This window comes from Carassius auratus, chromosome 36 (genome assembly GCF_003368295.1).
Source record: "Carassius auratus strain Wakin chromosome 36, ASM336829v1, whole genome shotgun sequence".
NCBI lineage: Eukaryota > Metazoa > Chordata > Actinopteri > Cypriniformes > Cyprinidae > Carassius > Carassius auratus.
The window spans coordinates 5,790,837-5,862,925 of record NC_039278.1 but is presented as its reverse complement, the minus strand read 5'-3'; the positions used below and the strand labels follow the sequence as shown (position 1 = coordinate 5,862,925).

At 38.2% G+C, this 72,089-nt stretch overlaps 3 protein-coding genes and 1 long non-coding RNA gene across 6 annotated transcripts; 3 read left to right on the top strand and 1 right to left on the bottom strand.

Annotated features, from left to right (window-relative positions):
* The first annotated feature begins 21,481 nt into the window (after positions 1 to 21,481).
* Positions 21,482 to 37,709, top strand: LOC113055053 (puromycin-sensitive aminopeptidase-like). Its single transcript, XM_026220999.1, has 23 exons — positions 21,482 to 21,797; positions 24,326 to 24,410; positions 24,558 to 24,635; positions 24,844 to 24,965; positions 26,488 to 26,595; positions 27,003 to 27,203; positions 27,938 to 28,034; positions 28,120 to 28,153; positions 28,394 to 28,508; positions 28,617 to 28,781; positions 28,969 to 29,073; positions 29,271 to 29,331; positions 30,201 to 30,310; positions 30,604 to 30,667; positions 30,778 to 30,917; positions 31,058 to 31,192; positions 31,432 to 31,651; positions 32,497 to 32,639; positions 33,235 to 33,291; positions 33,380 to 33,487; positions 33,750 to 33,905; positions 34,028 to 34,075; positions 36,471 to 37,709. Exons 1-23 carry the CDS (start codon positions 21,522 to 21,524, stop codon positions 36,615 to 36,617), a joined length of 2,775 nt encoding a protein of 924 aa, XP_026076784.1. The 5' UTR covers positions 21,482 to 21,521; the 3' UTR covers positions 36,618 to 37,709.
* A 1,792-nt stretch (positions 37,710 to 39,501) lies between these two features.
* LOC113055052 (uncharacterized) lies at positions 39,502 to 53,632 on the top strand. Of its 2 annotated transcripts, none has more exons than XR_003277489.1 (6): positions 39,502 to 39,664; positions 39,926 to 39,998; positions 49,999 to 50,198; positions 51,379 to 51,545; positions 51,732 to 51,878; positions 52,920 to 53,632. It is a non-coding gene; the product is annotated as an uncharacterized LOC113055052 (long non-coding RNA). The 2 variants fall into 2 exon arrangements; XR_003277488.1 differs by having other exon boundaries at positions 51,732 to 51,891; positions 52,920 to 53,631.
* On the bottom strand, positions 43,089 to 57,207 carry LOC113055051 (probable G-protein coupled receptor 179). The gene is made up of 11 exons (XM_026220998.1): positions 56,086 to 57,207; positions 55,597 to 55,705; positions 52,860 to 52,984; positions 51,702 to 51,894; positions 51,443 to 51,511; positions 50,451 to 50,560; positions 50,053 to 50,291; positions 48,836 to 48,974; positions 48,653 to 48,755; positions 48,131 to 48,280; positions 43,089 to 47,146 (listed from the first exon to the last, which is right to left on the bottom strand). Exons 1-11 carry the CDS (start codon positions 56,979 to 56,981, stop codon positions 43,622 to 43,624), a joined length of 5,658 nt encoding a protein of 1,885 aa, XP_026076783.1. The 5' UTR covers positions 56,982 to 57,207; the 3' UTR covers positions 43,089 to 43,621.
* A 1,857-nt stretch (positions 57,208 to 59,064) lies between these two features.
* socs7 (suppressor of cytokine signaling 7) lies at positions 59,065 to 71,669 on the top strand. 2 transcript variants are annotated; one of them, XM_026220995.1, is made up of 10 exons: positions 59,065 to 60,859; positions 61,512 to 61,576; positions 61,825 to 61,929; positions 65,436 to 65,567; positions 66,966 to 67,111; positions 67,291 to 67,459; positions 68,644 to 68,772; positions 69,443 to 69,578; positions 70,905 to 71,046; positions 71,141 to 71,669. In XM_026220995.1, exons 1-9 carry the CDS (start codon positions 59,511 to 59,513, stop codon positions 71,023 to 71,025), a joined length of 2,352 nt encoding a protein of 783 aa, XP_026076780.1. In that variant the 5' UTR covers positions 59,065 to 59,510; the 3' UTR covers positions 71,026 to 71,046; positions 71,141 to 71,669. The 2 variants fall into 2 exon arrangements, with proteins under 2 accessions (XP_026076780.1, XP_026076781.1); XM_026220996.1 differs by lacking the exon at positions 65,436 to 65,567 and having other exon boundaries at positions 59,067 to 60,859.
* The last annotated feature ends 420 nt before the right edge of the window (positions 71,670 to 72,089 follow it).

Here is a 72,089-nt window from a genome sequence, read left to right as displayed (position 1 = left end):
CTTTTAGCTTTTAGTCTCTAGCTATGCTTCTGCTATTAGTCATGTCTGCTTTTAGTTTTAGCTTTTAGCTTTGCTTATTAGCTTTAGCTTATAGCCATGCTGTTAGTCATCACTGTTCTTTGAGCGCGGTTGCAGCGTGCTTCAGCCTGCACGCCTGCTGCTACTTAGCCACGATGAGAAGGAACACAACATAGTCTCGACAAACTTCACTTCTTTTCTTTTCCGTTTGAGAGTTTCGTGTTCTGAGTTAAGTTTGTAACGTCGAGTTCAACTTCAACCAGCCACACACAACTCTGCATTTTCATCCAACGCCCAACCAGGGCTACCCAAGACGTCACTTCACGACTACTGAACTTCCAGCCAATCAGCCACATCGGGAAAATCCCCTTTCAACGACAACAAAGGGGACTGTCTTTACACAGGAGATACAAGTACTTACCTCCAGACTCTGATTTGTACTGGTGTATCTAATATAATTTTAACCTCATTGAGGAACTCAATGCGAGGGCTAATTACGTTATTGATGGTTGTTCATGTCTATGCAATTTAACGTATTGCTGTAAACTTGGAACTCTTAAATTCATCTTTCCCTAACTTTCGATCTTCTTGCAATTTGTGTGAATGTGTGAGTGCGTGCGTTTATGTGTTAGATTAGTTTATATGTCTTAGATTTATCTAATAAAGCCTTATTCATATTGAAAAGAGAAGTATGTTGTGTTTTGTGCTTACAAGTTAATGTCTTAAACTGCCGATCTTGTTACTGTGCTAATTGATTGTGTTTTCACTATACTTTGGATATTAATAATATCCCCGTTCAGTGAATCGCTGGGCGTCTCAGTGATCGGCCGTGAAACAGTGATTCTGTTCAAATTCTTAAATGATTCCCTTCGAGCTAAATTGACCTGTTTCGCTTACAAGGGGTCCAGTATGGGTGGGACAGTGGCATTGACGCTGGTCATGACAAGTTCTCAAATCACTTCATGATGATAGACGAGAGTGCTACAGGCAGATAATCATTGAGATAGGATATTGTTGACTTCTTGTGTGCAGGGGTTATTTATTTTTTAATCTGGATGATAAACAGTCAAACTTCCATAAGAAAACCCACAAACAATCATAGGTGTAAAAAAACTGGACATTATTAGGTGTTTAAGAGTTATTTCCATGTTTTTGTTCTTATGTCTAATGGCTTGTCAATATAATTGCCTTTTAAAGAAATAATCAAAATTTGTCAGTAAAACCATTTTTTTAAGAGCTTAATAAGGAGTTCTTGTAGTTCAAACATTTCTTGGAATCTTTTTTATTTTTTTTTATTTTTTGTCCCAGTCCAGGACTGGTTATTTGAGAGCAAACCCAAAAGTCTGGGTCTCTCTGTATCGCTCAGGCTGCGCTGCAGTGTCTATTCACAGGAGCGATCCCACTACTGATCGACACGGGGGCTTTGACCTGCTCCGTCTCCGACCTGGGCCGGTTCACCCCTCGTTAGACGACCTGGTGGTCCCGAGCTCCCCCAGGAGCACCATATCGATACCGAACTTAGTGTGGACACCTGATCAACATAGTCCACTGCAGCCCAGAACCCCTGAACTCAAGCGATCCGCCAGCCTCAGTCTCCCAGCAGCTTGGATTACAGGCGCGCGCCACTGCACCCGACGAGAGCTGCAGCATCAGCGCTGATACTCAATCTAGAGATCACTGACTAGGACTACGCTATGCTGCAAATCAACACTGAGGTTTAGACAAATCGTATAAAATCGTACGAGTGAGGTCGTACAAATTGGTACTAATTAGCCACCTCGTAAAAAACGTACGAATTGTTTGTGAGATAGCGTTACATTCTTGCTTGCAGCTCTCGTCGGGTGCAGTGGCGCGTGCCTGTAATCCAAGCTGCTGGGAGACTGAGGCTGGCGGATCGCTTGAGTTCAGGGGTTCTGGGCTGCAGTGGACTATGTTGATCAGGTGTCCACACTAAGTTCGGTATCGATATGGTGCTCCTGGGGGAGCTTGGGACCACCAGGTCGTCTAAGGAGGGGTGAACCGGCCCAGGTCAGAGATGGAGCAGGTCAAAGCCCCCGTGTCGATCAGTAGTGGGATCGCGCCTGTGAATAGACACTTCAGTGCAGCCTGAGCGATACAGAGAGACCCAGACTTTTGGGCTTGTTCCTGCAGATGGACAGTTCAATGATAATCAAATAGTTTTGCTCTTACTTGTCAACTTAAGATTTTGTAGCATTTTACAAATTTGTAAACTGTTTTAAACTTTTTATCTTTTCAGCAATGATATTTGCGGCGTTGCACTTGTTTTTAATTGAAGAGGCGCTCCGTATTTCATGACAAATGACTGGTACTATATCTTAAATGACTGGTAGCCTACTATATCGTCTCTCTGTGGAAGTGATATTTCTCTTCATATTCAGCGTCTTTATTTCATGACCAGCTGGAGGTGGACAAAGATCAAACTATTCAACCTCAATGTCATAGCATCGTTCAGGACTGACAAGCGTTAGTCCCAAAATTGCCCTGTCTCAGTCGACTTTGTGGAAAAGCTCCAACTGATGGTTGTCGTGATCCCAGAAGTTCCTCTCCTGGTTCAGAGGTTCCTGTCACTGCCTCTCCATCTCTCAGCAAAGCATCCGGAGAGAGATAGATTGATATATTAACAAAGAGGCCTACATTAAAGGAGCCGTATGCAGGATTGTGGCCTAAACTGGTACTGCACTCACTATAAAAATACTGTAGAGTGGTGTATCCCCTCCCCCCTGACTCGAGGTTGCCAGATAGATTCAGCAGAAACGTAGGCTGCTTCAATGTGCTTCCAATGCAAGTGACGAACAGACGCACACAGTAAGTTTTTTTCTGTTAATTATGTTAATGCTTCATAAGAGATATTTTGATAAGTAATTATGTATTTAAAAAATTTACTAATTGTCATTAGTTAAATATGATCGTAAAGATTTATGCTCGTATGCGATACTATAATCGTAAAGATTTATGCTCGTATGTGACAGACAGAACGGTAACTGTTAGTCTAACTTGTGACGTTATTTATCTTTCATTAATGTAAGTACAAGCACAAGCCTATGTCATGTTGTTTTCCTCAGCGTCTCAGCATAATGACAGAGAAATGGGCTCCTGTAATGCATTGCTAATGTTAGCATACGTCCATGTGAGCTAATGTTATGTTACTTTGCACAAACATGCATAACTTTGTTCGACTGTCATGAATATATGAAGTGTCCATTGACATCAAGTATAAGTTAGCCAAGCATAGATGAATCTTACCTGTCCAGGAGAAAAGCAACAACGTTGGCGTCTGTGTTCAAATTCTTCTCCGTTTTCAGCCGTCTCCATCTTTCAAAAGCATCTCCAATACAAATTCTGGTTTTATTTCGGACTTTGTCACAACGAATTTCTGAATTATAACGAGGTCTTTTTGATTTAATAACATTAGACATTTTTATCCGGCTGGAGTTAGGGTAGGTTACAGCAAAGCTGGCGACACGGATCCCGAAACATTACTGGCTTCGTGATTGGTAGATAGGTGGAGGGAGGTGCGTCAGCGGAAACATAAAATGACAACATCAACATCAGTTGAGGGCTGCAAGTCCACTTTTTAAATGACATTATCCTGGCCGGACTACTGTTGTCAGTGATATAAGTATTTGAAATGAACATGATTTCTTAATGTCTAGTGACACATCAGGGCCATTTTGTGATTAACTGAAATAGATTTCTTACATTCAGCTTCTTTAACTAAACTAAACTAGTCTGACAGAGGGAGGAACAGCGGGATACTGAAGATTAAAAGATGCATAATTGATAAGGTTTTTCTTTGATTTTTTCATTAAAACAACATTTATTACATTTTGTCATAATTTTTGTTATAAAAGATTAAAACGTTGTTTGTTATGGAAGTTATTTGAGAGCAAAAACAAAAGTCTGGGTCTCGCTGTATCGCTCAGGCTGCACTGCAGTGTCTATTCACAGGAGCGATCCCACTACTGATCGACACGGGGGCTTTGACCTGCTCCGTCTCCGATCTGGGCCGGTTCACCCCTCCTTAGACGACCTGGTGGTCCCAAGCTCCCCCAGGATCACCATATCGATACCGAACTTAGTGTGGACACCTGATCAACATAGTCCACTGCAGCCCAGAACCCCTGAACTCAAGCGATCCGCCAGCCTCAGTCTCCCAGCAGCTTGGATTACAGGCGCGCGCCACTGCACCCGACGAGAGCTGCAGCATCAGCGCTGATACTCAATCTAGCTATATATATATATTATTGTATTTTGTTCACTGTAAGGTAAAGAGCAAAAATCTGAATGTCACATTTATTAGAATCTCACATCATTTTTGCTATGCATTTTAAAATTGTCTTAATTGCCTTGATTGTCTCTAATCTTCTGTTTTGTACCTTATCCTGAAGGCAGTCAATGATTTTCAGGTATAACAGTCCCTCCAGAGTAGCATCAGCATCCTCCAGAAACTTCACCTTATCTAAGTAGGATATCAGCCGGTCATTCAGGTCTTGCACGGTGGCCTTCTCGCTCCTCTGGAAGTGATCATAATCCCTTCCATAACACGCTCCAGTCATGATTCTTGTGCCCAATCTTCCACTGTGTCCACCATGACATCCGCATCCTCCGTCAATTCTGTATGGTCGACATGAAAACCAATTATGGACTTTTTTTTAATCAACTGATGAATTATTATTATTGTTATTATCATTTTCTAGAGAAATTCTCAATAGCCACTGTTCTTTAGCTTAGAGGTCTGAATATTCTGTTTCTTTTCTTTTCTTTTCTTTTCCAAAGTATTATTGGTGCCCAGATAGAAATGTATAATATAGGCCTATATTGTCTGGACTTCCACTGGAAAAGAAATGTAAAAAACTTCAGTTCAACCAAAAATGTACTTTCCCTCATGTCAGTTCAATCCTGCATGATTTACTTTCTAAAATACTCCTAAATCCTGCCCTAGGTTTTCATGAAACTCCTCCACTTGTGTACTATACAGGAATACTACGTTATGCTGCTAATCAATTTAGTCAGATTGAGTATCAGCGCTGATGCTGCAGCTCTCGTCGGGTGCAGTGGCGCGCGCCTGTAATCCAAGCTGCTGGGAGACTGAGGCTGGTGGATCGCTTGAGTTCCGGGGTTCTGGGCTGCAGTGGACTATGTTGATCAGGTGTCCACACTAAGTTCGATATCGATATGGTGCTCCTGGGGGAGCTCGGGACCACCAGGTCGTCTAAGGAGGGGTGAACCGGCCCAGGTCGGAGACGGAGCAGGTCAAAGCCCCCGTGTCGATCAGTAGTGGGATCACACCTGTGAATAGACACTGCAGTGCAGCCTGAGCGATACAGAGAGACCCAGACTTTTGCGTGTGGACTAACAGCAAAAGAAAGATTTTCAGATTAATTATATGATTAAGAATTCAGTAATAACCAAATAATTTCACTCTTACTTTGTCAACTCCAGATACGACCTTCTCACATTCAAATGTGTAATCTTTTTTTAAACTTGATATCTTTTCAGCAGTTTCTGTATGTCATGTCAAATGACTGGTATATCTCCTCTCTCTGACAGATATGTGAAATGTACCACCACAGTTAAGACTTCCCTCAATCACCTGCATCTGACTCTTTGGCTCAAGACAGTAATACTCGTATATGTTGCATATGGTGATATTATTTGATAATTTCATGGAGAAAACGGGATAATTTACACATTTTGCGACTTATAGGATATATATCTATATATATATATATATATATATATATATATATAGATATATATATATAGATATATATATCTATATATATATATCTATATATATATAGATATATATATATATATATATATATAGATATATATATAGATATATATATACAATATAGACCAAAAGTTTGGACACACCTTCTCATTCAAAGAGTTTTCTTTATTTTCATGACTACGAAAATTGTAGATTCACACTGAAGACATCAAAACTATGAATTAACACATGTGGAATTATAAATGGAATTATATACATAACACAAAAGTGTGAAACAACTGAAAATATGTCATATTGTAGGTTTTTCTTTTGCTTTTATTACTGCTTTGCACACTCTTGGCTTTCTCTTGATGAGCTTCAAGAGGTATTCACCTGAAATGGTCTTCCAACAGTCTTGAAGGAGTTCCCCGAGAGATGCTTAGCACTTCTTGCCCCTTTTGCCTTCTGTCTGCGGTCCAGCTCACCCCTAAACCATCTGGATTGGGTTCAGGTCCGGTGACTGTGGAGGCCAGGTCATCTGGCGCAGCACCCCATCACTCTCCTTCTTGCTCAAATAGCCCTTGATGGTCATGAAAATAAAGAAAACTATTTGAATCAGAAGGTGTGTCCAAACTTTTGGTCTGTACTGTATATATATATATATATATATATATATATATATATATATATATATATATATATATATATATATATATATATATATATACAGTAGTAATTTGTACATTATCCCATTATATATAATGTTATATTTTTTAATTCTTTCCAGCTAATTAAACAGGTAAAAACAAAATACAATAAAAAATAGAAATATTTGTAGGCAGGGCTTAATTTAATCCATTGATTATTGTGGTTTTTCTATGAAAAGTGAGCATGAAGGGAAGCAGATCTGAATGTCGGGCAAACATTACAGCTGAGATAAATGATCATATCTTATATTACAGGAAGAACAAGTTATGATGGAAAGTGTCAAAAACTAAACTAAACATTTATTAAAAATATATTCACAATAAAATCAGCAACATTCATTAAGAAAATAAATAGGGTCAGTTTTTATTTCATGCTGACTAACTTATTTCTACAAAGTTCCCATTTAAGGCTGCCTCAGAGGTTCTTATCATGGCCATCCTGGTTCCTATCTTCAGTTGTTCTGAATCGGTTTGACTTGATTGTCCACAGCAATTTTCAAGGGTTTCCATATATAAGGTACAATATTTCCTCCTGTATTTCTGCTGTAATTAGGAGAAAACTGCTTGTTTTATTCTTTATATTTATGTACATAAACTGTTAAACAAAAATAAACAATATTTCCTGTGGGGAAATAAACAACAACAACAACAAATGCATTTAAGAATTGTAATTAAGTAATTCTAATTTATTAATGTCTGTGTTCATTGTTAATAATAGTATATTCAATTGAATAATCATCCTGCAGTCCTCTTGGATGTATGTTGGGCCCCCGGTGGGTTTCACAGCCCAGTCCTGGAGCTTCCAGTTGAAAGAGAGTTTTCTGTCAGAGCTGCTTCATAATTTCCTGATGTTGTATCACCAGAACATACATTAGTTTCAGTCACAGGTGCTCCAGATGTTCCTGTCAGGACTGCAGCCAGTGCCACACCTGACACCTCAGTCCCTTAATTATTTTATTTCTTCTAGGAATATAAACAGCAAAGTTTTCCACAATAACATTAACAAGCTGTTTGTACATGTGATAAATACACATGCATATGATAAATAAAACAGGTAATAAACCCCTAAAAATCCAAAATTACCACAGATTAATCATGATTTAACAACTGAGATGAATTAAATGATAGTCAGATGTGTTGAAATAAAGGAAAATAGCAACTGAATTGTATACATTAAAAGTGAAAAACTAAATTTTTGCTGAATTTTTTGAAGATGTTAAAACTCTAAGAAGTTCTCTGCTCCACAGCTAATGTCAGTCTAGTGTTCTGCTGTGCTGTACTCGAGGTGTCAGTGATCTCTAGATTGAGTATCAGCGCTGATGCTGCAGCTCTCGTCGGGTGCAGTGGCGCGCGCCTGTAATCCAAGCTGCTGGGAGGCTGAGGCTGGCGGATCGCTTGAGTTCAGGGGTTCTGGGCTGCAGTGGACTATGTTGATCAGGTGTCCACACTAAGTTCGGTATCGATATGGTGCTCCTGGGGGAGCTCGGGACCACCAGGTTGTCTAAGGAGGGGTGAACCGGCCCAGGTCGGAGACGGAGCAGGTCAAAGCCCCCGTGTCGATCAGTAGTGGGATCTTAGACACTGCAGTGCAGCCTGAGCGATACAGCGAGACTCAGACTTTTGGGTTTGCTCTCAAATAACTTCGATGACAAACAACATTTTAATCTTTTATATCAAAAATTGTTATGACAAAAAATTAATAAATGTTGTTTTAATGAAAAAATAAAAGAAAAACCTTTTCAATTATTCGTCTTTTAATCTCCAGTATCCCCCGCTGTCCCTCCCTCTGTCAGACTAGTTTAGTTTAGTTAATGTAGGCCTCTTTGTTAATATATCAATCTATCTCTCTCCGGATGCTTTGCTGAGAGATGGAGAGGCAGTGACAGGAACCTCTGAACCAGGAGAGGAACTTCTGGGATCACGACAACCATCAGATGGAGCTTTTCCACAAAGTCGACTGAGACAGGGCAATTTTGGGACTAACGGTTGTCAGTCCTGAACGATGCTATGACATTGAGGGAAGTCTTGAAATGAGTCTATGGTGATAAGTAGTGCAAATAAAATTTCCATTTCTACTAAATATTGTAGAAACATAATTTTCTGTAAAGTTGCTTTGCAATGATTTGTATCGTAAAAAGCACTATTCAAATGAATTTGAATTGAGTTGAATTTACATTTGGCTTTAGTAAATGTGAAGATGCTTCTTTATGCTATATATACATTATTTTTAGGTTATATTTAGGATGATATAACTGAGTCAGATCATTTTTTATGAGAGTAGTAGGCATTATTTTATGAATCTCTGTTTTACGCTGATACAAATATTTGTAGTAGGCTAATATGTGGCCAAGATACAGAATGGCAAGTCTTTTGAAGGATCGTTTTACACTAACTTTAATCTAATTGTAATAGTTTGATCTTTGTCCACCTCCAGCTGGTCATGAAATATAGAGGCTGAATATGAAGAGAAATATCACTTCCAGAGAGACGATATAGTACCGGTCATTTGTCATGAAATACGGAGCGCCTCTTCAATTAAAAACAAGTGCAACGCCGCAAATATCATTGCTGAAAAGATAAAAATTTTAAAAAAAGTTTACAAATTTGTAAAATGCTACAAAATCTATTGACAAGTAAGAGCGAAACTATTTGATTATCATTGAAATCTTAATCATATAATTAATCTGCAATTCTTTCTTTCGCTTTTAGTTCATCTGCAGGAACAAACCCAAAAGTCTGGGTCTCTCTGTATCGCTCAGGCTGCACTGCAGTGTCTATTCACAGGTGCGATCCCACTACTGATCGACACGGGGGCTTTGACCTGCTCCGTCTCCGACCTGGGCCGGTTCACCCCTCCTTAGACGACCTGGTGGTCCCGAGCTCCCCCAGGAGCACCATATCAATACCAAACTTAGTGTGGACACCTGATCAACATAGTCCACTGCAGCCCAGAACCCCTGAACTCAAGCGATCCGCCAGCCTCAGTCTCCCAGCAGCTTGGATTACAGGCGCGCGCCACTGCACCCGACGAGAGCTGCAGCATCAGCGCTGATACTCAATCTCACTAAATTGATTAGCAGCATAATGTAGTAGCCCTGTATAGTGCGTCATTTGGGAAACAAGTGGAGGTGTTTCATGAAAACCTAGGGCAAGACTCAGGAGTATTTTAGAAAGTCAGTCATGCAGGATTGATCTGACATGAGGGGAAGTGAAATTTTTGGTTGAACTGAAGTTCCATAGTTCTTTATATTTCAGTGGAAATCCAGACAATATAAGCCTATGTTGCACATTTCTGTCTGGGCACCAGTAATTATTTTGTACAAGAAAAGAAAAGAAAAGAAAGTTGTTGTACAGTTGCAGTGTCAACGGCAGTTGTTTTTGGGGAAAAGACCCGCATCTCGACCTGCTCTTTTCATGTCGGCCATAAAGAATTGACGGAGGATGCGGATGTCATGGTGGACACAATGGAAGATATATATATATATATATATATATATATATATATATATATATATATATATATATATATATATATATATATATATATATATATATATATATATATATATATATATATATATATATATATATATAGTAGTGTTTTAAATTTAACAGTAGTTTACAGATACAGTGCAATAGATCTTAGTCAGAGTAGTCATATTTTTGACAGTAATGAAAACAAGATGGATAGAAGTACAGTGCATTCTACTGTTGTTTAACACACAGATTATTTATCTAATGAGATGTCTTTCCATTTTGAAGGTTGTGAGAGCTGAAATATTTGATCTAGGTCTATCTCTTGCAGCTTTATTATTATATGATTATGGCTTCTAACATGATTAAGGTCTGGCTATTTGATTGTACATCATAATTATGTTTATATATAATGATTTTGTTTCCCACTTAATTTTCCATAAATCAGCTATGAGAATGAGGCGGTGACACAGCAGTGTGTTAAAGCTGACGTCGATAACCTGCATTGCCTACTTGATAAGACATGCCTTGCAAAAGGCAACTTGTAGATGCTGACCTGTGCTGCAGGAGGAGCTGGTATGATTGAAGAAAACTCACCAGGATGTGTGCAGCAGAATATATATTTTTTTATTGTGTATGTTTTGAATGAAGATAGCAATGATTTCCTAAGCCATTATGGTTGTGTGTTCATGTGTGTTTATAGGAGGCAGCACTACTCAGTCAGTTGACAGACACAGAAGTGTGTGTGGAAGTGGATGCTGCTCCTCAGCAAGACCTGAACAAGGTTTTAGATGACATCCGTTGGCATTATGAGACCATCATAGACAAACATCGCAGAGAACAGGAGTGCTGGTTCAAAGAGAAGGTGAGACTTTTGTCTTTTTAATTGACTTTACAGTTTGGAATGGTATTAATGCAGAAAAATAACATACCGTAGCTCAGTGACTCATGATTTAAATGGCTCACTTATTGTGTTTGTGGCTCTTTTTAAGATTGCAGACGTGTGTAAAGTTGCTGCCCACCATCACAGAATGTGTACAAACCTCTAGTTCATGAATCTCAGATTTGCGGCGTATGCAGTGTCTGAGATCGAGCTGCAGTCTCAAATCAGCATGGTGAGACACAGGATGTGACAAACAGAAAAAAGGAAATAGAAAGGGATTGTGAGTGGCAGTGGAAAGAGAGTTTTGGTAATAAATTGTCTGAAAGTTAACAAAGGGTTAACTAATGCCAACTGTTACATAATAGCTAGATGTATTTGTGTGTGTGTGTTTGTGTGTCTGTGTGTGTGTGTGTGTGTGTGTTAATCCAATCCAGTTGAAAGAGAGATTTCTGTCACAGCTGCTTCATAATTTCCTGATGTTGTATCACCAGAACATCTTCCAGTCACAGCTTTTATTTCTTCTAGGAATAATAACAGCAAAGTTTGCCACAATAAAATTAATGAGCTTAACGTGTGTACATGTGATAAATATACATGCATATGATAAATAAAACAGATAATAAACTGGCTAAAAATCCCAAAAGATTCATGTATTAACAATTGAGATGGATTAAATGATATTCAGATGTGTTGAAGTAAAGGAAAATTGCAACTGAATGTTTTAAAAAGTGGAAAACTAGATTTTTGCTGATTTGTTTTGAAGATGTATAAACTCTAAGAAGTTCTCTGCTCCACAGCTAATGTCAGTGTAGTGTTCTGCTGTGCTGTACTCGAGGTGTCAGTGATCTCTAGATTGAGTATCAGCGCTGATGCTGCAGCTCTCGTCGGGTGCAGTGGCGCGCGCCTGTAATCCAAGCTGCTGGGAGACTGAGGCTGGTGGATCGCTTGAGTTCAGGGGTTCTGGGCTGTAGTGGACTATGTTGATCAGGTGTCCACACTAAGTTCAGTATCGATGTGGTGCTCCTGGGGGAGCTCGGGACCACCAGGTCGTCTAAGGAGGGGTGAACCGGCCCAGGTCGGAGACGGAGCAGGTCAAATCCCCCGTGTCGATCAGTAGTGGGATCGCACCTGTGAATAGACACTGCAGTGCAGCCTGAGCAATACAGCGAGACCCAGACTTTTGTTTTTGCTCTCAAATAACTTCGATGACAAACAACATTTTAATCTTTTATAACAAAAAATGTTATGACAAAATGTAATAAATGTTGTTTTAATGAAAAAATCTAAGAAAAACCTTTTCAATTATGCATCTTTTAATCTCCAGTATCCCCGCTGTCCCTCCCTCTGTCAGACTAGTTTAGTTTAGTTAAAGAAGCTGAATGTAAGAAATCTATTTCAGTTAATCATAAAATGGCCCTGATGTGTCACTAGACATTAAGAAATCATGTTCATTTCAAATACTTATATCACTGACAACAGTAGTCCGGCCAGGATAATGTAATTTAAAAAGTGGACTTGCAGCCCTCAACTGATGTTGATGTTGTCATTTTGTGTTTTGGCCTGACGCGCCTCCCTCCACCTATCTACCAATCACAAAGTCAGTAGTGTTTCGGGATCCGTGTTGCCAGCTTTGCTGTAACCTACCCTAACTCCAGTCGGATAAAAATGTCTAATGTTACTAAATCAAAAAGACCTCGTTATAATTCAGATTTTCGTTGTGACAAAGTCAGAAATAAAACCAGAATTTGAATTGGAGATGTAGTATTGTATTGTATTGTAGTTACATTAATGACAGATAAATAACGTTACAAGTTAGACTAACAGTTACCGTTCTGTCTGTCAGATACGAACATACATCTTTACGATTATACTGTCACATACGACCATAAATCTTTACGATTATATTTAACTAATGACAATTAGTAATTTTTTTAAATACATACCTACTTATCAAAATATCTCTCATGAAGCATAAACAATTAACAGAAAAAAAAACTTACTGTGTACATCTGTTCGTCACTTGCATTGGAAGCTCATTGAAGCAGCCTACGTTTCTGCTGAATCCATCTGGCAACCTCGAGTCAGGGGGTAGGGGATACACCACTCTACAGTATTTTTATAGTGAGTGCAGTACCAGTTTAGGCCACAATCCTACATATGGCTCCTTTAATGTAGGCCTCTTTGTTAATATATCAATCTATCTCTCTCCAGATGCTTTGCTGAGAGATGGAGAGGCAGTGACAGGAACCTCTGAACCATGAGAGGATCTTCTGGGATCACGACAACCATCAGATGGAGCTTTTGCACAAAGTCGGCTGAGACAGGGCAATTTTGGGACTAACGCTTGTCAGTCCTGAACGATGCTATGACATTGAGGTTGAATAGTTTGATCTTTGTCCACCTCCAGCTGGTCATGAAATAAAGACGCTGAATATGAACAGAAATATCACTTCCACAGAGAGACGATATAGTAGGCTACCAGTCATTTAAGATATAGTACCAGTCATTTGTCATGAAATACAGTAGCGCCTCTTCAATTAAAAACGAGTTCAAATATCGGCAAATATCATTGCTAAAAAGATAAAAAGTTTAAAACAGTTTACAAATTTGTAAAATGCTACAAAATCTGGAGTTTACAAGTAAGAGTAAAACGATTTGATTATCATTGAATTCTTAATAATATAATTAATATATATTTTTTCTGTTAGTCCACACGCAAAAGTCTGGGTCTCGCTGTATCGCTCAGGCTGCACTGCAGTGTCTATTCACAGGTGCGATCCCACTACTGATCGACACGGGGGCTTTGACCTGCTCCGTCTCCGACCTGGGCCGGTTCACCCCTCCTTAGAAGACCTGGTGGTCCCAAGCTCCCCCAGGAGCACCATATCGATACCGAACTTAGTGTGGACACCTGATCAACATAGTCCACTGCAGCCCAGAACCCCTGAACTCAAGCGATCCACCAGCCTCAGTCTCCCAGCAGCTTGGATTACAGGCGCGCGCCACTGCACCCGACGAGAGCTGCAGCATCAGCGCTGATACTCAATCTAGAGATCACTGACACCTCGAGTACAGCACAGCAGAACAATAGACTGACATTAGCCGTGGAGCAGAGAACTAATTACAGTTTAAACATCTCCAAACAAATTAGCAGAAATCGAGTTTTTCACTTTTTAATTTAAAACATTCAATCCTTTACTTCATCACATCTGAATTTCATTTAGTCCATCTCACATTAATCATTTGTGATAACTTTGGATTTTTAGCCGGTTTATTACCTGTTTTATTTATCATATGCATGCATATTTATCAAATGTACACACATTAAGCTCATTCATTTTATTTTGGCAAACTTTGCTGTTTTTATTCCTAGAAGAAATAAAAGCTGTGACTGGAGCATGCTCTGGTGATACAACATCAGGAAATTAAGAAGCAGCTCTGACAGAAAACTCTCTTTCAACTGGAAGCTCCAGGACTGGGCTGTGAAACCCACCGTGGGCCGCAACATACATCCAAGAGGACTGCAGGATGATTTAAAATTATTCAAATGAATATACTATTGTTAACAATGAGCACAATTAGAATAACTTAATTAAAATGCTTAAATATTTTTTGTCTTTATTTACCCACAACAATTATTGTTTCTTTTTGTTTAACAGTTACTTTTTATTTATATAAAAAATGTCCTTATTATAGCAGAAATACTGAAGGAAATATATGGGGAAAGCTTTGAAAATTGATCAATCAAGTCAAACCGATTCAGAACAACTGAAGATAGGAAACAGGATGGCCATGATAAGAACCTCTGAGGCAGCCTTAAATGGGAACTTGGAAGAAATATGTTTAGTCAGCATGAAATCAAAACCTATTTATTTTCTTAATGAATGTCGCTGATTTTTATTGGGAATATATATATATATATATATATATATATATATATATATATATATATATATATATATATATATATATATATATATATATTTTTTTTTTTTTTTTTTTTTTTTTTTTTTTTTTTTTTTCTGTTACATGCTCAATTTTCTCTGCTGTGTGCGGCAGCGCTGCAGTCAAGACCATCACATTCAGATCTGCTTCCATTCACTTTTCACAAGAAAACAACAATTGAATAGAATTAAGCCCTGCCTAGATTTATTCATTTATTTATTTATTTATTTTTTATTTATTTTTTCTTGTTTGATTAGCTGGAAAGCACTCAGAATTTAATATTTACTAAAATGTAATTTATTCCCGTGATGGCAACTCTGAATTTTCATAGATACTCTAGTCTTCAGTGTCACATCGTCCTTCAGAGATCGTTCTAATATGCTGATCTGTTGCTCAAGAAACATTTCTTCTTATTAAACCAAAGTCACTGCACCTGTTTGCTAAGAATTTTTGGAGCACTTCATGCTTCCTTCTGCTGACCAGCTTTTTGAAGATGCTGATTTCATTTTGCAGCAGGATTTGGCACCTGCCCACACTGCCAAAAGCACCAAAAGTTGGTTAAATGACCATGCTGTTGGTGTGCTTGACTGGCCAGCAAACTCACCACACCTGAACCCCAAAGATAATCTATTTGGTATTGTCAAGAGGAAAATGAGAAACAAGAGACCAAAAAAAAAAAAAAAAAAATGCAGATGAGCTGAAGGCCACTCTCAAAGAAACCTGGGCTTCCATTCCACCCCAGCAGTGCCACAAACTGATCACCTCCATGCCATGCCGAACTGAGGCAACAATTAAAGCAAAAGGAGCCTCTACCAAGTATTGAGTACATGAACAAAAAATTTACATACTTTCCAGAAAGCCAGCAGTTTAATAAAAATATTTTTTTTTAAATTGGTTTTATGAAGTATTATACTCAGTTGAGATTGTGATTTGGTGGGATTTTGTCAAATGTGAGCCAAAATCATCACAATTAAAAAGAACCAAAGACTTAAACTACTTCAGTCTGTGTGCATCTAATTTACTTAAACCAAGTTTCACAGTTTGAGTTGAATTACTGAAATAAAAGGAAACTTTCCCACAACATTCTTATTTATTGAGATGCACCTGTATGTGGACCCTTTTTGGAATATTTTTGTTAGACCAAGTATTCCATTCTCGCTGCTTTTTCGCACATTATACACTCGAGGTGTCAGTGAGCACTAGATTGAGTATCAGCGCTGATGCTGCAGCTCTCGTCGGGTGCAGTGGCGCGTGCCTGTAATCCAAGCTGCTGGGAGACTGAGGCTGGCGGATCGCTTGAGTTCAGGGGTTCTGGGCTGCAGTGGACTATGTTGATCAGGTGTCCACACTAAGTTCGGTATCGATATGGTGCTCCTGGGGGAGCTCGGGACCACCAGGTCGTCTAAGGAGGGGTGAACCGGCCCAGGTCGGAGACGGAGCAGGTCAAAGCCCCCGTGTCGATCAGTAGTGGGATCGCGCCTGTGAATAGACACTGCAGTGCAGCCTGAGCGATACAGAGAGACCCAGACTTTTGCGTGTGGACTAACAGAAAAAAAATATATTAATTATTTTATTAAGAATTCAGTGATAATCAAATCGTTTTACTCTTACTTGTAAACTCCAGATTTTGTAGCATTTTACAAATTTGTAAACTGTTTTAAACTTTTTATCTTTTCAGCAATGATATTTGCCGATATTTGAACTTGTTTTTAATTGAAGAGGCGCTATTTCATGACAAATGACTGGTACTATATCTTCTCTCTGTGGAAGTGATATTTCTGTTCATATTCAGCCTCTATATTTCATGACCTGCTGGATGTGGACAAAGATCAAACTATTACAATTAGATTTAAAGTTAGTATAAAACTATCCTTCAAAATTACCTGATCTAGATTCTGTATCTTAGCCACATATTAAAAAAAAAGATTTATAACAGCATAAAACAGAGGCTCATAAAATAATTCCTACACCTCTCAGTAATAGTTCTCTGATTTACTTCAGTTATATCATCCTAAGGAAAACCTAAAAATAATGTATATATAGCATAAAGAAGCACATTTTCTAAAGCCAAATGTAAATTCATTTCAAGATTATTTGTTTAGCGCTTTTTTACGATACAAATCATTGCAAAGCAACTTTACAGAAAATTAAGTTTCTACAATATTTAGGAGAAATATAAATGTCATAGCATCTTTCAGGGCTGACAGGTTGAGTTAGTCCCAGAATTCTTAGTTGATAAGAATTCAAATAATGCCCTGTTAACTACATTTAATTGTGTCATGTCTAATATATCTAACAAAGCCATGTCAACAATATACATTTTTGTCCTGCCTACTAGATAAAATTGCCAACATTATAATGAAAAAGTGAAAGTGAGAAAGCGACATGACATTCAGCCAAGTATGGTGACCCATACTCAGAATTTGTGCTCTGCATTTAATCCATCCGAAGTGTACACACACACACACACACACACACACACACACACACACACACACACACACACACACACACAAACTTCTATTTTCAATATACATGTTGCCCCTTGGTAATATTATTAGAAAATACGGGATTAGTTTCCACTGTTATGCTGATGATACTCAACTATATCAACGAGACCAGATTAAACTTCTAAATTATCTAAGTTAACAGAGAGTGTTAAAAATGTAAAAGATTGGATGACCAATAATTTTCTCCTATTAAATTCGGATAAAACAGAGATATGACTTATTGGACCAAAAAAGAGTACACAGAATCTAGTAGACTACAATTTGCAACTAAACGGATGTACTGTTACTTCCTCTACAGTCAAAAATCTGGGTGTTATATTAGACAGCAACTTTTGAAAACGATATTTCCCATGTTACAAAAAAAGAGCATTTTTCCATCTCAGAAACGTTGACAAGCTACGAAATATGTTTTTATAAGCTTTTATTTCTTCTAGGAATAAAAACAGCAAAGTTTGCCAAAATAAAATGAATGAGCTTAATGTGTGTACATTTGATAAATATGCATGCATATGATAAATAAAACAGGTAATAAACCGGCTAAAAATCCAAAGTTATCACAAATGATTAATGTGAGATGGACTAAATGATATTCAGATGTGATGAAGTAAAGGATTGAATGTTTTAAATTAAAAAGTGAAAAACTCGATTTCTGCTAATTTGTTTGGAGATGTTTAAACTGTAATTAGTTCTCTGCTCCACGGCTAATGTCAGTCTATTGTTCTGCTGTGCTGTACTCGAGGTGTCAGTGATCTCTAGATTGAGTATCAGCGCTGATGCTGCAGCTCTCGTCGGGTGCAGTGGCGCGCGCCTGTAATCCAAGCTGCTGGGAGACTGAGGCTGGCGGATCGCTTGAGTTCAGGGGTTCTGGGCTGCAGTGGACTATGTTGATCAGGTGTCCACACTAAGTTCGGTATCGATATGATGCTCCTGGGGGAGCTCGGGACCACCAGGTCGTCTAAGGAGGGGTGAACCGGCCCAGGTCGGAGACGGAGCAGGTCAAAGCCCCCGTGTCGATCAGTAGTGGGATCGCTCCTGTGAATAGACACTGCAGTGCAGCCTGAGCGATACAGCGAGACCCAGACTTTTGCGTGTGGACTAACAGAAAAAATATATATTAATTATATTATTAAGAATTCAATGATAATAAAACCGTTTCACTCTTCCGTCAACTCCAGATAAAGACATTGTCTCACTTTCAAATTTGTAAACTTTTTAAATTTGATATCTTTTCAGCAATGCCATTTTTGACAAATGACTGGTACTATAGCGCCTCTCTCTGGCAGATATGTGATATTCTGTTACTATTCAGCGTCTGCCAAAATGAGTTCAATCTGACTTTTCTTAAGAACCGGGCTCTAAAGCAGGGGTTTTCAACCCCCTTCAACGCGAGCATCAGTTAATTCACAGACGTTCCCATGAGAACATATGAACATGAGTTAGCAAATCTTAAATCATCCTTATTACGTACCATTTGAAAAAGTATTTCCGTGTTTTCATTATTACACGGTAGAGGGCGCTAGTACACATCTTCTGCACAGAATTTCCAAGTGAAAAAAATAACAACATACTAACACGTTATCTAACATGATCATCTGACATGAAACAGCATTAAACTGTAATATTATGGAATGAAATGTTTTTGATGAAACTTACTCACATTAAAGTGTTTTAAAAAATGCAGGAAGCTAGAATAAAATGTTTTTGTTTACAAGCAGATACCCTGTTCTTTCTTTTGATGTTTTGTATTTTCATATATTCATAAAACAAAATATATACAAATTAAAACCTAAATAGGGACATAGTAGTACACATAAAGTATGATGTAAAGTTCACTTAAAGAAAACTCATAAGTATACTTGCAGTATAAAACTACTAAACTAGTAGTTTACTGAGACTATACTTCATAGTGTACAACGTATTTAATTTTTAAAGTAAACTGTCAGTATACATATAAGCTCACTAAGTATTGCAGTACAAACTACAAACATAGTTGTTTACTCAAAGTTTGCAACTGTTATACTTAAAGTATACTTAAAAGTATACTTTTATATACTAGAAATTGGGCCAATTTAGTCCCAAGGAGTATTGAAACAGTACACTTACAAGTATACTACTAGAACACTGATATTTGTATACTTGCTACATGAAGTATACTTAAATATATACTAGTAATTTACTTAAGTATAATAAAATAAACTAGAAGTATACTACTCTTTGGTAAAGGTAGTCCCTGGTTGGGGCAGGGTTGGTTCGAGTATCAGTGCTTATTGACAGTGTAAAAGATGGTTTATGGTTGGCTGTGTCGGAAATCCAACCACGGATTGGCATGTTGTTATCTCGGAAACATGCTCAGACATCACACTGAATCAGTTAAACTGGATATTTATTCATGTTTCAGTATAATTACACATGCTATATCATGCCTTTTTAGGTAGGTTTCAGCCCCCCTGTCACCTTAGCCCCCCAAAACTATCAGGCCAGTGCTGCTTCCACAAGAAAGTTTTACATTTATCAATTTGCATTCATTCGTACGATGAGATTGGCAGCATACAAATGTTTCATGAATTACACATGAACTCTGTCGTACGTTGATTTGCACACGGATCTGCACTCGTTTCTATGTTAAATGGATAAATGAGGCCCACTGACATCAAACTTTGTGTGTGCTATTGTCTACTCTGACAGAACACACCACATCGGTTTGACAACAGTGCCACCTATTTATCAAATGTGATAAGCCATTAAATCATATTACTAGTTGTATTAATGATTTCTCAGCCCATTTTGACTAATCATTATAAATTGGCTTCAATTACTAATTTCTTTAGTTGGTCTGATGCTTGCTTCTGTATTGCTTGGCCCCGTAATTGCTGCTTGCAGCTTTATTAATAATTGTTTTTAACATTTTAAATGCCCCTTGGCTGGGCAGGCCCAGTATCTGCACAATCATCCCTGATTATTATCTGTTATGTCAGAAAACACGGGCTCACAAAATAAAAAGTAGTTCTCAGATCTGTTTCAGTTATATCATCCTAAAGATAACCTATAGATAGCATACTAGTAAAAAGAGGCATCTTCACATTTATATTAATGCAAATTGTGCATAGTATTTCAGACTAAATGATAGACTACTTTTAGAATTGTGGACATTGAACGACGTGGTCTTTTTGAGCTGATGTAGTATGTTAAAGATGTATCTTTCTCATTTTTTTCATTAAAACTTTCAAAAGCTTGAGTAAATAAAATTCAGTGTAATATTTTATGATATTCTAAAAAAGAAAAAAACTTAAAACATTGGCCATGGTGCGCCCTCTTTAGATTGAGCATATAGTGCATATGTTAGCTGAAGCTTTTTCTGTTCTGTCGCTGTCTCTCCGAGAGAAGTTTAATTCAGTTCGAAGATTCGATTCCTTTGAACAGTTCGCTTTAGAGAATCCGTTCGAAAGTGGATAAAGCTAAATTTGCGTCATGACGTGGCATAATTACATGCTTGTGTCTAAACAATAAAACTAAACAAATAAATAAATGTAATTAATTAATTAATTAAATTAAGAAGTTGTAATAAAATGTTTATTATTTATTAAAACATGTAATAATATATTTTATTAATGTAATATTTGATCTAGCATAATATTTTTATTTCTGCTGTTTTACTATAAAAACAAATCCTGCTTTTTTGCTGCATTAGTCAAAACCTCAATTTCTGAATTTTCACAACTTGGGAATTTCACTGAAGGGCGAAAGACTTCCCCTCACAGCCTTTGCACTCGGTTAGAAAACTGTTTGGTTTGAAAGTAACTTCTGTGTGAACTGTTAAAACGTTTATGCCATTGAAAATAGACCTTTTCACCTACATTTTAAACATTTATGCATTTACCAGAAGCTTTTATCCAAAGCGACTTCCAGTGCATTTAGGCCATCATTTTTAACCTAAAATGTGTTCCCTGGGAATCTTTTACTGTCTATGAATCAAACCCACAACCTTTTGCGCTGCTAACGATGCTCTACCACTGATCCACAGGAACACTTTTTGTAATTAAAATTACATTTTTTAAATTTACATTTACATTTTAGGTCACTCATCGAAAAATCAGTGAACCGATTCAGTCCGATTCGTGAACGACTCTTTCAATTCACCTCCGTTCAGCCAGTTCAACCGATTCACTGAAAAGCTCCGACTAGAGATTTCGGACACCGCTAACTGAAAAGGGGGCGGGGCTCAACGAGGAACATCTCCAACGGCTTGCATGTTGTTTTTCATGAGTTGTCGTGTGTCTCTGTCAGTCATACGGCTAGCCCTACCCCGCAATCCGACTCTAGTAGCGAAGCCCGTGTCTCTTCGAGCAAGCAGAGTCCTAGTCCGTTTTAATTCGCTCTCCAGCGTATCGACATTATTCAGCATGCCCGAGCGGAGGCCCTTCGTGCGGTTGCCCACTGACGTCTACCCCGTCAACTACGGGCTGCGCCTCAAGCCCGACCTCATCGACTTCACCTTCGAGGGCAAACTGGAGGCAGCCGTGGAGGTAATGTGAGCCCCATGCCATTCAGCCCTTCTGTCCCCTCTGCTTAGGGCCCCAGGGTCATGCCACGTTCAGGTTAACCCTGGTTTTTCACTTTGTATTTGTATAACTGCTGATACTGTTGTCGCTGCTAATCTAACAAGCTAAGTTAACAATACCTGCTAGTGAAGCAGACAGAGGTTTTACACACCACGTATTTCACATTTACGCGTTCCAGACTGTTAGAATTTGGTTATTTAAGGTTAAATACTTAAACCTGCTGTCCTCTGAGGTCTGCCTCTCGAAATAAAGAGAAGCAAGCAGTTAGTTGCCCCGCAAGCTAACGCGCTAACTGGCTCCACACCGCTAACCAAGTTAGCCTGCAGGACTGCTGTCATAAAGCACGCAAATACAAACATAATATGTCGTAATTTAACCGCCTTCCAGGTTATAGTTTTCAGGTAACGTTAACGTTCTCGAGTCGGCGAATCAGTCCTGTTACAAGCTCCTGAGTCACTCTGAGCCCATCTGACAGTTTACATGATACTTTATAGCTTACCGTAATCACAGTGCAGCGCCCGAGGTTACAGTAAAATAATGCACTAACATATAAAACCTCTAAAGTATGGGGTTAACTATTAGTTTTGTACGTATTTCATGCTGATTAAATGCAACATGTATATATCTGTATCTACCTATCATATATATATATATATATATATATATATATATATATATATATATATATATATATATATATGTATGTATGTATATGTAATATCAGTACAATCGCAGTATTTACTACTGGATAAATTACTGTGGTTGATGCTGTAAACAGAAGACCGTTGAGGTCAGTGCGGGCCAGATGTGACGAAATATGGGTCCGGTCTGCATAAGATTGTTTGTGGAGCCTTTTTATAGACCAACAGCTTTACATGTTAAGTCATGTTGTACCCCAGTTTAATGAAAGTCGCCTTGCTGTTGAAGTTGTCATGATGCCAAGATTTATTAGAGCATGAGATAAACTACATCCCTCACAATGCGCATCATGACCGTCATTGGCTTACATTTATGAACCCCATTAAAATGTACTGCTTAGGGGCGGCCTGTTGTCACAGAGCCAGGGAGTGTACTCACTGCATCCAAGTCACATCCAGCTTCAAAAAGCCACATGTGCTCTCTAAAGCTTCATCTTGGCAGAATCACACCTCTAAACACAATCTGCATCATTATTTGGGATCTAATTCACTGAAAACGAAGTGTGTTAATAGTTCAATTGAGGAATAATTAAAACAGTGCTGATTCTGGAATGTATTTGTGAAAACTAGCTTAAGGACATGAGGAGAGGAGAGCCTGAAAGCTATTGATCGTCCCGGGAAAGTTTCACTTCAGCATTATGCAACAAATGCAGTCTTAAACAGCCTATTGCAACATGAGAGGCCATGCAAACTGGTGTTCTTTTTATTCATAATCTGATTAAATATGCACACGTCAGAATTTCATAGCAGCAGCGGCGGCAGCAGCAGGAGATGGCCCTTGAGCCTCAGCAAAGCCGCGAGGATTCAGGCGGTTCTTTTTCCATGTGTGTCGTATCTGCTCGTACTCCTGGAGATCTCCTACAACAAAACAGGAAAAGGGAAATCTTATGTACTGTGATATGAGCGAAGATAAAAAAAAAAAAGGCTAAATGGTAGTGATCCCAACACACAGGGTTCTTTCACTACCATTCAAAACTTTGAAGATTTTTGTAGTGTTTTTACAAGAAGTGATCTCACAAAGGCTTACTGAGAGACAAAGTCTGCATTTATATGAGCAAATATACCATAAAATGTTACATTTGAGAAATAGTCACATTTTAAATTAGCTGTTTCTCGTGTTCCAATCCTGTGGCTCAGTGGTAGAGCACAGCTTTAGCAGCGCAAAAGGTTGTGGGTTCAATTCCCAGGTAACAAACTTACTGGTAAAATAAATGTATAGCCTGAATGCACTGTAAGTCGCTTTGGATAAAAGCGCTTACTACATGCGTAAATGTATAGCTGAATTTCCAGCATTATTTTTCCAGTCTTCAATGTGACATGAATCATCCTTCAGAAGTCAGTCTGATATGCTGATTTCTTCTGTCATCTTTCAATGTTAAAAACAGGATTCTTTAGTGAATAGAAAGTTCAAATGAATAGCATTTATTTAAATATGGCGACATCTGTAACATTGTAAATGCTCCTAAATATCACTTTTCTTCAGTTTAATGCGTCCTTGCTTAATAAAATTTCTCTTTTTGTGTCGGAGAACGAGGCTTTTTCAGTGTTTACTAAACCAGGAAGAATTTCCCTGCATCGATTGGCTCTGCTGTGTGTAGGTGACGTGAGCTTGTTCCACTTTTATTGCTGTTATCTGATACAGTATGAAACAAAGGAAGGTTTCCAATGCTTGCTAAAGGCAATGGAGTGTTGCTAGAAAAGAAACCACACACCGAACACTGAGAGCTGGGGATCATGAAACAACCGGAGCCATTTGAATGTTAAAACTGAAGCCTGTGTCGTTGTTCTCGACAGGTTACACAAGGGACAAACCAGATTGTGATGAACTGTGCTGATATAGACATAATTACTGCTTCTTTTGTGCCTGAAGGGGGGGAAGGTGAGTGCCAAACTCTGAAAACCACCCGTAATCCACATTCAGTCGATGTATTTGCTTGCTGATTGCTGGTTCGACCTGCATTAAATGCTTTACAGTCTGGTTTATTTCTAGGATTAACTGTGCTCATTTTTCTCCCCGTCCATTTAGAAATTAACGCGACGGGGTTTAACTATCAGAACGAGGATGAGAAGGTGACCCTATGTTTCCCCAGCATTCTGCAAAAAGGTAAAGACCTCCTAAAGCTGTCCTAGACGGAGCCTGCTGCGGTCATGTCAACAATCTCTGTGTAATTAGTTGCTATAGAGGGTTTATTGTCTCATTGAGGTGGCTTGAACAGCTTCCTGTTAAAAGATGAATGGGCCTTCCTTTCTCTGTCCTTCTGTTTTATGTTCCTTTTTTTTTTTTTTTTTATCATGGGCGACTTGTTTTTCAGGGTCGGGATCATTGAAAATAGACTTTGTTGGAGAGCTGAACGACAAAATGAAAGGCTTTTACAGGAGTAAATACACGACTCCTTCGGGAGAGAACCGCTATGCTGCCGTCACACAGTTTGAGGTAAACTCATATCAGAGGACGCCGTTCATTCATTTGTTTGCTCGTTGGCTTTCTCTGCCACTGTTTGCTTTAGCCCTGTCATTTGTCATGCCCCCCCCTCTCATTCCTTTGAGATCTTGACCGTTTCTCTCGACAAAGACGATTTCACATTCACATAATCATTCAGCGTACGCTTTCATTCTTGGAAATGAGGTAAAGCAAGCAATTTATTCTACTGGAGCTCATAATGGAGACATGCAGAAGTAAAATTGTAGACAAATTAAACCTGTTACATAATGTGTTGCTTGGCCTTTGATATCAGCTATGATGCCTACAATACAAATCCATTAATCCAAGTCATTTAGATACACTCCAGTTTTTTATTTTTGTACTTGATAGATTTTAATTTGGAAGGGGTAATTAACTGAAGGTTTAGCCTCTTAACTTGAGCTGAAAGTTAACTTAAAGATGAAGGTAACTTAATCAGGGCTCAATGATAAGGATGTTCCCGCTGGCTCGGGGCCAGCGTGAGAAGGTTGATGGAAAAGTAATTGGTTCTTTCAGTTTAGTGCTGAGTTTCCTCTAAAAAATGTACATGCATTGATCTTGTACGTCCATTTTATGCCTTGTCGAGCCTAAATGTTTGGTTTTCAGTGATGTAACCATACATTTTGCTGATTTATTTGTCTGCAAGGTAATGTTATCTAGCTGACTAACAGAAATGGCAGCTTTTTATAATCAGTCTTGTTATTTGTTTTATTTAATCACCTATTGCAAATTTTCTAAAAAAGGACCAAAAAATTATAACCAAAACATTTATATTATAGCAGTAATATATAATAATAATGATAATAATAATAATAATAACAATGATACATGTGTATATATAATAATTGCAAAAATAAAAATACATTTAAAAAGTAATAAAATAACATGTTTTGTCACTGGGTCAGTAAAAATGTTAGCAGGGCAATGTTTTTTCTATTGTTTTCAAGAAAAACCTTACCAAAATGTTTTGTGAAACTTACAAAAATGTAATGAATAAAAACAACAACAACTTTGTTATGAATAAAAATGAACACTGAGCCAAGTGAAAACGTTGGCAGGGCAGTGTTTTGGATTTCGGCCTAATGTTTACTAGCAAAAATGTGTGGGCTTTTTTTTGTGGAGTTTTATAACAGCTGTATATTTTCCAGCTTGTTGCATTTTCTTTTCTTTTTTTTCTTTAAAAGAACTGCCAACCGAAATGGTTTGTGAATTTAATGAAGAATGAAACAAAAATAAGAAATAAAAACACTGCATAAAAATAGACCAAATTCTTTTGTCACTGAGCCAGTGAAAATGTTGGCAGGGCAAGGGAAAATCCAAACGGTTGACCTGACTGGGCCATAATAAAAAAGAAAGAAAGAAAGGATCAGAATAGAGTGTTTTTGTGCATCTGTGTGTTTTGATGCTATGCAAATATCCCTGCACGTGTTTAAATCACTGCACCCCATGCTAACCCGGAGTCGTCTCTTCCCATCTCGCTGTCTCTCACCTCCAGGCCACGGACGCACGTCGAGCTTTCCCTTGCTGGGACGAACCCGCTATCAAAGCCACTTTTGACATCACCCTTATCATCCCAAAGGACAGAATAGCCTTGTCAAATATGGTACGTCTCAATTTTCTTTTTTTTAAACGCTTGCCTCTGGAAACAAACGTCCTTAAATGAGTTGATTCTCATTACTGTCAGACGTGTGCATTATCTAACACAGGCCCAGAGGCGTTGTGCCTCCCCAAGCTGATGTATATTCTCTGAGTCATGAAGTTTTGACATGGGATGTTCACCAATCACATTCCTTCTCTCTTTTGAAAATGAATTGTGTACCATTGTATTGATTTAATAACCTCTACTACTGGTTTTGAGCATTCTTTTGGAAGTGATTTGTTTTTGTGGTTTCATCGATTTACATGTAAAGTGTCCAACCACAGTTTATTTACATGTCATTCAACCTGCCCCTTCCACACTGTGGCCAAAAAAAGCTGAAAAATGAACCTGACTTTCCTTTTTCTGTGCAGAATGTCATTGATCGAAAGCCATATCCAGAGGATCAGAGTCTGGTGGAGGTGAAGTTTGCCACTACACCCATCATGTCCACCTATCTGGTGGCGTTTGTCATTGGCGAGTATGACTTTGTGGAGAGTCAGTCATCAGACGGTGTGACGGTCCGAGTGTACACACCTGTCGGAAAGGCAGAGCAAGGGAAATTTGCACTGGAGGTATGAGAACTGCTCTCTCAGTTTGTGACTGTTTGCATGTTTTGGCATTTCAAATGTCAATTGGTTTAGATCTTTGTAGTCCAAACGCCAAAACCACATCAAAGCTGATTTCTTTTACAAAATTTATATTTGTAAAATGTATTTTTTTTTTATGTTTTATTTCAAGACATCTGATTTGGAAATATACACTATCGTTCAAAAGTTTGTGGTCGGTACAATATTTTATTTATTCTTTTTTTGTTGTTGTTGTTGAAAAAATGAACGTAAAAAGTTTAATATTGTTCAAATGATGTTGTTTTATACTTTCTATTCTTCAGAAAATCCTGGAAAAATTTATTGTGTTTCAAAAAAATATTAACATTGATTATAGAAAACAGTTATTTTAAAATGTAATATTTCCCAGTGTTTTACTGTATTTTTAAATCAACCTTGATGAGTAGAACAGACTTCACTGATCCCAGACTTTTGAACTCTATATATTTAAAAAATTATTTATTATTTTTTGTAATATTATTAACAATATGATGTTTATACCATAAGCTGACTAACTATACATTATATATATATATATATATATATATATATATATATATATATATATATATATATATATATATATATATATATTAATAATATATATATTAATAATATATATTTTTTTTTTACTTAATGTTAATAACACTTTTTTTGGGAAAGTATTCACTTGTGAATTTATTTTTATTTATTTTTTTCAGGTTGCCACAAAGACCCTTCCGTTCTATAAAGATTATTTCAGTGTTCCTTATCCATTGCCTAAAATTGATCTAATTGCTATTGCCGATTTTGCTGCTGGTTAGTATCATTTTCTTGAAATATCAAATGGCTCATAGACCTGGTTATATTCAGTTTTAACCTTTGGTACTCTTGTGTCCCATAGGTGCCATGGAAAACTGGGGCCTTGTTACTTACAGGTGACTTTTGTATTAAATGATTTAATAGCAAACTTGAGAGTTCACAAATCAACATGGAAACGCAGAACCATCTGATTTTTGAAAGCAGCCATTCAGCAGAAGCTCATTTAATATTTGATCTGTCTTGGTAGCATGTTAATCCCCAGCCGTATCTGAACAATATGAACCACATTTTGTTCTGCACTCTGTTCTTATGCAGTTTTAATGGGCTTTTTTAATGTTGTGTTCATCCCCTCACAGGGAGACGGCCCTGCTGATTGACCCAAAGAACTCGTGTGCGTCGTCCCGCCAGTGGGTCGCTCTGGTGGTCGGCCACGAGCTGGCACATCAGTGGTTTGGGAACCTGGTGACCATGGTGAGTGTCCAAATGTTCTGTGTGGAAAGTACGCCACATATAGTTTTTGTAGGTCACAGTGATATTTGAATGTCATTCAGGGTGCTGAGAAAATGTCTGTTGCTGCAGGAATGGTGGACTCATTTGTGGCTTAACGAAGGTTTCGCGTCCTGGATCGAGTATCTTTGTGTGGACCACTGTTTCCCTGAATACGACATCTGGACCCAGTTTGTATCTGCGGACTACACTAGAGCTCTGGACCTGGATGCGTTAGATAACAGCCACCCTATCGAGGTCTGCACCAGATGAGTGCATCTCTCTCATTACCAAGAGAGCAAGAAGTTTTGATGTGCACTTTTTTTGTCAGTCTGTTTGTTCACCCAGCCTCATCACTTACAGCATTAAAATTGCAGACCCAGATTTAGCCTGATGAAATATTGACCGGAGTCATGTTTCAGAGCTCGTGTGTTTTAAATCGCAGGTTGATGTCGGACACCCTTCAGAAGTGGATGAAATATTCGATGCCATATCCTACAGCAAAGGGGCCTCTGTCATCCGCATGCTGCATAACTACATCGGCGATGAGGTGAGGGGTCGCGTTCAGCCGGCTGCAGAGAGACATTCACAGTGTAAATCTGTCAGACAGGAGCTTGCTCATCTGTCTGTTCAGCAAGAGTCTGTGAGGAATCTGATAAGACGACCAGCCCTTCTTAATACTGACTTATAGATTCATTTACAGTTCTGGTTTTGAATCATTTCTGATTAAAATTATCTTTCTTTTAGGATTTTAGAAAGGGAATGAATGCTTACCTTTTGAAATTTCAGCACAAAAATGCATCTACCGGTAAGTCAACATGACAATCTTTGTGTAGATTAAGCCTTGACCCTCTAATAATTTTCATCTTGGTGATTAAACAGCCTAATGTCCTTGTAAACCCAATATTTTTATATTAGTGTTTAGGCTTATTATGATTATACACATCACTGCCTCTTCACAATTATTTGTTTACAGTTTTTACATATCTTATAGTTTCTATTTTAAATTAAATAACAAACAAGTCTGAGTTGTTTGATGTAATACATATACCCAAGTCACCATCCTACATTTTTTTTTCCAACGATCTGTTACACTCAGATGTGCATTAGAAAACATAGGTCACCACTTTCATTTCATCGCAACATTAGATCTGAATAAAATAGATTTTGAAGTCCGTGTGTTATAGGCTTAGACTTTATTTGACATGAAGAAAACTCTATTAAGTTGCTCAGATCAGTTTAAACATCTTCATCTGCATTTCATATTAGTTTGTTTTTTGCAACCTAAATCATTTTAATACATTGTTAGAAATTATACTTATAATACTTTATAATTGAGAACACATCCTGGATCTCAGCACAATTGTAAAAAAAAAAAAAAAACCTATATATATATATATATATATATATATATACATAAAACCATAAATTTTCACTTGTGTATGTAGGAAAATGTCTCTGTGAGGAAATGATTCCACATACAGCGACAGTCTGATCCAAACAACAAGGATTACAGCTGTAGTAATCACATAGTGTGTTACATTGTAATTCTGACACGACATAGTGTGTGGCTGGAGTGTTGTGGGTGTGTGTGTGATCATGCATCAGTGTTATTGTGCTTTGTTAATTGTTGTGTAGTCAGAAATTACAGGTGTCGTCTCTCTTTCTCTATCACAGAGGACCTTTGGGAGTGTTTGGAGCAAGCAAGTGGGAAGCCTATTGCTGCAGTGATGAGTTCCTGGACCAAACAAATGGGCTTCCCGATTATAGTAGTGGTTCAAGAGCAGGTAACATTTACAAACCCATTCTCATAAACATCATGGTTTGATTTTGTGTTTTGTTTTGATCCGACCCGGCACTGTGGGATTGTGTGTGTGTGTGTGTGTGTGTGTGTTTTTTCTGGATGTTTTTTTCCCCTAAAGTTTCAAATATAATTGAAATACCCCTCTGGGTATTGAGAAGTCTAACTGAGATGGACTCTGAGCTTCTCAGGGATCGTCTGGTAATAACAACTGTTGTCTTGGCAGTACCAGATTTAATCAGAGCTGAAATATGTATATATTTATTTTTTCTCCTCCAGCATGGCAGTGACCGCGTGCTGAAAATCTCTCAGAAGAAGTTCTGTGCCAGTGGACCACGTAATGGTACATGCAAATAAAGAGCAGTTAAACTAATGGATCTGCTGACTTTAACCATTTATTTATTAGTCTTTTTCTGACTCCGTTATACCCTAATATCTGTTTTTATGTGCTAGATGAGAACTGCCCTAATTGGATGGTTCCCATCAGCATCTGCACCAGTGAGGACCCGAGCTGCACCAAGATGAAGGTTCTGCTGGACCAGCCCGAAACCACAGTTAACATCACCAACATCGCACCTGACCAATGGATCAAGGTCAGATTGCTGTGTTTTATGCATTTCACGTAAAAGGCGATTTATAATGTAAATAACAATGAAGCTTGAAATGACATGCAGACATTGATGATCGGTCTTCTGTGCACGTATAAAAATGTGCATCTTCTTCCATGTTGCAGATTAATCCCGGTACCGTGGGATTCTACAGGATCCAGTACAGCTCAGCCATGCTGGAAAGTTTGCTGCCTGGTATCAGAGACCTCACTCTGCTGCCTGTGGACCGCCTGGGTCTGCAAAATGACCTCTTCTCTCTGGTGAGACGCTACACATGCGTCTGAATCATTGATTTGCCAGTCAGAGTAGAGGCTCAGATCTCCACCTGGAGTCAAGTCTCAAGGATTGATGGTTAAGACTTGTGGAAGTCATGTTTAGTGTTGCTGAAATGTTTCTTGAGAAAAGCAATTTCAACAGTATCAGTATTGGTTTCTGTTTGTCCTCCCATCCGTCCGGTTTTGACAGTGTTGTGCTGTGTCTCTGTCTGTAATGCCCTCAGGCTCGAGCAGGTATGATCAGTACTGTGGAGGTGTTGAAGGTGATGGAAGCCTTTGTGAATGAGCCGAACTACACGGTGTGGAGTGACCTGAGCTGTAATCTGGGTGTTCTGTCCTCTCTGCTCTCACACACCGACTTCCACGAGGACATCCAGGAGTTCATCCGAGATCTCTTCACCCCTATCGGCATGAAGCTGGGCTGGGACAGCAAAAGCGGAGAGGGTGAGTGCCAGAACTCACAGTTCATGAAGGCATATGAACATTCTGCCGTAAAGAGTCACCCTCATGTCATTCCAAACCTCTTTGACTTTCTTTTAATGTGTGGAACATATGTTATTTTAAAGAGGCTATTGACTTCCACTGTATTGACTTTTTGAGTGAACTATTCCTTTAAAGGTTTCATACTCTGCACTTTTGTGGCATGTTTTCCACTTATACTAAAACAGATTTGACCAGTTTCTTGCCCTTTTCTATTTAAACAGGCTGTTTTTATATGTTCCCTATGTAAATGAGCTCGGTTATGAGTGCAATGAGTGACAGAGCTCCTGTCAAGTTATTAAAAGTTGAAAGGGTGTTGGTTATGTAAATGTGATGTCATAACCATGGCGATTTCACAAGCCAAATATTAATATATTTTAATAATCTGCTTTTAATATATGGTTGGGATTACCAAAATACAAGGTTTTTTTTTTTACTAGAAAACAGGAACAGTGATATTGCACTGTGCATTTTTTAAATACCAATTTTGATACTAACTTCAAAATAAATATGTTATTGATTCGTATAAATATTCATATACATATTAATAAATAAATGTAAATAATAACCATGAATAAATCTATTTTACATTTAAAAATCACCTGTAGCATGCAAGCATTTTTTATTTAAATATATAATATATAAATATAACTATTTAAAATAGGCATCAAAATTGCATGTATTAAAAGATGTGAGGATGTAATGTTAAAGATAAGCACTACAGATCCTGAGAGGCATTGACACATATCTTATATTGTATAATATCATTGTAATCCGTGGTTGCTCTTCTCCCCATGTCTCTCGTTCAGGACATTTGGACGCCCTGCTGCGGGGTCTGGTGCTGGGGAAGCTGGGTAAAGCGGGGCACAAGGCCACTCTGGAAGAGGCCCGGCGGAGATTCAAAGAACATGTGGAGGGTAAACAGATCCTGCCCGCAGACCTCAGGAGTCCAGTGAGTCGTCTCGCATTTCTGTTTATAATACGGACACTTTTGCATCAGTGTGCCAGTGATGCACCAACATTTGGACAACTGACGTTTTGGTGATTAAAAAATACCAAGCGTTTTTCAGAGGGTGCGTGTTGGCCGTCTTAGTGTTTATTTTGCGCTACACATGGATAAACTACAACAGGTGTACATGTCAGCTGTGAGGACGCTAGTGCTGGAATAACAGTATCTAGATCCTATCAAACCGTCCTAAATGTTTTGTGGTTTGCTTTCAGCTGACAATGTTTGATTTGGTGCATCGCCAGGACATGTGGTTATACTTATTTTAAGGTGTGCTTATTACAGTGTAATTATGCATTGAAGTACTGAATACTATTACTTAACTACATGTACTTACTATATGGTTAGGGTTAGAATAAGGGTTACTAGCATGTAATTATGCATAGATAATTGTTATTATAGCAGTAAGTGCATATAACATTAAATAAAGTGTAACTGGACATGTTTTTCAGCTGATTTTGTAAATGTTGTTCCTGGAGTTTTTATTAGTATTGGCTCGACATGTCCCTGTTAAACATAGGTGTTTCTGCATTTCCTCTAGGTGTACCTAACAGTTCTGAAGCACGGAGACAGCACAACGCTCGACACCATGCTCAAGGTGATAGTTAGCACGTGTCTGAACATCACACAGCGACAGCCTTGAAGGTGCAGATGAATAAAATGCATCTCTCGTGTTCTGTGTTCAGCTTCATAAGCAGGCAGACATGCAGGAGGAGAAGAACCGCATCGAGAGAGTGCTGGGAGCCATTCCCGCCCCTGACCTCATCCAGAGAGTGCTTAACTTTGCCCTGTCGGTACGAAAGCACACCCACACACTTACTGTAGAAAAGAGGTCAGACTGTGGGAACTTTTAAAGCACCAGAAACACACTTGTTTAAAGCTGCAAAGCATCAGTTTGCCTCGGGAGATCGATAAAGCACCATTTTCATCTCTCTCAGCATTCTCACTAGAAACCTTATCTGACACTCATTCTCTGAGCTCTAATCTGAGTCTGTGGGAATTAAAAGTCTCCAGAAGTGTGAACAGTGACGCTGAGTGTGGCTGTGGTATTTTTAGGAGGAGGTTCGTCCCCAGGACACGGTGTCTGTAATCGGGGGCGTAGCTGGAAGCAGCAAACAGGGGCGCAAAGCTGCATGGAAATTTGTTAAGGACAACTGGGAAGAACTTCATAACCGTTACCAGGGCGGCTTCCTCATATCAAGACTCATCAAGGTGAAAGAAGTACAGTACACAATTAAGATGGGAAATACAGTAGCAGACCGAGTTTATTGATTGTGAATCATGAATATATGTATACAGTTTTGATGTGTGTTCATTTTGTTTCTTCACTGCAGCTGACAGCAGATGGGTTTGCAATAGATAAAATGGCTGCTGAAGTTAAGGTGAGCATTGTCACTTACAAAATCATTTTAGACAGACAAGTGAATATAATGTACATTTTCTAGTTATTTTTTGCTCTAAAATATAATGTAGACTGGATAGCGCACTTGGGGAGAATAGAAATTGCTTGCAAAACCATAAGGTTATAAGCAAATAGTTTATTTGTATTGGATTTGTGTGTGTGTGTGTGTGTGTGTGTGTGTGTGTGTGTGTGTGTGTGTGAATAAGTGGAACCAGTTAACAAATAAATAGTCATTAAAATTCATTAGGAAATCATTCTAAATTATTTTATTTTTGGGAGGCTAATTAATATACATTTCCATTCAAAAGTTGGGGTTTTAAAATAAATTACTGAGCAAAGATACATTAAATTGATCAAAGTGAACATAAATACATTTCTAATGTTAAAGACATGGTTCACCTTTAGTTGCTGGTCCCCATTGATTTTCATACTATGGAAAACTATGGAAGTCAATGGGGACCAGTTTATGGCAGAGGATTAGGACCAAGCAATAATAAAAAAATAAAACCATCTCGAAAGTCATTAAATTTTGAGAAAAAGTCGTTCAGTTTGAGAAAAAAGTCGAGAAAAATGTTGAGATTAAACTCATTAAATTTAGAGAATAAAGTTGTTATGTTTATGTTATGCAAGACGCAAGTGTTTATTCTCAACTTTTTTTCTCCCAATTCAATAACTTTTCTCGTAATTTATTCTGAGGTCAGGGGCGTTAATTAATCTCGTTGGATGCGTTGGATTAATTAACGTCTTCGGTGGGGTGGGTTGGAGTATAATGCGTTGGGGAGTAGCGACTGATACGATCGACTGGGTTCATCTTTTTCCAAACTCGCTTTTTTTTCATCAAATATTACATCGGAAAATTTTTAATCAATTTCTTATCTTGTTTTTGAATAATAATGTATTATTTAGGTAGGTTTAGTGTTAATACAGTAAATCCATTGTAAATATAAATTTGTGGATTGAGAAGTATTCTAACTGCATCTGACGCGTCAATGTTGTTGAGAATGGCACAGAGGTTTCATCTGGTTGTCACTCACGTTTTACTGATACATCTGGGCTAAAATTTAGTGGTATCACCTTGTGTTAACTTTGTGAAACATGTGGTGGGCCAAATATAATAGCCTACAATTCAATAGACAAGCTGCTGGCCATATTTTGCCTGCGGCTAGACTTAGGACACCCGTCAGTTGCTATTTACAGTGGAAAAAGTTATATGTACTATTTACACTAAGTGACAACGGCAGCATTTTAGATGTGTGCTATTTACACTAAGTGAAAATAGCCATTGTATTTACGTTATGTTAAAGTAGCAGATCTTTGCAATAGGCTAAGTGTAAATAAATAGTAGCTAATTAGATGCTTTTTATACTTCTAGTGGCAGATACAATTTGCACCTCAGTATTGTTGTAAATTAACAGGATGCAATAATAACATTGATTTATAATAATGATTTTATTGAAATTATTAAATAGATGCTGCTATATTAGGACAACAAAGCCCTCCCTAAAGCCTACCCCTTATTAATACATTACTATTAAACACTTGTTAAGCAACGGATTTCCACTTTTCTTATGTGATATTTGATGAGAAAAGGACGAAGAGTGAGTTTTGCAAAAGTAAAATACACTACTCCCCAGTAAATTACTGTCTAACCTCCGACGCTGAATAACACTGTCCAACGAGATGAAATTAACATGAAATCAGTGTTTATTCTCAGATTATTTTTGTTCTATTTCAAATCATTGCTGTTCTTTTGAACTTTCTATCCATCAAAGTATATCTCAAATTTTTTCTTGAAATTCAGCGAGTTTAATCGCAACATTTTATTTTGACTTTTTTTCTCGAAATTTTTTCTTGTAATTTAATGAGTTTAACCCTAACATTTTACTTAGACTTTTTTTTTCTCAACTATAAATAGTTTTCCTCAAAATTTAAAGACTTTAATTTTGAGATGGTTGTTGGTCTTCCGTACCAGCTACTCAAGGTGAACTATCAGATTAAAAAGCTTTGGTTCTATTTCAAATAATTGCTGTTCTTTTGAACTTTCTATTCATCAAATAATCTGCAGAATCATGAAAATTTATTGCTATATTTACATTTTTTATTATATTCAAGTAAAAATTGTAATTTCAAGTATGTCATTTTGAATGATATTAATATTTCACAATATCACAGTTTTCACAGGATTTTTTGAAAATATAATGCAAGCAAACATTTCAAACAAAACCTGAAATAGGTTTGTTTGGTTTTAAATGATAAAAACAATAGATATCATGATCAATGTACAGTGATCCAGATGAACTGAGTTTGAAGAGAGACTGATAACCAGCACATGTTGCAGTTCTTAACGAGAATGTTGGTGGTTTTTCTGTTTTCAGAGTTTCTTTGAAAGTCATCACGCTCCAGCGGCCGAGCGCACGGTACAGCAGTGCTGCGAGAACATTCTCCTGAACGCTGCCTGGCTCAAGAGAGACGAAGAAAACATCCACCAGTACCTGCTGCAGCGGAAAGCACCCCCCGTCTGACCTCTGAACTCTGACCCCTCCCTGACCTGCTCCCTCACTCCAAAATGAGCATCATCTTCAGCAAAAACCGAAACGATTACAAAACTGCAACTCCATCTTAAAATTACCCAAGAGTCAGTACAGAGAAGTGAGACTAGGAAACTGTGAGACTGTGATTCCCCTAGTACCCCATTCTGCAAGTGCACTCGAGCAGAGCTGTGACTGAAACACATGTTATTTTATGAGCTGGTAATGCATGTACACACATGGTTTCTCCTCTCTTACAGTCTCCTACAGTGGAATTATTACACAATCATCTCACTTTCCTTACATTCACAGATAGAAAAAAAAAAACAAGCATGATGTTGAATATCCTTCCGTTTTAAATTTAAGTTTTCTTTTGTTCTGTACAAATGACGATCTCCACCTCTTTTATTAGTATTTGGCTGTATATGCATTTTACCCATAATCCTCTGTGGCGTGACTGGGCAGAATGGGGTTTAAAGGTTGGGATGCACTACTGACTGAACAGACTCTGAATCCCATCGTTAGTGACGGTTAGGACTGAAGACGCATAAGCATGGTACTGTGTGTATATTGTAAACTGCGAGCATTAGTTCCGAGACCTTCAGTTAATCTGAAATGTGATTATATATACACAAGCGTATTATCTCTGATCTTTGCCCTTGTCTCCTGTACGTCACTGTCACCTTTTCTGCGGCACTTCCAGTGGTTTATACCTCCAGAACCTGCAAAAGAAATGAACCCGATGGCTGTTCAAGAAACATTTCATAAGATGTATTAAATGATTAACTAATGTTGTTAAAATCAAAAATAGCAATCTAGACTAGTTTGCCCCCCCCCCCAAAAAAAAATCATGATTCAACCTGGTTTCAAACTCAGAGGCCTTAAATTGGGGAATGATTATTCGCTGACAAGCCGAGACGCAATGGGCGTAATCATTGTTGAACATCAAACCAGGAGAATTGAATATCAGATATGCGCCCAACGCAGGGTTCGTGATCATCAAATTCTGTCTAAATCTGTCCCTGAAATGTGCTTTTGTTTTAAAATACGATTGATGTTCATTAAAGAAGATGAGAAAAAGAGAAACATTGGGCACAACTGCATTGTGGGAAGGCTTTGTTGGGTTGGTACATGTACGGTATGATTCCTCAAGCTCTTATATTTCATATTTGTGTGCATTTTTTAAACTATATACAGATGAGCATGTAACCCCATGAGGTTCACACTGTTCTGATAAGTGTTTCAAAGACACATAACTTACGAATATACATGCAAATAATGATTTAAATCATGTGCAGCGGGAGGAAAGACGAGGACTTTGGTTTTATCAGAATCACAGGTGCTCCGTTTTGGGACACTGAAGCACAGATGTAACGATGAAAGTTTTCTTGTGTGTGCACAGATTTTCTGTCGGGAGCTTGTGTTCACTGCAACATGCGGCCTGCCTTGGGTTTGCATGAGTGAATTTGAACGGCAGACTTCAAACAGCAATGATAGTGCCAGAATATGATTTCTCAAGATTTTTATTGCATTATTGCCGGAGATGACATAGAAATAAGGCAATCGCATCCGATGCAAGACAGAAACCTTGTGCAATTGATTGCTTGCATATGCAAAGCTAATTAAAAAGACAATTTACAATTGTCATAGTTAAATCATATAAAATGGTTAATTCCTTTATGAAATGTTTTTTTTTTTAGATATGCTCAGGTATGAAATATTGTATCAGCTGTAAATTGTTTGAGGGTATAAAATGATATTGTAAAATCTTTAATCTGCCCTGTTTCAGAATCAAATCACTTAAAGTGCTCTACTTCTAATTTGACATACTATATATTTTTGTCCCATTCATTGCTATAGTTACACTATGTCAATCATTCCGATATGCAGAGTGGATCCCGTGAGAGGGTCCGATACTGTACGGTGCACGGTAGGGGTGTCAGACTCAGCTCCTGGAGGGCCTGGGTGCTGCAGAGTTTCGTTCCAAACCTGCTCCTACACACACATCATGTGGTGCTCGAGGTCAGTTAGTGTAGTACATCTCCTCTCCACCGGAGAGCGATAATGACAGATTCACAAACCGTCGCTGTTTTTCATTTACAAGAAGGAGTCCGTGACGCAAGAACATGGCGACTTCCATATGTTTTTTTTTTGTTTGTTTTTTTATTCAGTTCCATCACAAAGAATTAATGTGAACGGAAAAACATTGCACATCTCAAAGCATGCAAAATAACTGCAGCAACAACAAAAATTACAATTGAATACAAACGTACATATAAACAAAGACAAAAATAAGATGACAAAAAAAGATACAAATTAAATAAAAACTGCATTAGGGCAATTACATAAATTTGAAAATCTTTAGAATTTGTATTGTTTTTAAAAGCTGCTTATTTTGTGATCTTATTAGAAAGGGTTTCAAAATATATTTTAAGATCAGTGTTACAAAATGTAATATATGATGGTTTCTTTTGAAATACTTTTGACTTATGAATATAAAACTTTGCTAAGATAATTAACAGATTAATAATATACATATGTTATCAGTAAAAGATGGGTTTTGATAACAAAGTAAAATATCGTGAGGTTCTAAATTAAGGACTTTGTTTATTTATTTATTTTGTTATGTCTATTTTAAAGTCAACCCAAAAAGAAATAGACGCGACTTCCATATGTAGGAAGTTGAAATACCTTCAACCGATAACATGTCTAAATATAAAGATATGGAATTAACATTTTATTCCAACAAGGAATCTTTCACAAATATAGTGTAATTTTTTTTTTTTTTTTTACGTTTTCCAATGGAAAAGCAGCATAAAAATAAATTGATTAAAATATACATTTAATCTACACTCGAAACGTTTCCACGATCACGCAGAGCTCCGCGTCGTTGCTGCTTCCGGTCCGCACAATGAAGCGCTACTTCATTCCTCCCGCGGTGACCGTGAAAGAGAAAAGCCAGAGCGAGCAGGAGACTAAAGCCCGGGCAGCGGGGGTGGTGGTCCGGCAACAGTACATAGAGAGAGCCATCTCATGCACCGGTACACGTCTAACTACTGCCTGAGCATTACTATGCAAACTCCTCCAGTACAAAGTCTGGGCTCACCTGCTCATTCTTTAGTTATACATTTACTTATACTAATAATAAGAATATACTTTTTAAGCAAATAAAAAAAAAAAACTATTTTTTTTTTATATTAGTGCTCATTCAGCCATAGGGTGTTTCATTGTTTCATTATAATAGTGTATAGGATAAAGGACAAAATGTTGAATGTTATAAGTTTCTCACCATCTTACATCAGGATTCAACAGACTGTTTTGATTCCTGGTCCTATGCTGAAGCCCGAGGAGGAGTTCGAGGATCTGCATTACCAGGTAAAGTAAATCTGAATGTGATGCCTTACTCCATCCGACACGGTTACACTCTGTACAGACTGATTTCAGATAATCCAAATAAATATTGCTGTATTTATAAAAATCTCGGGGTTGTTGGTTTTTTTAAACACATTTGGCTTTAGCAGAGTTAAACTCAAGTACTCTCAGATACCTACAAATGTAAATATTGATTTGTTACATGCAGTGATCAACATGGTTTTACTTTAATTACACATGAAACTTGATGAAAATCAACAACTTACAGTTGAAAATTTGATTTCCGAAAGCTTAATGGAAAGTTAATGGAAACGTCCTTTGGCTACTGTTGAAAATTGACAAGCAGTCTTTATTTTCCTGGTTTCAAAAGCTAATGTTGCAAGTACAACATTTTAAACTTAACTTATTAACTTGTTTTGTTATTCCCAATAAATGCCTTTATTTTAATACAAGCGAAACCTGCTACAAATGCTGTTTATCCTGGTATGTTTGGCTAGACCATTTAAGTAGGGACAGAAATCAAAGAGCTTTTTAACATGTACAGCGTTTAAAGAGTAGCGACATGGATGTGTGTGTGTGTGTGTGTGTGTGTGTGTGTGTGTGTCTGTGTATTAAGCAATCCACGACAGCTTGTCTCTTAAAGGGGACGTCGGATGCTAATTTTCCACAAGTTGGTATGATTCTTTAGGCTCTTCATGAAATGTCTGTAACATACTTTGGTTAAAATTCCTCAAAATCTTGTAAAACATCATCCTTTTTACCTTGTCAAAAATAGCTGTTCACAGCGACCCATTTCGGTGTATGTCTCTTTAAATGATAAGGAGCTACTGCTCACCCCGCCCCTCTCTTCTGTTTTTTTGTGTACTCGTTGGTCTGATGTCGGGAGAAAATGAAATCTCTTGTGTTCACTTTTACATGCAACTTCAAAACTCCTGCAGTGCTTAAAAGGCCTGTCACTATAGCTGCTGGACGCTTCTACGTGCTTGGAGCAGTCGAATGAGGCATATATAGGGAGAGAACAGCTTGATTTTTCTTTTTTCTTTTTTTTGCAATAAGGCTTTGTTTCTTGGGAGAAGGAGAAAACGATAGGAAAGGGGGTATATCGGGAGATAAAGAAAGCGTTTTTCTAGAGAAACTGCTGGACATCAATAACATCGACCTGTATGACCTGCCAGCTACAGAATGGACAAAAGACCCGGAAGCACTACCACCTCTCTTATGAATTAAGACAGTGATATCGAAAGTTACAATTTTGGGCCCATCTGTTTTTCTGCACATCCAGTAGTATGCTTTATTGGTAAGGTGTGCACAGAATGTGGTCTTTTAAGATCTCGATTAATGAAGCATTTTTTTTATTAGAGAGGAAAAATGCTTAAAGTGTAAATAAACACAATGCGTTCACATTTTGGGTTTCTATATACGTATATTCTGCTTAACATTTTTGTCTTTATCACTGTCTTGGTACATTAAGCCACATTTTTAGAATGTCCCTGTTCAAGTTCTGCTAATTCACAAGCGAAGTGAGAGTCATACTAGCTAAACATAATGTTAATTATTAAACAAAACAAAATCAAAATGTTCAAAAACACCCAGCAATGTGATTATTTTATTGAGTGATAGGCAGTGGGTTTAATCAGTGACATTATTAATAGATTTACTATCCGAAGTCATCTCCACAATCTGCATACCTTGGTGTTTTTACAAATAGAAAAGGTGAAAAAACGTATTGCATTGAGTTATTGTTGCAATTCTCGATGCAGCATGAATGACATACATTGGCAATGACATTTTTTACAATCACGACAGAAAATCTAAATACTACCCTAAACTTAATAGTGGATTTTTATCATTGTAGGGTAGTTTGTCCACACACTGCTACAAAACATTTATATGCAAAGTGAATTTTGCATCCGATGTCCCCTTTAACTTGCAATATTTTTTGACTGACAATGTGTGAAATTGAACATTCTAAATGTTCCACCCAGGGTGTATTGATGATGCAGGTTTTAATGACAGTATAAGCTACATAGCCATATGAACACAAATACACACAAAACAATACTAAATTAAACAGGGAGTTTGTGATAATGTAAGGCCAAAGGGGAATATGCACAGGAGAACAGTCTGTCTTGACGTCAGTTTTTCGATATGGTTTAGTAAGCTGAGGAAAGAGAAAGCTGCCATACAGTAGGTGCAATTCCTTTCTTAAAGGGTTAGTTCACCCAAAATGAAGGTGCTTTCACACTTGGTTCACTTGCCTGGTCCGAACCCAAGTTCGGTTGCTCCCCCCTCCCCCTGCCCCCACTAGACTGTGTTCATATTATAATATTTGAGTCCGAACCGCAGTTAGCTTGCGTCATCAAGCCAGCAGCTGTTTACCCCGTTGCTTGGTAACGACAGCACAGGAGAAGGCGGCAAATGCATAAAATTACTCTCTGCACTTTTATGTATTAGGTATTTGAACTGTTCGTTTGGTTGATAAAGCTTCGGTACATAACGGCACTTGCGTCAGTCTTACGAATTTACTGAAAATGCTCCAAAAAAACGTTGAAGACGAACATAAATGAGATGTACAGCTCTCTGCTTGCAGCGCGTCAGTCATGCTCATCAGGAAAGTGAGTGAAACACACACACAAACACACATTTTCATCAAATAATTTGTCATTAAAAGCAATTCACTTCCGCAATTTGGTACGATTGTGTTCACATGAGCAGCGAACTGTACCAGAGTTCACATGAAGTGTACCCCAGACCACCGTTTTTAAGCTCGGGTACGGTTCACGGGTGCGCATCTGAGTACGGAAGACAGCATTCACATCATCCAAACGAACTGAATTCTGACGTCAATTGACCCCGGGTGCGCACCAAAAGTGCTAGTGTGAAAGCACCCTGAAAATTAGGTAAAAACATTTTGCTCACCCCAGAGTAGGGCTGCACGATATTGGGAAAAAATGACATTGCGATATTTTATTTTTCTGCGATATATATTGCGATTTTTTTCTTACAAACAAAAATGGGGTGAGCACACTTACATTCTCATTTTAAATGATTTAAACATCGACACCATCGTGTCAATTGATTAATATGCGCGAGGGAGCGAGAGCAAGACGTGTGACCTCATACGTCATCAGCCCAGAATTGCTTCTGTGTAGAACTGTTGGCACAAGCTAGATTAAAGTGATTATGACATTTTGAATATGGATATTTTTTTTTTTTTTAAATGCATGGATTCACTACAGGAGGCCTTTGTTCACCCCCTACAGCCATGTGAGACACTTTTTTATATGGATAGGTGCCTTTCATTTCACATCTTTTGGACTGAAGCACTGCAACACCCGCTGACTGCAATGATAGAGCTTGGAATGGCCAGGACAATTTTTTATTTAACTCTGACTGGATTTGTCTGAAAGAAGAAAGTCATATACACCTAAGATGCACCTGGGGTGAGTAAAATAGCCTAATTTTCATTTTTGGGTGAACCAATCCTTAAAATAACAGTATATGTGAAGTGTGCTGATGACATTGGAGTGGCATTCTGAATAAACCTGCAAAGTGTGACCAGTGATGCATTTTGTCACAACAAGTCTTTCAAGCCATATAAAGCACAGTGATACTGCCCTCACAGTTCACAAGTCTGGTGGGAAGATGAAAGCCTCTGCAGCAGTTTCTGCATCACCGTCATCTTCCTCTGGTATTGTCTCCTCCCAAGTGAAGACATCTGAATTATCATGCACAGTTATAGATTCCTGTCTGCCCCCTCCCATTTCCCAAGTGCACAGTGCATCATGCCGAACCAGAGGAGGGTTAACTCTTATCTCTTCTGCTGTATGTGTGCATGTGTCTGAAGGCTGTAACTCACTTCTACTTGGGACAATTTGACTTGTACTGCTTTCTGTTGTTGGTTGTGCTCCCATGTCATTTTCTCTCGGACAGACAGAGTCTTGAGCACTGTCTTGCCTTTTCAATGGGACAGCATGAGTGCAGTCTTGTAGCACAGATTGTTTGAGTGATTGTTTTGCCTCCCACGGACAGACATCTGAGTTGACACTTTCTTGTTTTTGCAAGGTCTTGACTGGCTCACCTGTCTTCCATGGACAGATATCTGCATGGACACTTTCTTGCTTTTGCAAGGTCTTTACTGGCTCACCTGTTTCCCATGGACAAACATCTGCAAGAACACTCTGTTCAATCTGCATTGCCTTTGTTGGTTCCCCTGACTCCCAAGGACAAACATCTACATGGATATTTTCTTGCTTCTGCAATATTTTGACTGGCTCACCTGTCTCCCATGGACAGACATCTGCACGGACACTTTCTTGCTTCTGTAAGGTTTTGACTGCCTCACCTGTCTCCCAAGGACAGACATCAACATGGACACTGTCTTGCTTCTGTAGGGTCTTGACTGGCTCACCTGCCTCCCAAGGACAGACATCAACATGGACACTTTCTTGCTTCTGTAAGGTCTTGACTGGCTCACCTGTCTCCCATGGACAGACATCTGCACGGACACTTTCTTGCTTCTGTAAGGTTTTGACTTGCTCGCCTGTCTCCCAAGGACAGACATCAACATGGACACTTTCTTGCTTCTGTAGGGTCTTGACTGGCCCACCTGCCTCCCAAGGACAGACATCAACATGGACACTTTCTTGCTTCTGTAGGGTCTTGACTGGCCCACCTGACTCCCAAGGACAGACATCAACATGGACACTTTCTTGCTTCTGTAAGGTCTTGACTGGCTCACCTGTTTCCCATGGACAGTTATCTGCACGGACACTTTCTTGCTTCCGTAAGGTCTTGACTGGCTCACTTGTCTCCCATGGACAGACATCTGCAAGAACACTATCTTGTTTCTGCATAGTCTTTGTTGGTTCTCTTGTCTCCCAAGGACAAACATCTGCACGGATACTTTCTTGTTTCTGCAAAGTCTTGACTGGCTCTCCTGTCTCCCATGGACAAACATCTGCACGTATACTATCTTGTTTCTGCAATTTCTTTGTTATCTCTTCTGTTTCCCAAGGGCAAACATTTTCAAGACCTTCTAATTTCTGTAAATGTTTGACTGATACACTTGTCTCCCATGGACACACATTTACATGAACATTTTCTTGTTTATGGTCTACTTTTATTGGTCCCTTGTTTGTAGAATCCTGCCTCTCAGAATCCTCTGTTTCCAATGGACAAACAGTTGCTTTCTTAATCATTGGCTCTTTTAAAGACTTACTTGTGGCGTCTTTTGTGTCTGGCTCCCAAGGTCTTACATCGGTTACAGGAGGGGGTGGTTCAGGAAAATCACTTTCTTCTTGTTTCAGTTTATGACTTGTTTCCTCTGAAGCTGCATCTCCCTGGGGAAGTTCTTGGTCTATTGGACTTTGTTTTGAATTAACATAAATGACCCTTTCACCAGGTTTTATTGTGTCATTAGGGTTTTTGATCGATCCCTGTCTACCCTGTGAGATTTTTGTGTCAAGTACAGAAGAGCATGTTTCAGCCTTCACATTTACCTGCTTCTGGGTGTCTTCAGACATAGGTTCTTCAATATTCATATTACATATATTGTCTTCAGTGACTCTTGATGGGTCATCATTGGTTTCCCAAGGACAAACATCAGTATTTATGCTCTTGGTTTGCAATTGCTCTACTTCCACAACCTCCCAAGGACAAACTTCAGAAATGCTGGTTTGATGAAAAGGTTTTGGGACATCCCATGGACACACTTCTGTATTAGGAACAGCCAATAATGATATAAGTTGGGGTTTGAAGACATCATTACTTACTGTCACAGATAGTTCTTGCTTGCCACTGTATTGTCTTTGTAATACACTGTCATTCACAATCTGCTTCTTGACCTCCAAGATCACCTCCTCTGACTCCCATGGACAGATGTGAACTGGAGCAGTTTGTTTGGGGCTCCTTTCAGGAGAGTCAGTAGATGGCAGCCGTATTGCTATTTGTTTGACAAGGCAAGGTTTTGTGCCTACAGTAGTCATAGCCCGTCTGTGTGTCTGTGGGGTACGCTTGTCTGAAGCTGCACTGCCTGGGAACAATCTCATGGATGTGGACAAGGATTTCTGTAGTGTACCCTCCTTAACATTACTCTCTTGTAAGCTTTTTTCTTTGCTCATACTTCTTCCAACTTCCACAATGCCCTTTGCTGTCAGGAGACTTTGGGTAGTGGAGCGGAAAGAGAAAACCCGAAAGTCCTTTGGCTTGCCAGAGATTGTATGTGGTGACCCTGGAGCGCTACAGGAGATTGGAGGCTTAGGTTTTGTGGACTCAACATCTGACTGTATACCATTCCCAGTTTCTGTTGCAGGAGGAGTAGGAGGTGGCAAGAATTCCCATGGACAAACATATAACAGCGTTGGTGATGAGGTAGCACCAGGTGATTTGGGTTCTTCTTGTTTTGAAATAGAATATGTGACATGTTTTTGATTCTTGTTTGCTGGCAGTTCATCTGGAACCTCCCATGGGCATACTTCGGCCTTGTCAAACGACTCTGAGAGCAAGGCACTTGAAGTCTGCCTCTTTATATCAACATCCACAATTGGCTGGGGCTTTTCTGCTGGGGCAGCTTTACCAGCAAGTGACACATTTTCAGTGCTCCTACAAGGAGTCACAGAGCGATGGTCATTGCGTTCTATGACACTAAGTGACTTTTGAAACCTGGTGGGCTCTGGAAGTAGAAGGTTAGTGTCTAGCGATAGATTGTGGGCACTTGCAGACTTGCAGACTAACAGTGTTGCATTGATGGACCCTGAGTCAGAATGCAGTGAAACCCTTTTCTCAGTGCTTCTTATGGAAGAGTTTAATAGGGAGACCTCTTGTTCTGGGGTACAATCATAGGCACTATGGGACTTCCGTAGTTTTGGAGATGGCTGCATTAAAGTTTCAGTCATCTTGTTAATGCTTGTGGTTTGATGGCATTTGTAATAAGATCCTGATCGGGTTATACTTCCTATTGCAGCATTGACATCCTTATCTTCACGACTGCATTGCCTGCTTAAACTTTCTGGAATCTCACTGATCCGTTTTATAAGGGACCGTCCAATACTGAGGCGAGAGCTGCGCTTCTTTGGAAGGTGGGGATTACTGTTTGCCATCCTCTTGGTCTTGTGGACTTCCAGCTGAGAATACAGTTTCTTCAGCTCACCCTGGCACAGAGGAGAAAAAGGGTTTCAGTTGAGGAAAGTACAGTGGGATGTTTTTTTTTTTTGATGGTATGTCACATGATGTTCAAAAGGCACCAAGTTAGAGGGAAATATTTCAAAAGAGGGCAAATGGAAGCAGAGGAGGAGATTAACATCATATAATAATAATTCTGTAATTCTTTTTAAGTTGATTTTTAATAATAAAATTGTTCAGGCTCATGGGTAGGGTGACCAGACGTCTAATTTTTTCCCGGGGACAGTCCCGTTTTTCAGCTCTATTTTTATTGTTCTGACTTATTTTGGAAAAAATCATGTTTTGTCCCTTATTTCAAAAGTTCTTTATGACTGGGTGATCAGACTTAGTAGGCTAGTGTTCTGTTACATGAGAACAGCCTAATCAAAGGTAACCAAGCTCATGGTAAAACAAAATTTCCATACAATCACAATTTTTTTGAAGTTCAAAAAAGGCTCCCAACCCCTAGTATATTACATTCATTCGGTCTTAAAGGGACAGCAGCCTAATTGAATACCTGTCTGTCTCTTTAATGTTAATCAAACAACAAAAGATGTTAAATAAATATATTCATAATAAATATTTACATGTTAAAACAAGTTTATTTATTATTTAATATGTATCTATTGTATTTGTCTAATGGTTTGTACTTTTTTATTGAATAAATATATGGTCATTTCTGGTACATAACGTGGTCATATATCACGCAGCCCCACCGCCCCATCCCGTATTGAACAATGAGAAATCTGGTCTCTTGTCATTATTTTGATATGTTTGATGTTTATGAAAGTTATACTGGAGTTTAGACTTAGTTTATATTAGTTTATATACTAATTTACTCTATTTGAAAAAGTCAAATTAATGCTATTTTATTTAAATTTGTAAGTATACATTGTCATAAAATGTTAGTGTGTGTGATTTTCATAATATGGAAGTGTGAGTTAGTAGGGCTGCTGCAGATCAAGGTGTTTTACCCGAATGTCATCAGCGTCCAAGCTCTGGTCACTCCAGCAGTTAGAGTTGAAACTACTGTTGAGGTAAGAACATGAGCGTCGCAAGTCCACTTCATCCTCATAAACCTCTGCAGCTATTTCCTCTTGGCCAGTCGGTGACATGTGGAGAAACTGCAACAGACACCAATGCTGATTACTTGGAACAGCCTACATAACATAAATGTGAGCAATGTGGGCCCTACAATCTAATGCAACTTTTTTAAGTTTATCACAAAGTAATTGATAAATAGATAGAGGCTGCATCCATTTTGAATACTTATGCTATTTATTGAAAATATGTATGTATATAATATATATGTACGTACTTTGCTAAAATATGTACATACTTATAAGTGTTTCATAAAGCTTCAAATTTGGACGCAGGAGATGTTTTAATGTGTCATTTAGATATCTAAATTTATATCAGGACTTGTTCAACCACTGTTGTCATTGAAAAGGCTAAAATAAAAAAAGTTAAAATAACACTGCAATATTACACAATACCTTAGGTACAAATAGAAGGCCAAGTGTTACAGTAATTGTCACATGCGTGTGAGTGAAGAACAGCAAGAGCATCCAGTCAGGATGAATTGATGGTCTAGCGAATCTGAAAGTGACAACGACGAAGAAGTCAATAGAACAGCCTCTTATGATTAGTTTTAAATCAGAACAACTTTATTCCCCCACCTGAGAAGATGAAACACTGAGGAGAGCAGTAGCTCATTATGGATAGCGATGCTGATGTAACGTGGTTCATGAAATGCTGAAGGTACCGTCTTCACTGCACTGCACAGGAAACTGCCCCAGCACAGAAATAACAGCTCCGCTGATAGAGAACAAAAAAACAGTTTTTAACTTTAAAGGTTTTATTTGGCACGTAAACAAATTTACACATAAGGAAGTGAAATGTTTTATAATTTCCTTGTCCTTTTTATGATGAAAAAAGGTGCAAAAACAACATGATTTTCTTTTTCTTTTCTTTTTTTTTAAAGAATAAATATCAAGTTTTCTTAAGGTTACTCCATTTGATATGAACTAATGTTAACCATTGGCGTGGTTATGAGGGTTAATAGAAGTTCTCTCTGTGATATTATTTCCTGTTTTATGGTTTTCTTGTCTCATGAAAACTGTATTGAATTAGTACATGGCAACTAACAATAGTCTTTAAGTGAGATTTTTTTATTTGATAAATATATAATCAATTCAATAATTACTTAAAATTAAGATCTCCAGACAGTTACACCAGCTATAACTTTGAGCCATACAAAAATATTGAAATTATTTTAACTTAGACATTTAAAACATTAATCATCGAAGAGATGTATTTAAGTTCTTGACAATTTTATATTATTGTATTTTTAAAAAAATCTAACACATACAGGTCAGACATTAAGTATCACATAATTAACCCTTGACAAAATCAAAACTAAAGTTATTTATGAACAACATAAATATAAGTTACAAATCAAAACAAACAAGAAGGAAGAAAATATTCCATGTTAAGTACTATAGTGTCGCAGTAAATGTTGGTTGTGTAAGCTGTCTTTGATTCTGAATGTGCCAGAATGATTGTGTAAATCTATTTTATCTCCCGGTGTCATTTCAGATTAGTCCCTCATTTACTTACTCTAATTTATGACATTATAGCAGTAACATTATTATTATTTATTGTGGTATGTTATTAATATGGTAGGTAGCGGTTAATGCTGATTCATATCCAATGACAACAGTTAACAGTGTTCAAATCATCAGCTAAATGCTTCAAAGAACATTAAATTATCCAGGACCATTCATCCTTTCATTTGTCTGATCTACTAATGTGCCCCAGTTTCAATTAATCTCTCTGCCAGACACCCAAGAAAACCAATGGACTACTTCCACCGGTCGAAACTGACATCACTCACCCACAGCCATCATGTAGTCCCACCGGTCCAGGTCACACACCCTGAAGCCTTGTCCTTCTGAGGTGGAGGAAATGATCAGAAGTGGAACATTTCGGTCTCGATTCTGCAGGACGCCCGCTGTCCATGCACACAGGAACCAGCTGACAGTAAGCACTATAACTCCCAGCATCCTCAGCACACCTGTGGTAGTAATATATGGCACTCTCTGGGCTGTTCGGGACAGGAACACCCTCAAAACCCTGGAAACACACATAATCGTGTAGACTGATACATTATGGGAGTTTAATTTGTTTGCAGATTATAGAATTCTAGGTGCAGTCAATATATATATAGTATAATATAATATATAGTGCAAGTGTATTGCAAGGGAAGGCTGACAGGACTGAAGTGATACAGACCGGTACATCTTGAGCAACAGAGTCCCATAAACGATAGCGAAGCCAAGCAGACGGACCCAACGGAGCAGAATACACCGGAAAGTGCTGGGATTGAAGTATAAAATGAAGACCTGAAAACACAGTCAAGAACAGTCTTAGAAAGAGCTGGAAAAAAAATTATTATGTCATTACATTTTTAACTGATGTCATTTTAAGCCCATGTGTTTTTTCTTGACAACATGAAGATAATTATTATGATCAAATGCTATGTGTGAACTACACTAAGTTTGGGTCATTTTTAATGGTTTTGAAAGAAGTCTCTTCTCCTCACCAAGGTGCGTGTATTTGATCAGAAATGCAGTAAAAACAGTAATATTGTGAAATATTCTAACAATTTAAAATAATACATTTGATGTATTTAAAAAAAAAGTCATTTATTCCTGTGATGCGAAGCTGAATTTTCAGTATCATTACACCAGTCTTCAGAGTGACATCATCCTTCAGAAATCTTTATAATATGCTGATTTACTGCTCTAGAAAAGCTTCCTATTATTAAGAATATTGAAAACAGTGGTGTTTAATATTTTGGTGGAAACTGTGACATTTTTGGGAATTCTTTGAATAGAAAGAGAAGGTACAGTGTTTATTTGAAATAGAAAGCATTTAGAACATTATAAATGTGATCAAATGAGTGCATCTTTGCTAAATAAGTCTAAGTTAACTCACTGACCCAAACTATTAGAATATTAGAAATTAGAATGTTATTATTTGTTAGAGTAGGTACTGGTGTCTTAAATGTGTGATTTGTAGCATTAGCATACTAACCTCACTTATATCCTAATTCACATTTGTAGCATAATTACTAATATAGTTAATTTGTTAGATGTTATTTTGTTATTGCAGTTGGTTATCTCATTAGTAAGCACTAAGTGTGCTTTCTGCTTCCTAGGGGGCCGTGATGATTTCATCTGTAGTCCAATAATCTGAAAAGAAGATTTGATTCACACACTCACCGGGAAGTAAAGCAACAGAGAGCCACACAAGATCATCTCCAGCAGCAAAAGCCCGGATGATCGGATCCGCTGAGAGATAGAAAGACGGAGATCGGAAGCAGAGGTGAAATTACTAAAGCTGTCAAGCATGCATGAAGTTACTACACCTGTGGGACCTGTTTGAGAGTGTGTCTGAAATCATGCATCATAAAACATAGCAAGAAATACCATTAAATTTAAGATATATAGCCTATTTGCTTAATCGAGTGCTAAATCTTACCTTGGTTCTCCTGCACTGATATGCCATCAGCATGCTGAGAAGAACAAGGACCATGAAGAGGCCCTGCACAGCCAGGACGGCTGTCCTCAGGAGCCAGTCTTCCTGCACCCAACACGGGACCCCATCCTCACACTCATCACAGCCGGGCCAACAGGGCAGACACACAGGGACTTCTGGGTAACAAGCTCGGGTACTATTCCCTGTAACACCATATATCATAATAATACTTCATATACTAAAATCCTTCGTATAAAAACATTTTATATATATTAATAAATAAATAAATGGAAGCTGAACTTTACAGTCAGTGATTGCCATGCAGTTTTTGATTTTAATTTAATATTTAACATTTGTAACCCTGGACCACAAAACTAGCCTGAAGTCGCTATTGCATATTTGTAGCAACAGCTAAAAATACATTGTATGGGTCAAAATTCAAAATCATTAGGATATTAAGTAAAGAAGTAAAGATTTTGTAAATTTACTACCGTAAATAGATCAAAACGTAATTTTTGATTAGTAATATGCATTGCTAAGAACTTTATTTGGACAAATTTAAAGGTTTCAGATGTTCAAATAGTTGTATCTCGGCCAAATTTTGTCCGATCCTAATAAACCATACATCAATGAATTGATTGTTTATTCAGCTTTTATATTATGTATAAATCTCAATTTTGACAAATTTGACGTTTTGTGGACCAGGGTCACACTAAATTTTAAATGAATACTTTCACCTATAATAATAAGACAGCTTAATTATGAAATTATGAGTATAATAGTTTAAGCATTAATAATTAACTTATTGTCACTCGTCCCTGAGAAAACAGAAAACAAATAGCATACAAAAATATGTCAAAGCTAATATTTTACTGCCTTTCTACTATAACTTTGACTCCTGTCCGATCAATCATTAATAATAAATAAACAAATCAAATCTAAACTGCAGCTGAACGTGACAGTCAGTGTTGATAGCCATGTATTTGTTGATTTTAATGTACATTTTTAACATTTAACATTTTAAACAAACTTTCACCCATACAGCTTAATTAACAAATATACAAATAACTTCAGTTTAAACATTATTTCAGATACTATCATATGGGATCATGTTAGATATATATTGACAAATACAATAAGACTGAACCCACTGTATGTGACTGATTCTTGACCGTTTCAAGATTCTTACTTTTGTTTTCCATGTCTGGATTTGGACTGTAGTAGCCCTTCTTACATCGGCAGCAGTACTGACCCATCCGGAAGCCCTGCTGCGGGATGGACTCGCACTGAGAGGATGAGAAAGAAAGAGACACAAAGTCATGAGTCTGCTCAAATGTGTATATGAAAAGCTTTGTAAGAAAATATCTTGCTCTCAGAAAGGGGAACTCCACCCTGATGTTTCTGCCAGCAATTGTTTGATTGTGTTCTCTCTGCTTTCTGCCATTAATTGCATGTGCAGTCTCTCATCAGCGGTTTATCGGCGAGAGTCGGCTGACCCACACATCAGACTCACTCTTGAGTTAATCTAAGCTAAATCCTAAATGGAGGGGTAATGCCTCCAGTGACAGAGCTTTATCTTTTTTATTCATGCAAATCCAGCTCTGTTCACATACAAGATTTATGTTATATTCTTTATGTAATTCTACCATTATTTAATAAGGTGAGTCACTTAAGAATAAGAATCTTAATTATAATCAGATATTATTCTTGTGAAGAGCAGCAATTAGGAATAAATGCAAATATATATAATTTCTGTGTGCCTCTTATAAATCTCTATTTGTTGATTTTTAAAAAAGGAGTTATATTTTGCATATATGTACTTTTTACAGTGATTGACTCGTGAGAATTTATTCCAATTGTTTAGACTTTCTTATTAATTTAATTTTGTTAAAGAGATTAAAAATTAACATTGTCGTAATTTCCTAAGCACCAAGTTGTTCCAAATCTGTATGAGTTTCTTTATTCTGTTAACCATAGAAGATATTTTGAAGAATCGTTAGTAACTAAACAGTTGTTAACTAAAACAGTTGAAACTGTTTGGTTATCAACGATCTTTAAAATATCTTCTTTTGTTTTCAACAGAAGAAAGAAACTGATACAGGTTTGGAACAACTTGGTGTTGAGGAAATTACGACAATGTTCATTTTTGGGTGAACTATTTCTTTAAAGGTTTGTGTTTATTGTACTGTTGTTGACACTGTATCTGACATGTAAAAGTTTGGGAAACTATACATTTATGTACAACAAACAACAACAATATTTTACAGATCTTTACAGTATCAAGTAATTGTTAATTAAAACCAGCATTCATTCTTCTCTCTGTCATTGTACTTAATGTCTGTTTAAATCAACAGACAATAAACAGAGTTTGTATCCAACATCAAATGTAATCATCAAATTCAAATATGCATGCATCATGTCAATCTAATGTTTCATGCAATTAATGCATCATCATGACACTGTTCTATTAATACGCTGCTCCTTTCATTTAAAGGCGGATCAACTCAATTCTCATTAAATTAATTCAGTGTGCCAAATTCTGCAATTGCTTAACCTGCCAACACCTGGGATCTTGTGCTCTAGCAGGACGGGATGATGGTGGGCGGGGGGTTCTGGGTCTTGTGAAAGGGGGCTAAATTAAAGGGGGTGAGATTTGGGTGGGGGGTGAGTTGTTTTGTGGTGTGTGAGCATCACAGGATTATCAACCTAATCCTTCAGATCATCCTGCACCCAGTGCTTACATCTTTAAATAGAAGGTCTGGATAGAAGTGGGAGGATGATGATGGAAAACATATATAACAGTGCAGAAAAATAATGGGTAAAGCAGGTGATGTATAGAAAGCTTTCAAACTTAAATCCAGAAAACGAATAGAGAGATGTGCCAGATCTGAAGGCGACAGGCATTATAAAACAGTGGGTGGTTTAAAAGTCAAAAGATTAATTAATCCAATGAAAGCTCATCATTTATTTCCCCTCGTGTTATTCCAAACCTCCTTGATTTTCTTCAGCAGAGCACAGAAGAAAATATGTTGGTATCCGAAACTGACTTCCATTGTATGATTTATTATTATTATTTTTTTTTTAAAGAAAACCTGAAACATTTCTTAATGTATCTTTTTTTTATATCGAAAGTCATACAGGTTTGGAACAACATAAGAGGGAGTAAAGTAAGTGCCCAGGTATACAAATAATATAACTGTCAATATTTAAGAAATGTTAATCCAAAAAAAAAAAAAAAAATTATCCTGGGATGTAATTTACAGGAACAATATTAGAGGAGAGCATAGATGATAACAAAAATCAAATGCTAACATAATAGATTACAGTGGAGAATAAAGACGCATACAACAATGAATCACTTCACCACAGATGTTCTCTTAGCAAGTGTTTTGAGTGGCTCTCTGCTTTGGCCCTGCTTGGCCCTGGGAAGTGAAATCCTCCCATGCACAGCCTTTAATATATTGTTGTATTCATTGTGGGTTAAAGTTCCTCTGTGTTTCTTATTCCAAGAGATACTAACATTTCATCCTAAACATGTATAGAAGAGTGTACAATGTAACAACAACTTTTATGACCGTGGAAAACACGATGAACTAACAATCCTACAGCATTTTATTAATTTATGTTATGTTCATTTCTAAACATACTAATACATTTTTAATCCTAAACACTGATACATTCTTTAAAATGTATATTTTTCGCAGAAAAGATAAAGTGTTAAAGGTTAGGAATGACGTAAGGGTGAGTAATTGTTTCCATTTTTACTACTATCATTTTAAATAGTGTTAAGAAATTGAGCTTTATTGTAAAGTAGGCTTGACATTGGAATTAAGCCCAGTGAGGTGCCTGCTTTTAGTCCTATTTGGAAGAATTGAATCTGAGGTCAGTGTACACTCACCTCCATGGTGGTCCGATTACACTGATGTGTGTTTGCAAACCAGAAGTCTCCATTGGCACACTGATCCAAATTGAACCCCTGGATGTTGGCGTCGACACGGATCACACCCCTACCAACAGAGAGGCAACAAAGATACAGTAATGACAACAAAATAGCAGTAATGATGGAAGACTAATGCAATTAATTGAATAATTTCAACCAAAAATGAACATTCTTGACTTCCTTTCTTTTGTGAAATACAAAAGAAGATTTTTTTTTTTTTGTCCATAAAACAAAAGTCAAGGGTTATGTTTTAGAATTGTTCCTATTCTAAAAAGTTCATCTTTTGTGTTCAACAGAAAGTAATCAAGGTGAATAATGAATAAATTATTAACAGAATGTCATTTTTTTTGCTGAACTGTCCCTTCAGGAGAATGGACACTGAGAGATGAGTACAATAACTTGAACACACAAAAATGATAAACCACTTCGAGAAGAAAGTGCACTGACCTGAACTCTGGGCTGAGGTCTGGCTTCAACCCATAAAATGGCATTGACAGACTGAGTAACCACCCTGGCAAAAACCGGCCATCAACGCACTCAAGAAAAGGGGCTTCACCCCACTGAACTCTGCTGCTATTGATCACATAACTATCCCCACGTGCCCACTTTGGAGTGTCTAGAGTGCTCAAGTCATTTAGAAGAACCCGTTTAGACAAAGCATGGAGGGGTGGAGAGCTAAACTTAAACGTATCAAACCAGCTTTGGTCAGGAGCCGGTGGACGGAAGCCGCTCCAGGCAGATGTCAGGTCCTGCAGGATAATGTCCTGGGTTGTGCCTTTGGAGGCACGGAGCACCAGTTGGGGGTGTTGGATCGCGGGGTCAGCGTCGAATGTTAGAAAAGCTCGTCTGACCAGGCTTGGCGTGTCCCCTTCGAGCATGGCCCGCACCAGTGCATGGTACCACTCGATATCTTCTTGTACACTCGTTTCTCTCAGCTCACTAGCTTGGAATATCAGATTGAGAAAGTTGGCAGCATTGGTCAGAGAAGCTATGGCTTGGTGCAGGAGAGGGAGAAGGTCTCTAGGTGGAGATCCCAGTCGAACAGGCAGCTGGAAACTCTGTGTACAGGTAGAGGCAGCCAAAGAGGATGAATTGCCAGTGTAGAGGTAGTTCTCTGTGGCTGACCGGTCCTCCTCCGTGCTCACTTTTACTGGAGCCAGACCGGTGGGTAGAGCACTAGAAGACAAGCTCTTCCCTGCTGTGGTGTTTGGGTCAGTAGGACGAGGAGTTGGGGTGAACGCCAAGCTGGAGGTGTCCTCAAGTTCTGACACAGTGGTGAGCTGAGCAGAAAGCAGGCAAGGAAGCAGCTGCAGTAGAGGCAGCAGACCAGCACACGGGCCCATCCTTATTACAACTGCTCCTCCAATGCTTTTTGTGAAGGAATAGGTCAGATTCCTGTTTTCTCACATCCTGAAAGATGCTTTCAAAGTGCGGGCCGCCATGTATTTTCTCAACCTGGCTTTGTATCTCCTCTCCTCTTTTTGTTAACCGATTGACAGGTGTCAGTGGTGATAGGCAACCTCACTTTGCTGCCGACAGCGATGTTGATGTCACGCAAAAAAGTGTGCATTCATACACAAACTGACAAGCACTGCTCATTTTCAAAGCTCAAAGAGGAGCCAACGCTAAAACTCCTGCAGTCCGATAAGTCTGATTTGGTCAGGTCCACCCTTGATGTGATGCTGCTGAAACCGCGAAGACTTTGATCTCCAGCCAGTGTGGAGTTAATCGGCCTGCAAGAAACTGGAGTGAGAAACAGAGATCAACAAGAACCGATAACATGCGTAATACCACCGTTTCGCTCCCTGCTTACCTCTTCACTTACTCTCCAGCCCTCCTGTAAAACTCCCATCTCTTTCGCCCCCTCTCCCAATCTCCAAGTAATGGTGAGTGCTGAGAGAGGCACATCTGTTAATGTTGGATTGTTATGATGAGTCTATGTGCATGAGGTTGGGTTGATGGATGAGAGGATGGGAGGGTAATCCTCTCTGTTGGGGAATGAATCAGAATCTCGCCGCTTTGTGGATTAACCCAACACTCTCCGAGTGGGTCAGTCATGAGTGGTCTTTTATGGACTGTGTATGTGTGTGCCACTTTGTGCATCTGTGAATATGTGCATGCAGAGGTTTACAAGTCGTCTGCATCTTGTAAACCTCTAAAGTGCACTGAAATGTTAATCTCTGATAGATAAATTGCGTTAAGAACTGCCAACGTTTTATGCAACAATCAGGGAAATGAAAAAAAGTAAAGGAAGAAGAAAACATGCTCCACATGTGTACTACATGAATGTGTGTGTGTGTGTGTGTGTGTGTGTGTGTGAGAGAGAGAGAGAGAGAGAGAGAGAGATGATTCAGACAAATCCTGTCATACTGGGTAATGCAGGCGAATCCTTGTTTTGGTGCCATGGAAACAGGGTCTGAGATTCAAAACTCAGGACTGCAGAGGGGGCTGTGTGTATCCCCTTGTACACTTAAAAGTGCATCTATATGCATGCACACAGTTGTCAAAACCAAAACTGTGTAAATGTTTTTTTTTATGGATGAATATGTGTGTTTATGTGTATGGTGAGTTCAGGTATGGTCAACAATATTGTTTCCATTTAATGGGGGAGGATGTTGTCAATTGCATGTAATATTTCTCTGATGACATACTGTAAAAACACATTTTCCTTGACTGTAATAAACTCCGCTTTTTGTGACGTGAGATGGCAGGTTTTAAAGGGCTCCGTGTGTAAATGTTTGTGTACAGCGACACCGTTCGGTCCATCAATGAAATTGCATGTCAAAAATACAGCGCAAATGAAAAGTCTTGACCACAGAACAATGGGAGAATGTAAACAGTAACTGTATTTTATCTTTATATGCCTTTTAATGTGCATATACAAACCGTGCGGTGATTTAAAAAATATCTATAGGAGTAGATGACATGAAACACTTTTGGAAAGTTGTCGAGTCCTGCAGTTTGACATGCTATGTTCCATATAAAACTAAACAGATTTTTTTTTCCACATTCTTTACAAATTATTATAACATATTAATTTAAATGCATTATATGAAACGGTTACCTTTTACATTCCTATAAACCTTGTTGGTTAAAATTTCCCATTTTATGCGTCAATAATAGGAAAATAAATTATATAAAAAATAATGTTTTTTTGTGTTTTTGTTTAAATAAGTAATATTTTATATATTATTCATAATAAAATGTCCTTTATTATGATATTATCTCTCTTGGTTGTATATAGGCCTTGTGTTTGACATAATGCTTTACATTTTTAGTAGGCTAGCCTATATGAGGATGAGAGTCATTATTCAGATGATGATATCATGCAAGTCATTTGTCTTTGACTCATAACGCAACCGATTTGCCACAACAATTGATGCATCATAAACATCAGTTAGTAAGGCCATCTCCCAGATAACAGCACGGTAAATGACATGAAAGCTGCATGGTGCACGTCACTAGGGGACAGCACATATCCTGCAGCCAAGTGGACAGCAATGGCACCGATAACACCAAACACGAAACGCATCGAATTTGCGGAAGTGAGCGGGCGGGTGGGGCCTCGACGGTAATGTGACCACAGTCGCCGTTAGGATTGCGTGAAACGAAGCGTTATGTATGACCCTACAAAGCCCCGTGGAGATTTTTAAGGCCGGACGCGAAATGAGACGAGGACGTGCGCAATGTTGAAGGAGCGACTGAAATAGGGTTTATATGCACTAATTGTCTGGCGCTGAGTGAGGGAGCTAAGAAACACCAGGAGGATTTACCATCATCATCATCATCATCATCACACAAGCGAGATCTCATGACTGGAGCAATGTGAAACGCTGATATCGCTCATTCCTTCAATATATTGAGGAATAATAATGAACAACGCGCAAGATATGTCTCCCGATTTTGTCTTGATGCGCCTGGTCTCCGCGGCCGAGGATGACCGCTTGGACGAGGAGAATGGGAATCTATCGTCGTGCACTGGACTGACGGTGGCTATCAAGGGAAACTATGACTGCACGCAGAATCACGGCCACATTTCGGCGGTGAACAAAGCTCCGCAGACCAGCGGAACGGAGGCACCTGACGCGGGAGTGATGGCGACTAGACCTGCGCTGTCTATGCCGCCTCCTCCTCTTCATTCAGCCGAGGCCCACGGGTACGATCTCACCCACCGAGGTGGAATGGGGCCTCAGCTGTTGGTATTCAGAAACATATCGAGAGACTCTGAAGGATTTGCCGAGAACAAGACGGAGGATCAGCGCAGGGCTTTTGAGGACCAAGCGGTACTCGCTTCCGAGCCCGGCGCTATGGACGCTCAGCATCCGCCTACATGGACGCTGCATCCTCATGTTGCTACGGACACGGATGGAGGCGAGCTGTGCCACCGGCATCGCTTGATCACAGACAAACAAGACTGGCCTCCGGTGGTGGATCACAAAACGAGCTCGATGACAGAGCCGGGCTGGAGCTGCACGACGGCGCAGCGGCAGCTCCAGCTGCCCGACGGTCCCGTGCTGGAGCTGGCGAGGAAATTCGGCGAGCTGGGAGTCGCTCCGGTACCCGAGTTTCTGCTCAAGGATGGCGAGCTGCAGCGCTGCTCGTGTCAAAGCGTGCTGGGCTCGGCTGGAATCAGACAGGGAGAGGACCCGACCGAGACCAGTGATGCGCTGCTGGTGCTGGAGGGCCTCGGGTCAGAGGAGGTGAACGGCCTGGGCATCAATGCCTGTCAGAAGGCCGAGTCTCAGAACGCGGAGCCGGGGGCGTTCGCTCTCAAGTGTTTCCCGTCGGTGCTGTCTGGACAAGCTATAGGGGTGTCCGGGAGACTTTGCTCGCCGGCGTGTTGTTTGTTACGAGACTCGGTAAACACCAGGCCTCAGGCTCCTACCAGCGACAAACTGTCTCCCGAGGTCCTGTCCCAAGCCGAACCCAGCCAGAACACCCCGTGCTCCAGCCAGGCGTCCACACCGAAGGCCCGGCCGGACAGGAGCACGACCCGGGCGCATCTTTCCGCTGCGAGCGGAGGAGAGAAGACTCTGAAAGTACCGGGGAAATCCAGGAAGGGCTCGCTTAAAATCCGCCTGAGTAAACTTTTCAGAACTAAAAGCTGTAGTGGCTCTAACAACATTTTGGACAAGAGACCTTCAGTCACATTCTCCATATCCTCAGCGGGCAGTTTAGTGGACATGTCTGGAGCGAGCGGTGGGGAACAGGACACGGCCAGGTGAGGTCTTCTGCCCAAACAACACTTATTCAAAATCTAAGCTTGAACTTTTTGTATAGGGCTACACATTTTTATTTCACACACAGGCTACTACACAGACATACCGCAAACTTAAAACAGTTGGTAACAACTTGTTAGGTAATGAACAGGACACCACTGTAGTCATAATTGTTGTAGAACAACACAGACCTTAACTTATTAATAAATCATAAAACTTTTTCTACAAACCCATTGGAAATTGCATAGGGAACATAACACTTACGTTTACCTAAACCATAGCCTTCAACCTACGACTTTTCAGCATGTTGTGCTTCTTTAAATTTGACCCCAAATTATTTAAGATTTCAATGAAAGATTTAGCCTCTCACATATGCTGGTGATGAAAATTTACCAGGAAATGGAGCACTTTTTTTCATGTTTCTTTTAAATATAAATTGTGTTACTCCATAAATATTGAGTAAAAAGTGTACAGTAAAGTTGTAATAGTTTTCAATGTTTCTCAATGTCATATTTGGCCCAAGGATCACAGGTGAATGCAGTTTATTCATAACGTGATTATGTGTGTACTTCTATATATTTTAGACTAAAAATGAAAAATAAACTTGAAATACACAACAGAATGAATGTAAATTAATTTGTTGTCTTTCTGCAGCCAACCTGGACTAACAAGGGCACAAAGTGCTTTTTCTGCAGCCTCTTTTACTCCCGTTTTTACAGGTAAACAAAGATTTAAGGGAACATAATGGGGCGGAAGCTAAAGGAATCCTTGGAATACATGAAATGAAGGCACATTTGCAAACCGCTAATGAGTTTACACAGTGCATGGAAAATATAATGACTCAGGCAAATGATTTGGATGAGATTAATCTTATTTCAAGCCAATCTTTGGAATTATTCTACATTATTGTAATGAATATTGTTAATGTTGTTCTTATGGCTCTTCTGTTTTGTGGCTCTGGGTACAGGAGAGACTGTGTCCTTGGTGGATGTGGACATCTCTCAGAGAGGCGGGAACTCCCCCCACCCTCCCACTCCTCCACCTCCCCCCCGGCGGAGCCTCAGTCTGCTAGGTGAGCCCCACTACAGATCTTCACACACCTCCTAGATCTCCTTCGTTTCTGCTCTCCTTCATTCATACCTATCTGTTTTTCCACAGTAACCTCCTCCCGGTACATTCACTTTATCCTTTTCACTGACACCTCTATCTTCTGTATCTGTCTATGCACATAGTTTTATACGCTACTGTTTAAAAAAATGGGGTTGATAAGAGAAAAAAAAATAAACATGGCATAGTAAGTAATGTATGTAGTCTTGAAAACAGAGTCCCTCTCCTCAACATCCCATCACAAGAAGACTCTGTTGTATCTTTTTCACTTCACATCTGTGATCGAGCACAAGGCAGATGTTAAAGATGCCGTGTCAGCCTACTTGCTTAATCTTTCACTTTGTCCTTTCATTTCCCTGTTTTACTCATTTCATGGTAACAGGAGTCTCTGATTGCATTCTGCAACTCTAAAATGAAGAGAAGCGCGTGAGTGGGTTATTGTGTAAGTCTAGGTGTGGTTTGACTTCAGCAGTATTTGGCATACAGGCCAGCAGTTCCGTTTCTAATAAAGTGAGGCCTCCTCGTACCCTCTTCCAGTACATCAGCTCAGCGTGGCTGTGTGGTTTGGTAGTGAAGACTGAAATGATCTCAGTATACTGGAGATACAGGTATTAGATCTGAATATTCATATATGAAGAAGCAGTCTTTATCATGAGTGAACGAAGATGATTAGGTAGGTGGATTATTCAGTCTACGATTGTTTGAAGTTGATTGCTTATCGTGTTTGGGGCAGTGTTAATTTTGACACGAAATTTAATTTAGTTTTAGTCTTAGTCTTTTGACTATAATTCTTTTTAGTTTTAGTCAAGTTTTAGTCATCTGATTTGTTTTAATTTTAGTCTTATTTTAGTCGACTAAAATTGCTTGGTATTTTAGTCGACTAAAATAAGACTAAAAGCTGGTATAGGAAACAAACTTAACCAAAATATATAAAACACAAATTCAACTTTATTTCAACACAACTGTGTCTTTATTTAGATTCAAAAGCTTTTATGCAGCAACAAACACTGTCATGATAATGTAAACAATAACTAGCTGCCAATTGACCATCAATAAAAGAAAAATAAAGTTAGGTCCAGGACCTTAAAGCTTACAGCTGAGCTGAACAATAAGTGCATACATTTAAAGTAAATATTTAATAAGTTGGGTGGATAAAAAAAGTAACAAGATTTTATAAGGTATTCATTTGTCTAGCAATATTGTATGTTTTAAATACTACAATATTAGTATGTATAATGATAGGATGTGAACATTCACGTTTCACATGACTAATATAGAAATATTTGTGATATTGTCAACAAGTAGAACATTATAAAATATACTAAACATTAGTATTAATCAAATGTATGTATCATAATATTACGTATTAGTATTGTGCTCTCATCTAACTTGAAGAAGGGGCTATTTTACAGTACTTTTCAGTTCGTAATATTTAATGCTACAACCTCTACGCACTGCAGTTTTCCAATTTTGCTTAGCTCAATAAACAAAAGAACATCGTTGTGAAATTAGATTTGAGAAAATGTCCGGGTGGCTCGTCTGTAAATGTCTTTTCAAATTGGTTGTGTTCTTGCCACGAATGAGCGCTCCGCATGCTTTACACTTTGTTTTGTTTTGTTCGTCGTCAAACGCGAAGTGAGCTGTGGACATTTTGTCGCTCTTTTAGACATCACCTCTTCGAATGCCGTCTTCCCGGGAGCTCATTTAAAAACTGAAAACCTTCGCTTCACATCTCAATAAGTCAGGCTCGGATTGGTTCTCTTCTCTCATGCAGTCTGTTCCGTTTTGCCGGTTCTTTTGTTCATTCCTCGCATCTCTCCCGTCTGCTGATTTGATTTTCGTCACAGTCTATTTTCGTCTCGTCCTTTATTCGTTGACGATAATGTCAGTCAATTTAGTCATAGTTTTAGTCTCCATCAGTGCCTTCTTTTTTAGTTTTCGTTTCGTTTTCGTCCGCAAAAATATATTCGTGACGAAAATAATGACGAAAATATTTAGTCAACGAAATTAACACTGGTTTGGGGTAGAGGTTTTAAGCTCAACTGACAGCATTTGTGGCATAATGTTAATTGCGTAAAAATAATTTTGACTACTTTTATTAAAAATAGAAAGAAAAGGAATAATGATACTTGAAAATGGAAGTGAAAGAGGCCACTTTCTGGAGAATTTAGAAGCAGAAATAGTAACCTTATAATTTTGATTTGATAAAAATCACTAAAATTATTTATTTGGCTATACATTTTGTTTGATAGAGCTATCGTAAAAGCTGTAAAGCTTTTAAAGTAATCGTTACAGATCTTTTAATGTTTACAGTGTTGTGTTGTCATGGCAACAAAGTTGCACATTTGAATATAACATTACAGTGAAAAGGTTATGTGATTTCTCCACACTGCAGTCTTGTTAACATTCACATTGTTCACATCATGTTGCTGGACTATTGTAACAGTATGCATTTTAACTTTAATTTAGGAAATTTTACATATGTCATAAATATTTTTAAAAAATCTTTGAACCCGGGTTATTTTATAGGTAACTAAAGCTAAAAGCATAAAAAATCATTAGTTAAAATGAATGCTACCTGAAATCAAATAAAATAAAATAAAACACACACACACAAAAAGCTAGCTGCTGAGACAACATTTCTCATTTTCATTTAACTTAACTTGATGTACTAAACTAACTAAAACTGAAAAAAAATGAATAGAAATGTCTATATTTTATATTATATATACATTTGATGTTAAATAAATAAAAAAAGACAAAAACATAGAACAAAGTGACTTTAACTAAACATAACAAGAAAACCAACAATATAAAATAAAAAAAATCAAAGTATTAATACAAACTACAATAGTATCTCATTGATACCCAAATAACACTTGATTGAACCCCAGAATATTCTTTTATATATATATATATATACTTCACATAATTTCTTCACAGCTGGGAAGAGATGAATTTTCCAGTGTGGTGAGTGTATGATTGAATTCACACACCAGCATGTTGCCCTTGTTGTTTCCCAATGTTGGAGTTCCCCATGTCATACGCTTCCTGTCACGGCGTCTTAGTCTTCAAGTGCTATAAGAGGATCAGATATTGTCACATAATTGGAGGATTTGTCCTGCTCCTTTATGCATCAGACAGGCGAAACCCACGTTCTTCATGCAAAAAGCACAGGTCATTGAATATAATAATCACGTTAATCCCAATACTGCAGTTCGCACGGTATAACCCGGCTGCGTTTTGATTTATGTTCGGTAATAAATGCAAGAATAAATGAAGTGGTCGTCCCTTTGCTCTGAAGCTGAATGGTGTTATGGTTGAATTCAGTCATGTTCTGCTTCCTCTTCATCGTCCGTGGCACCTGTCTCATTCTAATAGACTTTTAGCTTCTGTCTACTCTTCCATTGCTTTTTCTATGCCATATCCTCATCCTCCTGGCTCTGAACCCTACCTCCTGCTCTCTTCCAGACGATATAGGTGGGCCGCAGCCTGGGCCTTTCCTAGTGAGTGTAATGGGGGCCTCCCTGCAGTCTCTCCCTCTGCCTCTTCCTCCTCCTCCCCCTCTCCACGCTACCATCCAGCATAGTCTCAGCCTCAATGGTAAGACTTGGGTGCAGTGGAGAGGGCTGTGTGTGTGTGTGTGTGTGTGTGTGAGTGTTTCAGGGCATCTTTCTGGTTCTGAGAGCAGATCCTAACCTCCCCTTCCCTTTTCAGCAGACCAGCTCCTTCTCTGCCCTCAGAAGCAGCTTTATTCCTTGAAGCGTGGAGAGAAATGCAATAAAGTGTGAATGTAACTGTGGTATTCTTGTGAAAGGCAAAGGCAAAGACTATACATGTCACCCGCCGCATGTATTGTTTTGCCTTACAAAGGCTTCGGTTGACCGTGTGGTTTCGTTTTTCACTTCCTTTTGCAGTTCAGAGAAAAAAGGCAGTGTGTCTAAAGTTCAGAGAGGAAGTGTGAGCGATGTTCAAACTTAAGATGTGTGTTGTAGCATCTTTTGCTCAATGCCTCGTGTAGAAATATAACTTGTGTATGAGGAATGAAGGGGATTAAAGATATGATAACTATAAAATCATAACATGTATACATGTTTATTAGTAGTTGATATGACATTTCATGTGTCCTGTAGTGTGATATGCTATAGGGGAGCTTGGGGCAAGTTGTCACAGAGTGAAGTTGGCATACGGAGAGATGCTTCAGTAAATTAGTAATGGATCTGTATTATGGTTTTATACTATAATCATATGAAATTAGAATGATTTTTGTCAATTCTGTTTCCAAACAGAACTTCGTTGTGCTCTAGCTTTTGAGCAAACAAGTGAACACAATATAGAACACAACTGGGGCATGTTGTCACAAAAGGACAATGTGTGTTTGGTACATTAGTACACAATTTAAATATATATATTTATATTCCTGTCTAACTGCTATAGACAGTTTTATATAGATATATTTTAATAACCTCATATTATTCACTTTGGATATTTGTTTAATTAACAGTTCACAAGTATAACGGTTATAGTCCTGTCATTCTATAATGAAACGTTGGATAAAATGGATAGAAAATTTCAAAATACATTTTAATCTAAAAAGTTGTACACTGTTATTTGTTTTGTAGCATTCATAATGGACAAAACGTATTGTGGTTTCCGGAACAATATTAAGGAGCACAACTGTTTAATACAAATAATAATAGATAATAATAAAAAATAAAAAAAATAATAATAAAAATAAAAATAGATAATAATAATAATAATAATAATAAATGTTTCTTGAGGGGCAAATCAGCATATTGGCATCACATCAATAAATTACATTTCTATTTTAAAATGTAAAAATAAAAAAAACTTTCTTAAAAAAACTGGGGTTTTTTACTGTTTTTTTTTCATCAAATTTTTGAATGGACATTTATCTACTTTTAGATGGAATATTAGTCTCAGCTGATTGCAACTCAGTATTTGCTGTTATATTTAAAAAATGTTGCATTTTTTTCTCAGATGCTTTCTTCCGGGCACTTCCACATTCGACTCCGTCACCAATGGAGACTCCGGCCCCTGGTAGAGTGGCCCCGGCCCCGATCATGTGTCCACTGAGAGGAGCCGATTCCAGCAGCTTCACTGCCAGCTTGAGAGAGCTGGAGCGGGTGAGAGACAACACCAGTTGAAGTCGAGAAACAAGAGAACTTTTTCACTCATGTTCATCTATAGACCTTTTTAACTATGAAATATGACTGGGGTTTCCTGGGGTTGTGGGTTTTGCGTGTTTTTTCTCTAAGCAGCTTTTCAGCATGGTTGTATGGTCATTGTGTGCTTGTGTCTGTAGTGCGGCTGGTATTGGGGGCCGATGAACTGGGAGGATGCTGAAATGAAGCTGAGAGGAAAGCCAGATGGCTCGTTTTTGGTGCGGGACAGCTCAGACCCACGATACATCCTCAGCCTCAGCTTTCGCTCACAGGGAGTCACACATCACACGCGCATGGAGCACTACAGAGGTAAACACACATATATACATATCTTTTTTTTGACATATCAGACTCAAAAGTGTAGCCAAACAACAAATGAAAACCTGATCTTAACCACATCCTCTAGTGGTTTACAGTCTGATTAAAAAAGTCAGTGTTGACTGCACTGCCTGAACAAACAGATTAGATTTCACTACTTGCAGAATGACAGTTAGGCCTAAATTTAGATTTGAATAAAGTCAATAAAAAACAATAAGGTATTTCAAAGTCATCTTAATTCATAGTAATTAAAGAAAATTAAACACTGACTAACAAAATGTTGTTGCTTTTATCTTAAGTGAAAATGCTATTTTTATATTATAGCTAATTTAGATATTGTTTATTATTAAATTATATATATATATATATATATATATATATGTATATATACCTACACTACACAAGATAAAGTTTTCACTCATGTCTAAAGAAATTACATTGATATGGTCTTAAATATATAAATATAAAAAATATTTTTACTTTGTATAAATGTTTTTGGGAAAAAATATATATGTTTAAACTGAAATCAAAATTTAAGGTTTGAATCAAATCATAAATATAATTTGAAAAAAAACTAATACAATTGGCTGTACCAAATAATTTTAAAGGTGCTGTAGGTAACTTTTGTAAAAAAATATTTTTTACATATTTGTTAAACCTGTCATTATGTCCTGACAGTAGAATATGAGACAGATAATCTGTGAAAAAATCAAGCTCCTCTGGCTCCTCCCAGTGCTCCTATTGACATTTGCAGAAAGTCATGCGCTCCCGGTAAAAAACAACCAATCAGAGCTGCGTTCCGTAACTTTGTTTGTGTTCAAAATGTAGAAAAATGAACATAATAAGCGAGTACACCATGAATCCATTTTCCAAACCTTTTTTTTGGCTTGTCCTGAATCACTAGGGTGCACCTATAATAAGTGTTTATATTCTGACTATTTTAGATTGCTTCGGGGGTACCGCGGCGGAGTAACCCAGTACCTTTGTGATTCTTCATAGACATAAATAGAGAGAAGTAGCTCCGGCTACAATGTTCTTCCGCAAGACGCAAGCAGTTCTGTTTATTAACCGCTAGAGCGTCAAAAGTTCCCTACTGCAGCTTTAAGTATTTCCAAAATGTATTTTAATTTTTTTCATTGTATTTGTTTCCTTAAAGTTTGTTTTTAACTCTTCAGGAACCTTCAGTTTATGGTGCCACCCTAAATTCGAGGACCGCTGCCATTCTGTGGTTGAATTCATTGAGCGAGCCATCATGCACTCTAAAAATGGGAAATTCCTCTACTTCCTCCGTTCACGTGTACCCGGTAAGGCTACAAATATCCTGCTCAACTGACAAGACATCGCAGACAGGATTTTCAACAAGCATTTAATTGTTCTGTTTACTGATGCAGGAGGGATAAATAGGGAGAAAAGTGGTTGAAACTTCTTTTTCGTCTTTATTATAGTTGTGAACAAAGGGTGGGACAAAATACATTGGCTAAATATTATATTTGAATACCAACATGTAATTTCTTCACAGTTTTTATAGGGGTATACAGACATTTTATGTGTTTTTGTCTATGCTAGATTAAATTTATGTTAAATAATATTTTTAATGTCATTAAGTCAAATATATATGAAGAGGTTTTCAACAAAAACTTAATTCTTTTTTTTTTTTAAGTAATGGGGCACCAATTTAGATCCTGTTTCATTTAGTTACATTTCTAATGTATTATAGTAGTTATTAATATTTTTAATTCGTTTTTATTTTTATAATTTACTTTTTTATTTAAATTTATAATTAATTTTAGTTTTTTCGATTTAGTTAATGACAACCAATTTTTTCGCTAATGTGCTTGTGGTAGCAATATGCACAGAAGTAAAGGGAAAAGGAAAGAAAAGATTTCATTTAAATTGTTTGTAAAAACCAGCAGCAGGTTTGAGGGTGTAAGAGATGAAAGGTCAGTGTAAAGAAACGTGTGCTGTCTGTTTCAGGGTTGCCCCCGACCCCTGTACAGTTGCTCTATCCGGTCTCACGCTTCAGCAACGTGAAATCACTCCAGCATCTGTGCCGTTTCTGCATCCGACAACTCGTCCGCATAGACCACATCCAGGAGCTGCCCCTCCCCAAGTATGACTCCCACACACTTTACATTATTTGCCTTATTAAGATTTCTAAATCACTACAATTCAAAGATTTGAGGTCTGTTAGATTGCTTTTCAAAATTCTCATATGCTCACTTAAGCTGCATATATTTATTATTATTATCACTGCTGAAAACAGTTGTGCTGCTTAATATTATTGAAACCATTATACATTGCTCGATTAATAAAAAGCTAGGAATATTAGGAATATTTTTACCGTCACTTTTGACCAATTTAATGCATCCCAGCTGAATAAAAGTATTAATTTCTTTTGAATTGTAGTGTATATGGGAGATGCATGAAATACTGGTACTAGGATGTGAGCACTGCTGACCTTCTGTGTTGCTTACCAATGTGAAGTTTATGAAGTTTTATGATTAACTCACCCTCAAGGCATCCTAGGTGTATATGACTGTCTTTTTTCAGAGGAATCCAGTCAGAGTTATATTAAAAATTGTCTTTGATCTTCCAAGCTGTTTAATGGCACTCAGCGGGTGTTGCAGTGCATCAGTCCCAAAGAAGTGAAATAAAGTGCATCCAGCTATAATAAAAAGTGCCTCATACGGCTCTGGTGAACAAAGGCCTCCTGTAGCGGATCAATGTGTTTTTGTAAGAACAATAACCATATATAAAACGTAATAATCAGTTTAATCTACATCATCCTCCCAGAGCTGTTTTTGTGTACAACTGTTGGCGCAAGCTAGATTAAAGTGATCATTACATTTTGAATATGGATATTTTTCTAACAAAAACACATCAAATCACCTTTGTTCACCCCCCGGAGCCATGTGAGACACTTTTTTATTATGGATGGATGCACTTTCTTCCACTTCTTTCGGACTGATGACCTGCAACACCCGCTGAGTGCCATTAAACAGCTTGGAAGATCAAAGTGAACTCCAACTGAATTCATCTTAAAGAAGTTAGTCATATACACATAGGATGCCTTGAGGGTGAGTAAATAATGGGCTCGTTTTCATCTGATCTATCCCTTTAAATCAACAACACAGTTTAACATATGCAAAGATCATGGGATGCAAGTGCCCTGTTCAAAATAAGTATTTTAAAGTAAATTCTATTAATCAAAATGAATAAAAATATGATTATGATATCAAGGGAAATCATCTGCAGTTATTTTTGTCAATACGGAGCAAACATTTAGTTAATAATTTTCAGGGAGTAATGAGTGTATCACATATTTCTACCCAATGTTATTGAAATGAACGTATATACATTTTTTAGTACAAAAAATGAAAAATATTTGCGTACAAAGTGCCTAAAAAAATTAACTTTTATTTTTTTTTTTTCTTAGACCGCTCATTGTCTACTTGAGGAAGTTCTATTACTATGATCCAGAGGAAGAGATGTACCTGTCAATCAAAGGGATGCGCCAGGCAGCAGGTGTGGAAAAGGAAGCCGAGTCTGAAACATAGCCAGATCTCTCCTTTTTCACTGTACGTAACTACAGCCATGACTGATTTACATTCATTATGTTGTACTTAATGCCAACTAGTTTAATTAACTAAATGCAAATGTATTCTCTTTTAGGAATTCTATGTGTGGATAATAGATGGACCAGCGCATGGACACTTCCTGGTGCACAGCTCTGCTCCAACTCCCTGCCAGTCTTCCAGCAGAAGCCAGTGAACATCAGCCGACTGGCCCCTCCTCTTTGACCAACACGCGGACAGAGAGTACAGAGGAGTGCTGGAATACTGTCTACGTTGAGCTGGCAAATTAACCCAGAGACTGACATAACAGACAAAGGACTTGAAAGGTCACTGGACAGCAAACAGTGGACTTAAAAATAATAATAATTTAAACAAAAAACGAACAAGGACATTTGACTTGGGGTACTAGAAAAAGCCTTCATCTGTAGGCTATATTACACTGGAGTTTTTAAACTGGCCAGTTTGTGAATCCGTCTCTGTTTGGTTCTTCTTTCTTTCCTCATCAGGACCCTGGGTGGAGTGTGTGACCCCTTTATTTGTCCTTTCCCTGATTGTAACTCCTTCAGTCTGATCAGGCCACATGAACTGTATTTTGAGTAAAAGACAAAGTAAACTTGAAAATAAGTGGTGGTATACTCAATGACTTTTTACACATTATTTTTGATTAAGGATCATAATCAAATGAATTTAAGTTTGTCTCACCATTGAACATATCTGTTTGTCCTTGCAGATTGCTATAATAAGTTACCAGGGTTTATATATATATATATATATATATATATATATATATATATATATATATATATATATACAGTACAGACCAAAAGTTTGGACACACCTTCTCATTCAAAAACTTTTCTTTATTTTCATTACTATGAAAATTGTAGAGTCACACTGAAGGCATCAAGGGCTATTTGAGCAAGAAGGAGAGTGATGGGGTGCTGCGCCAGATGACCTGGCCTCCACAGTCACCGGACCTGAACCCAATCGAGATGGTTTAGGGGTGAGCTGGACCGCAGACAGAAGGCAAAAGGGCCAACAAGTGC

Bases quoted from the DNA above. Each gene is read 5' to 3' on its own strand.
- LOC113055053 (XM_026220999.1), top strand. From the start codon at position 21,522: ATGTTGTTTTTCATGAGTTGTCGTGTGTCTCTGTCAGTCATACGGCTA. The intron at 30,668-30,777 runs GTACATGCAAAT...TTTATGTGCTAG, and splicing joins TGCCAGTGGACCACGTAATG to ATGAGAACTGCCCTAATTGG. The intron at 33,292-33,379 runs GTGATAGTTAGC...TTCTGTGTTCAG, and splicing joins CGCTCGACACCATGCTCAAG to CTTCATAAGCAGGCAGACAT.
- LOC113055051 (XM_026220998.1), bottom strand. From the start codon at position 56,981: ATGGGCCCGTGTGCTGGTCTGCTGCCTCTACTGCAGCTGCTTCCTTGC. The intron at 51,512-51,701 runs GTAAGATTTAGC...TCTATCTCTCAG, and splicing joins ATCAGTGCAGGAGAACCAAG to CGGATCCGATCATCCGGGCT. The intron at 48,281-48,652 runs GTATTGTGTAAT...TGTCTGTTGCAG, and splicing joins GCCTTCTATTTGTACCTAAG to TTTCTCCACATGTCACCGAC.
- socs7 (XM_026220995.1), top strand. From the start codon at position 59,511: ATGAACAACGCGCAAGATATGTCTCCCGATTTTGTCTTGATGCGCCTG. The intron at 67,460-68,643 runs GTAAACACACAT...TTAACTCTTCAG, and splicing joins GCGCATGGAGCACTACAGAG to GAACCTTCAGTTTATGGTGC. The intron at 69,579-70,904 runs GTATGACTCCCA...TTTTTTTCTTAG, and splicing joins CAGGAGCTGCCCCTCCCCAA to ACCGCTCATTGTCTACTTGA.